The sequence below is a fragment of the Coregonus clupeaformis genome, chromosome 10 (assembly GCF_020615455.1).
Source record: "Coregonus clupeaformis isolate EN_2021a chromosome 10, ASM2061545v1, whole genome shotgun sequence".
Lineage (NCBI taxonomy): Eukaryota > Metazoa > Chordata > Actinopteri > Salmoniformes > Salmonidae > Coregonus > Coregonus clupeaformis.
In genome coordinates this window covers 56,063,262-56,135,350 of record NC_059201.1, presented here as the reverse complement: position 1 = coordinate 56,135,350, position 72,089 = coordinate 56,063,262, and the positions used below count along the sequence as shown (strand labels likewise).

General features: G+C 43.6%; 2 protein-coding genes and 1 long non-coding RNA gene across 6 annotated transcripts; 2 read left to right on the top strand and 1 right to left on the bottom strand.

The window, feature by feature from the left end:
* The first annotated feature begins 5,820 nt into the window (after positions 1-5,820).
* Positions 5,821-8,043, top strand: LOC121576030 (ubiquitin-conjugating enzyme E2 C). 2 transcript variants are annotated; one of them, XM_041889328.2, is made up of 7 exons: positions 5,821-6,003; positions 6,543-6,650; positions 6,790-6,817; positions 6,948-7,034; positions 7,260-7,464; positions 7,662-7,721; positions 7,851-8,043. In XM_041889328.2, exons 2-7 carry the CDS (start codon positions 6,550-6,552, stop codon positions 7,886-7,888), a joined length of 519 nt encoding a protein of 172 aa, XP_041745262.2. In that variant the 5' UTR covers positions 5,821-6,003; positions 6,543-6,549; the 3' UTR covers positions 7,889-8,043. The 2 variants fall into 2 exon arrangements, with proteins under 2 accessions (XP_041745262.2, XP_041745261.2); XM_041889327.2 differs by having other exon boundaries at positions 5,823-6,003; positions 6,546-6,650.
* Positions 8,044-16,310: 8,267 nt separating this feature from the next.
* Positions 16,311-53,663, bottom strand: LOC121575582 (E3 ubiquitin-protein ligase RNF182-like). Of its 3 annotated transcripts, none has more exons than XM_045223292.1 (3): positions 53,444-53,663; positions 36,631-36,698; positions 16,311-18,538 (listed from the first exon to the last, which is right to left on the bottom strand). In XM_045223292.1, exon 3 carries the CDS (start codon positions 17,304-17,306, stop codon positions 16,500-16,502), a length of 807 nt encoding a protein of 268 aa, XP_045079227.1. In that variant the 5' UTR covers positions 17,307-18,538; positions 36,631-36,698; positions 53,444-53,663; the 3' UTR covers positions 16,311-16,499. The 3 variants fall into 3 exon arrangements, with proteins under 3 accessions (XP_045079227.1, XP_045079228.1, XP_045079229.1); XM_045223293.1 differs by having other exon boundaries at positions 36,631-36,695; XM_045223294.1 differs by lacking the exon at positions 36,631-36,698.
* Positions 53,664-56,110: 2,447 nt separating this feature from the next.
* On the top strand, positions 56,111-61,802 carry LOC121575580. Its single transcript, XR_006002360.2, has 2 exons — positions 56,111-56,776; positions 59,846-61,802. It is a non-coding gene; the product is annotated as an uncharacterized LOC121575580 (long non-coding RNA).
* Positions 61,803-72,089: the final 10,287 nt, after the last annotated feature.

Sequence of the window (72,089 nt, the reverse complement as noted above, 5' to 3'; positions counted from 1 at the left end):
TCGACTATTCAGCTTCAGCTAACCATCCTTAAAATCTCATTAGAAATGAGGAGGTGTTTTTGATGTAACAGTAACGTTATAGGCCTACTATGGTATGCTATTATATTCGGTTCTCTTATGTAAAATGCAAATGAATCATTATGTGTTCTTGCAAGACATTGATTCATCTTTGATCTAACTTTACTAAATGAGCACCATTGTGAGAAGTGATAATATTGTATTTGTAATAATTATAATAATAAGTCATGAGTAGGACTATTAGGCGTATAGACAACAGATGTTGATGAGGATCGCGCAATTATGTTAAAGCAATTGAATCAACTTGTGGTGTTCCTGAGTGGCGCAGTGGTCTAAGGCACTGCATCGCAGTGCTAACTGTGCTACTAGAGATCCTGGTTCGAATCCAGGCTCTGTCGCAGCCGGCCGCGACCGGGAGACTCATGGGCGGCGCACAATTGGCCCAGCGTCGTCCAAGGTAGGGGAGGGAATGGCCGGCAGGGATGTAGCTCAGTTGATAGAGCATGGCGTTTGCAACGCCAGGGTTGTGGGTTCGTTTCCCATGGGGGGCCAGTATAAAAAATAAAAAAAATGTATTCACTAACTGTAAGTCGCTCTGGATAAGAGCGTCTGCTAAATGACTAAAATGTAATGTATGTAAAATGTGTTGAAGGATAGCTGAATGATAGCTCTGCCATTCAGCCAGTTCAGGAACAAACAACAATAGTATAGACTAATAGGCCTACGACTACATGGTATAGCTATTTGTAGGCTATAGCCTAATGTAAATACAAATACATATAGCTTAATATCATTCCACTGTTTGGGAGGAGAGCTTAAGTTGCGACTGCTAGTAGGTATTTCATTGTGTTGTGTAGCTTACACTACGCTGTATCATAAATCAACTTTGATTTGATTAGCTTGAACACATGGTTATAATATACCCTATTACAGAATAAAAGAAAACAGAGAGGTGAACTATCAATTCATATCATTTATTTGCATAAAACATGTTATCAAATCAATTGACCAATTAGTGAACATAAATCTTGCCCCCCCCCCGACATACTAAGCTACTGTAGAACGGGCCCTGCCTCTCAACCAATAGCCAATAAATGCTAAATATGCAAAGCAGGACTACAGCAACTTCCAGAGAGGGTCAGGCTCCTTGGGCTTTGCTGTGGCCACTCTGGTTTGGGTGTCCCCGGCAGAACGGTGTCGCTGTAACCAAGTGGTCACATATGGTTCTGGGTTCCACTGTGCAAGAGGGGGTCCGTGGAGTTTTATGAACATCAAGGCAATCACACTGTGAATTTGGATCCTAGATCTCATTGGAGTGATGATAAGGTTAATGTGGCTAAACTCCCTCTCACACTCCGCCGAGCTGCAGGGAATGAGATGTGTACAGTTAAGCAGTGGTCTCAGCTCGCTCGGCACCTGTTCTCCCCTACGGTCAACAAAGTCCCTAAAGCCATTGATGTTGGAGGCGCACGGGAGGGAGAAGCATTGGCACAGGATGTGAATGTCTTCCCCGAATCCCGGAGGGAGAGGCTCTGACCAGCTGACATATCAGGTGTGTGTACTCGGACTCTGCTGCAGCCTGGTCCGCTGCGGACGTGCCTTTAGCTTGTGGTTGTTGTGAACAAGCGGCTCCTCATGCTGTTTATAAGACTAGATAGGAATTACTGGTGATTGATGGTGACAATTTTTCAATGATCACTAAGCGAGACTGACCCCAGTCTTTCCTCTCTTACAGTCACTGCAGCCTTCAGTGTTTTTGTACCTGGCTTTTCTTTTAGGCTCTCTAAGAAACGAATGCTGCAGTGGATCAATTTGTCTGCATATACAGTACTATAGAGGTGGTACATTTCTGTAAGCCCCTCGGTCAGTAGGGAAAATTCATTAAGTGCATCGTACATGAGCCCCAAGTCCAAAACCAACTGTTTTGAGGATAGCCGTTTTAGCAACCCATCATAGAGTTTTCTGGCTGTAGCTGTTCTTGATACGTCGGATTTGGCCTGCTCAAAGTGAGCGCAGAACGCTTTGAAGTTGGACCATACCAAAACGCTCCCTATTTTTGCCACTTGTTGCTGACTTTCGGTAGCGCAATCAGCGAGTTGGTTCTGGTTTGGTGTGATCAACTGTATACGGAGTAACATTTGTCCATGAAGATTTGGAAGTGGTTCACATCATCAAACTTCTTACACTGCGTCCCCTACCGCCAGTTCCAGTCCATGGTTTCGACAGTGCCACACAACAAGGTTGGATAGTGCTGAGAGCCTGAGCGCAACGCCTGATTTCATCCCCAGCATGACACTGGCACCATCACTTACAAAGGCCACTTAGAATTTCTTCAGGTAATCGTCGTTGAACCCGTGACCACACAAGCAGTCTAACAAATATTTCACAATAGTCTCTGCCTTTTGGTCGGGAAGCTCGATAAGATGAAGAAAGACAAAATATGGACAAGGGTCTTGTGGGTTTCACATTTAACATAAACTATCAACGCAGATTTGCTGCTTAGGCCAGTAGACTCATCTATTATACTGAACAAAAATATAACGCAACATGTAAAGTGTTGGTCCCATGTTTCATGAGCTGAAATATAAGATCCCAGAAATGTTCCATATGCACAAAAAGCTTATTTCGCTCAAATGTTGTGCACAAATTTGTTTACATCCATGTTAGTGAACATTTCTCCTTTGCCAAGATAATCCATCCACCAGACAGGTGAGGCATATCAAGAAGCTGATTAAGCAGCATGATCATATGAACGGTACCGGGCAGATGGCGTTGTATGGGCGAGCGGTTTACTGATGTCAACGTGAACAGAGTGCCCAATGATGGCGGTAGGGTTATGGTATTGGCAGGCATAAGCTATGGACAACGAAAACAATTGCACTTTTATCGATGGAAATTTGAATGCACAGAGATACCGTGACGAGATCCTGAGGCCCATTGTCGTGCCATTCATCCGCCGCCAGCGTGTTCCAGTTCCCGCCAATATCCAGCAACTTTGCACAGCCATTGAAGAGGAGTGGGACAATATTCCACAGGCCACAATCAACAGCCTGATCAACTCTATGTGAAGGAGATGTGTCACGCTGCTTGAGGCAAATGGTGGTCACACCAGATACTGACTGGTTTTCTGATCCACGCCCCTACCTTTTTTTAAAGGTATCTGTGACCAACAGATGCATATCTGTATTCCCAGTCATCTGAAATCCATAGATTAGGGCCTAATGAATGTATTTAAATTGACTGATTTCCTTATATGAACTGTAACTCAGTAAAATCTTTGAAATTGTTGCACGTTGAGTTTATAGTTTTGTTCAGTGTTGTATCGAGATGTTACCTTTTATCTCAAGTATGTGTTCGCAAATATTTTTGCGCATTTCAAAGGCTATATGGTTTATTATTTGAGCAGCGCTCTTAACGGGAATGGAGTCCATACCCAATGTCTACCCCATTGATGTTTTGCAGCTCAAATACAGTGCATTCGGAAAGTATTCAGACCCCTTGACTTTTTCCACATTTTATTACGTTACAGCCTTATTCTAAAATTGATTAAATCACCCCCCCCTTCAATCTACACACAATACCCCATAATGCCAAAGTGAAAACAGGTTTTTAGAAATTTTGGCAAATGTATTAAAAATAAAAAACATAAATACCTTATTTACATAGGTATTCAGACCCTTTGTTATGAGACTCGAAATTGGGCTCAGGTGCATCCTGTTTTCATTGATCATCCTTGAGATGTTTCTACAACTTGATTGGAGTCCACCTGTGGTAAACTCAACTGATTAGACATGATTTGGAAAGGCACACACCTGTCTATATAAGGTCCCACAGTTGACCGTACATGTCAGAGCAAATACCAAGCCATGAGGTAGAAGGAATTGTCTGTAGAGCGCCGAGACCCAGATCTGGGGAGGGGTACCAAAACTGTTTGGCAGTGTTGAAGGTCGTCCACAAGAACACAGTGGCCTCCATAATTCTTAAACGGAAGAAGTTTGGAACCACCAAGACTCGTCCTAGAGCTGGCCGCCCGGCCAAACTGAGCAATCGAGAGAGAAGGGCCTTGGTCAGGGAGGTGACCAAGAACCCGATGGTCACTCTGACAGAGCTCCAAAGTTCTTCAGAGGAGATGGGCGCAGCCATGGGTGGGCCTGGGAGGGCATAGGCCCACCAACTTGGGAGCCAGGCCCACCCACTTGGGAGCTAGGCCCAGCCAATCAGAATGAGTTTTTCCCCACAAAAAGACTTTCTCCACAATTTCATCAGCTGTCTGGGTGGCTGATCTCAGATGATCCCGCAGGTAAAGAAGCTGAATGTGGAGGTGCTGGGCTGGCGTGGTTACACGTGGTCTGCTGTGTAATGGATGGATTATCTTGGCCATATGGAATATTTCTGAAATATTTTATTTCAGCTGATGAAACATGGGACCAACACTTTACATGTTGCATTTACATTTTTGTTCAGTATACATAAGATGCATTAGGCTCACGGTCTGATTTGAGCATTTGAACACCTGAGTAAGATCCACTCAGCGCTAGCGCCGTCGTAGCCTTGACCACGGCATTTGTTCGCCGATATCCCCCGTAGCCGGGCATACACTACACGACACGTTTCTGCCGTCCCAGACAACTTTTAATGATGGGGGGAAATTCTATGAACTTGGGCTAGGATCAGTATGTCGGGATTCACGTAGTTTGAGCGGGCTAAGGACACACCGATGATGGCCGTTCTGTTCTCCAGACCCCTGTCAGATGTCCCGATATGTCAGAAATTTTAGTCGTGCATCTTGTATTATGAGCGATTGGACAAGGACTACTGCCAAGAGCCAATGAGCACTCAGCATGTGAGACCAAAACAATGATGGCTGATGGCTAAGAGGAAAGCAACAACACTAGTTTAAGACACCACAAAGTCAAAATAGGCTAATATCGTAAAAATTCCTGAAAACCTTAATTTGAAGTTAGGGTTAGGCATAAGGTTAGCAGTGTAGTTAGGGTTAAGTTTAACATCTGATTTTTAAGAAGATAAATTGTAGAAATGGGCGGGGTTTAGCCATAATTAGGACAGATTGGTGGAGCTGTGGAGAGAATGCAGCTGCCTTTTCAATATTAAAATATTTTTATATTTTTCACCTCCAAGTCCCTCTGTAGAAAATACATCCACATTGTCCACGTCTGCCCAATCATTTGCGGTTCCATATTCTGCGCCTCAGTCTTTTTTGTTGTTGTGATGTTTATGCACATAAATGTGCACACTTATAAAGTAGCTCGCTGTTTGCATGTCGGCATTTTTTCCCTAAGACAACCGACAAGAGCAGGGCAGGATCAACTAGGAATCATCGTGTAACGTGAGGATTTAGGCTACGGAATGAAAGATTTGGGACAAGGAAATAGGGAAATGTGAGCACGTCCAAGTTGTTAAGATATTAGAAGTCGTGTAGTGTATGCCCCGCATTATACTTTCAATCAGAATGTGTTTATTTGTCATGTCCTGGGGCACTTTTTCAGTCACATCCTGAAGCCCAAGATTCAAACACTTAGCTTCCTAGTACATCTTTGGAAATTAAAAAGGTTTATGAATTAATAACTTTTTGGAGGGTTACTGTCTAAATTAGATTAAAACAATTGGACATTGATGACATGCGCATGGTACACCAGTGGGTAGGGATTAAGATTCGGGTCGTCCCAAGGATCCCGAATAGCAAAGACCTGTAAAAATGAATTCGGACCAACCATTTGGGAAATCTGTCACTTCCGAATGATCTTTCCCCCAATCACATCGAAGTATTTTGTAGGTGCATTCTTCCAAATGGTTGCTACGGCGTTGCTTTGTTTTAAACCTGAAGTTGCGATTGGTCACGTTCGGAAACGGAGCGGTGACACCGATTTGAGAAAAACATTTAAACGGGGGGCGGGATGTCTACACATTTTGAAAATCTCAGTAGCAGAAAAACAGAGTTGGTGGAAGACTGAACAGACACATCAGGCAAGTTACGTTATGGCAACATAAAAAAAAATATATATATCTAAGTTGGTTATTTAGCCAACGTTAACTTGCTAAGGAAGTCATTCAGCTTGTTAGCACTGCTGTGCTGCAACAAAAGAACGATAACGTAATGAGATGACACTCACTCCGCTAACCGTTAGCTTGCTAGCTACTGTAGCTTGCCTTTGCGCTGTAATATAGTTTAACTAGCTAGCTAGCACTAGCAAAAATACGCATGTGTTATTGGCTAACCGTTGTGTAATGCCTAGCCCAGGATATCTGTGGGCTAACGTTAGCCAATGCAAACATCTCTAACGTTAGATATGCCTTGCTAGCTGAAGTAAACAGCTAGGTAACTTAAAATCCAGCTGGCTAACTTGTTTAGCTAACAGACGTCATGACAACACCCTGGTTAGTTGCTTGCGCGAAGCAAAATGCCATGCACGACGTGCATTCGAGTGTTTTCAAGTAGCTAATATTTGTGTTTACTAGCAAGCTAGTTTAGTTTCTAACGTTAGCTAATTATTTTGTTCTTCCAGTAGAAGTATGGCCTCTCAAAATATGGACCCTGCAGCAGCCTCATCCACAGCAGCTCTGAAAGGCAATGAGACCGGTGGGAGTGCAGCAAAGGGCTCAGTCACGAAAAGGTTTGTGACATTAGTTTTGGTCATCTAGATTGAATCCCTTTTTACTGTTCTGTAATCTGATTGGTGCCACTATTTGGGCATAGGCTAGTCGGTATACAAAGTTTTGGCATCATTTCTAAGTATTTTCTTTACATCCTAGACTTCAACAAGAACTGATGACACTAATGGTAAGTGTTCCCCATATAGGGCCATCTCTTTTTAATCACAATTGGCGATATCAATATCTGTCAACATGTCTTTTGTAAAATTGCTATTTCCTTTAGATCTGAAGTTTTATTTCTTGCTCATGTCATGTAGATGTCTGGAGATAAAGGGATCTCCGCTTTCCCGGAGTCTGACAACCTTTTTAAGTGGATTGGAACAATAGACGGAGCTCAGGGAACAGTAAGTCATGTTTTCTTTCTACTCATCATGAAAGTGCAGCCTCAGCAGTTCCTCAGATTGTAAGAACAGTAACCCTACCACATGAACGTGGCCAACAAGGTCTACTGCAAAGCACCTTTGAACATTGAAACACTTGCCGTGAAATGCTTTTGCACACAAACAGTATAGCAAGGAATGTGTTGGCGGCATTACATTTTTTTTATCTTCCATCGCTCATTCTCATAGGTTTACGAAGGCCTGAGGTACAAGCTATCGTTAGAGTTCCCCAGTGGCTACCCTTACAAAGCCCCCCGAGTTAAGTTCATCACGCCATGTTTCCACCCCAATGTCGACGATCAGGGCTTCATCTGTCTGGATATCTTGAAAGACAAATGGTCAGCCCTATATGACGTGCGGTCCATCCTTCTGTCCATCCAGAGTTTATTAGGAGGTAAGGCACTTCCCACAGAAATTTATAAATGTCACTCAGTTCATCAAGTTGACTGGAACTCACCCGACCGTTTTTATAGGGTGTACTGCGATCAAATCACTGTCCAAGTTGTCATTTTATTTTTTATTGTTTGGAGAGGTTTTGTGTGCCACTGTCCAATGTGTATCTAACTTTGTACCACAATCTGTCTTATTCAGAGCCCAACAATGAGAGTCCATTGAACACTGCTGCTTCGGAGCTTTGGGATAACCAGGAAGGTTAGTATATGGACACGTTTGTGTCCCAACATGGTGTGCTACTTTTGACCAGGGCCCATAGGTCATTTGGGACGCAGCCTGGTGTTAAACAAACTTGTACTGTATTAAACAAAGGCTTCTTTCTTTCAGCCTTCAAAGCCCATTTGAACTCTGCCTACAAGAACTGACTCAAGATCCTACAATCCTGCCATGTGTTTTATTTCTAACTGTCTTTCTTGCTTTCTTTGTTTCTAATTATGTACATTTCAATACTGGGTATGTCTGTGTACAATATTTTTGTTTGTATGACCTATATGTGAATAAAGATGTCTAGGTATGTTAATTGTGGCTTTATTGGTTACTTTCCACGCAACATTTGTCTTTTTCATTTAGATAAATATATTCTTCAATCACTAACTTATACTTATGAAATGTCACTAATAAGCTAGATGTAATGTCCTTGCCATAAACATCTATCCTCATCTGCATAGTTGATCTTGCCTTCAAAGGCTGCTTGTAAAGTTCTGTACGTTATGATGCATTTCTATACAGGCTTTACCCGAGTGTTTTACACAAGGCTGCCTTTTTTTGTTTCCATCTGTGGGCTGGCACCTGTGTCTCACTGGGCCATGGCTCTGGCGGCCCTGCTCACACTTGGGGCCAAAGCCAAGCCACTGGTACTTTAAAGCTGACATTGAAATTACAATGGATAACAACTTTTACACCTCACAAACTAACTGTTTTGATTATGCAGAAGTTGATGATTCTGCTCTTCACAAGTCCTCACTGTCAGCCCTAGCTATGGAAACACCTCAATTTCCCTAGTGTAACATAAGGGATATACGTTAGTGTAACACTGGTGTTAGTCAAAGCTGCATAACTGCGCTCTGTATCTAAATACATTTGTCCACCGGTCATAGATTTTATTAGCCAAATGAAAATTACTTATGCCTGCATTTGTCAACACTGTTTTATCTGCATCACTGACAACATTCTGTAACCAAGTGTTCAAGATTACACCCAAAGTTGTCAGTCAGGTCAATAGACAAAAATACACCCCAACTTAACAGTTTGGGGGATGACAACACCCTGATATCTTACCATCTTGGGACACCACCTCTTATCTCCTCCATTCTCATCCTGATTGTGTGCAGTGTCTTGAGACTGAGCACCCTCCACCCAGGCTTCTTGAGTCTCCTCCACCGCCCAGAAAGGAATTCTGACTTTCTGGAGCATCTCCTTGACCATGGCATCAATCTGGGTGATGTGCATCTTCAGGTCAGGGCTTTGCTCCACCTCCACTGCTAGCCAGGGGGTTTGGACCGAAGCAGCCCGGGCAGTGGACATGAATCACACAGTGGAATTTGCATATAATTCACACACTATACAATGCATTTCCCAAGTACACAAATTGTTGCGCTTGTGGTTTCAGTTCCAGATGTAATTGATCTGTTGAAATGACAGTTCTGTCAATTGCATTATTGTATACTTTATAGACACCAATGGGCTGAAAATGTTGCACTTCAAAAGATTTAACCTGAATTTGAATGGAAGGGGTCAGATGTTGAGATCCATTAAGCATTCAACAGCACTGCAGTGGCCTTACCTGTGCAGATTCTATAAGCCAGTGCTCTGGTCTCGTCCATCTTTTGAGAAAGCTGCCGTCCGAGTTGCTGCCGACAGATGTGGCCATTTGTTGGAAACAGGCAGTCACCTTGTTCAGGGCCTGCTGGGCAACCTCAAACTCTGTGACCTGCCGCTTCCTAGCCTGGATCTCATCCACTGACCTCCGCCACCAATTCATCTCAACCAGTGGAGGCTGTTGAGGGGAGGATGGCTCATAATAATGTCTGGAATGGAGCAAATGGAATGGCATCAAACACACGGAAACCATGGAAACCATGTGTGTGATGTATTTGATACCATTCCACCTATTCCGCTCCAGGCATTATCATAAGCCCATCCTCCCCTATTAAGGTGCCACCAACCTCCTGTGATCTGAACCTGGGCAGAGAAACCATACAACACAATGTAATACAAGACTTGCCTAATTGGTCCATTTACACAGATATTCTTTATTTTTTGCTGTCTCAGTACCCAACCTTACACACATCTAAAGTGCCTTGCTCAAGGGCACAAAAGTAGGTGTTATATGGGACATTGAAGCCAGTAACCCTCCAGCTGCCAGCTCACTTCCTGTAGCATCCCTACCAAGCATCTTGGGGATAAAAACCGTCAACCCCCTGGTTACCGGCCTACCTCTCTAACCTTAAGGCTATCAAGCCATAGCCTATTCATGGCCCTTGTGAAGGACTAAATACAAAATTCACACAACCTCACTAAACCAGGTGACTGTATTGGTATTATAAAACCAATATAGGCCTAAATATTGATAGTCATCTTTGATGATTATGATGATGATTATTGGCATTCAATGTTCACTGTAAAAGTATCAGAAAGTTGTATTTACTTTAAGGGTTCAAGTCAAGACAGCAAATATCACTCATCCTCTCCCTTTATATTTCAATAAAAAATAATTATTAGCATTACTATCAGTATTCCAAAATCTACAATCCAAATATATACTGTGCCACCACTAATAACTCCACCAATTTCCACCAACATTATCATGACCACATATGAAACACAAAATACAGGAATTCAGAATCAAGAGTTATTAGCTACTTACCAATTTACACATCACCAAACGTCAACAAACAAATAGATAACCCACCTATGTTTTGAAAAGACTCCTCAGGGTCTCATGCTTTCTTATAGCCTACGGCCAAGTTGACAGCCTTCGACACAAGACTGAATACAACTGAGCAACTTCAGGATTAACCCTCAGTATTTGGCTCCTCCTCCACCCCCCCTGCTTAGTCTTTCCTCTCTGGACCTGGCAGGAACTGGTCTTCAGGGAAACACTTTTCAATTAGGCCAACCCAAGCAGCTGAGGCCCATTTGTGCTCTTGTTATTCTTCCAAAATAAAAGTAGTTTACATCAATTGGGGACAGACAACAACTGAAGAGTTTATTTCCAAAAAGCTTTATCCAACAATATTTCCATTTGTGTTTTTTCATCAGAAATTATTGCTTATGGGTACTCAATTGGTAGAGCATGGCGTTTGCAATGCCAGGGTTGTGGGTTCGATTCCCACGGAGGACCAGTATGAGAAAAAAATATATATATGTATGCACTCACTAACTGTAAGTCGCTCTGGATAAGAGCGTCTGCTAAATGACTAAAATGTAAAAAAAATGTAAAAATGTACTTTCGTGTGTGTAAAATATTACTGTTCTCAGATTTTTAATTAATAGATTTTAGATGTATATGAAAATGTTGTTGTTTTTGCAAAACGCTATACAGTGCAGTACCATGCAAAAGTATTCTGACCCCTTGGATTTCTTCAAATTTTATTTTTACAAAGTGGGATTAAAATGGATTTTGTATTGTCATTTTTTGTCAACAAAACTCTGTGATGTCAAAGTGGAAGAAAAATTTGATTTAAAAAAAGATGAATAAGAAATTTAATAACTAAAATTAGTTATTGCATAAGTATTCAGCCTCTTTGTTTAGGCAAGCGTAAATTATTTCAGGAGTAAAATTTGGCTTAACAAATAACAGAAAAAGTTACATGGACTTTATATAATTGGGGATGACATTAGTTTTAAATGACTAACCCTTCCTATGTCCCCCATACATTCAACATCTGTAAGGTCCCTCAGTACTGAATTTCAAGCACAGATTCAACTACAAAGACCAGGGAGCTTTTCGAAAGTCTCATAAAAAAGGGCAGTTATTGGTAGATGGGTAACAATAACAAATCAAATCTTTAAGCAGGGTCTAGTTAATAATTATGCTGTGCATTATGTATTAAACCACTCAGACACCTCAAAGATACAGTCATCCTTCTGAACTGAGCTGCAGGACAGGAAGGAAACTTCTCAGGGATGTTACCATGAGGCCATTGGTGACTTTAAAACAGCTACAGGGTTCAATGGCTGTGATGGGAGAGAACTGAGGATGGATCAACAACATTGTAGTGACTCCACAATGACCTAAATGAAAAAAGAACACAAATAGAGAAAATACAAATATTCCAAAACATGCATCTTGTATGCAACAAGGCACTAAAGTAATACTGCAAAAGAAAATGTCAAAGGAATTTTCTTGTTGGCCTAAATGCAAAGTCCTATGTTTGAGGCAAATCCAACACAACACCACTGAGTAACTGCCTCCTTATTTTCAAGCATGGTGGTGGCTGCATCATGGTATGGGTATGCTTGACATTGGAATAATACTGGGGAGTTTTCAGGCAAAATCGTAGCGCAAAACCTGCTTCAGTCTGCTTTACACCAGACACTGGGAGAGGAATTCACCTTTCAGCAGGTCAATAACCTACAACACAAGGCCAAATCTACACTGAAGTTGCTTACCAAGAAGACAGGGAATGTTCCTGAGTGGCCAAGTTACAGTTTTGGCTTAAATCTGCTTGAAATACTATGGAAAGATTAGAAAATTGCTGTCTAACCATGATCCCCAACATCTTGACAGAGCTTGAAGAATTTTAAAAAGAATAATAGGCAAATATTGCACAATCCAGGTGTGTAAAACTCTTATAGAGACTTACCCAATAAGACTCTCAGCTGTAATTGCTGCCAAAGGTGTTTCTAACATGTATGGAGTCAGGGGTGTGAATACTTACGTAACAATTATATTTTATTTATAATTTTTTTATTAATAATAATAAAAAATGATTTCTTCCACTTTGACATTACTGAGTATTTTGTGTAGATTGTTGACAAAAAAATTACAGTTAAACCAATTTTAATCACACTTTGTAACACAATAAAATGTGAAGAAATCCAAGGGTTCTGAATACTTTTGCAAGCCATTGTTTAGCTGGAATGGAATGTTCGTATCCTGTATATTTGACTGTGATATGTCGTTGTCTCACCTAGCTATCTTAAGATGAATGCACTTACTATAAGTCGCTGTGGATAAGAGCGTCTGCTAAATGACTAAAATGTCAAATGTAAACGTTTTACATGCATATCTCATACAGTTGAAGTCGGAAGTTTACATACACCTTAGCCAAATACATTTAAACTCAGTTTTTCACAATTCCTGATATTTAATCATAGTAAAATTCCCTGTCTTAGGTCAGTTAAGATCACCACTTTATTTTAAGAATGTGAAATGTCAGAATAATAGTAGAGAGAATGATTTATTTCAGCTTTTATTTCTTTCATCACATTCCAGTGGGTCAGAAGTTTACATACACTCAATTCGTATTTGGTAGCATTGCCTTTAAAATTGTTTAACTTGGGTCAAACGTTTCGGGTAGCCTTCCACAAGCTTCCCACAATAAGTTGGGTGAATTTTGGCCCATTCTTCCTGACAGAGCTGGTGTAACTGAGTCAGGTTTGTAGGCCAATGATGATAACTGAGTCAGGTTTGCTCCCAATGATGAACCAGACTTGTGGAGGTCTACAAAACAAATTCTGAGGTCTTGGCTGATTTCTTTTGATTTTCCCATGATGTCAAGCAAAGAGGCACTGAGTTTGAAGGTAGGCCTTGAAATACATCCACAGGTACACCTCCAATTGACTCAAATGATGTCAATTAGCCTATCAGAAGCTTCTAAAGCCATGACAACATTTTCTGGAATTTTCCAAGCTGTTTAAAGGCACAGTCAACTTAGTGTATGTAAACTTCTGACCCACTGTAATTGTGATACAGTGAATTATAAGTGAAATAATCTGTCTTTAAACAATTGTTGGAAAAATGACTTGTGTCATGCACAAAGTAGATGTCCTAACCGACTTGCCAAAACTATAGTTTTTTAACAAGAAATGTGTGGAGTGGTTGAAAAACGAGTTTTAATGACTCCAACCTAAGTGTATGTAAACTTCCGACTTCAACTGTATTACTATATTGAATTATTTTTTAAATATTGATGTCACAAATGTATTGTTTGTACATTTCTTTATAAAAAATTCAGTTATTTGTTACATTTGACTGTGTAAAACCTAGCAGTACTCCTTATTTCACTGAGAGTGAGGTGGATATATAGCATTTTGCAATAAAACAACATGGTTATTTGTCTCTCTGAAATGAAACCATCAAGTAATAGATTTTAAACAAATACATGTCTGTCATTGAACATGTCTGCCATGCCATGATTAGACAGTGAAAAAACACACCAACCTTTAAACAAAAAAAACTAATTTACCAACATTTCTGAAAATGGATATATAGCGTTTTTGAATGAAACTCTTCAACTGTTTGCCTCAACTTTTGACAGAGGTTCATTATGCTTCCCTAATCATATTTAAAATTTTGTTTTTGGAAAGTGAAACAGTAAAAGGGGTAAAGTAAAGGTAGAAAACTCAAGAGGGGAGAGTACACGGAGATCAAACCCCGTTCTCCAAGGTTGACATAATCTAGACGCTTGGGAGTGCTACCACTAGACCACGGGTTCAGCACAAATAGTGTGGTTCTAGCTAACATGTTTACAGTGGTTGATTAAAGCTATTTCTAAGTTCTAGTGCTAGGTGAGGTTTCTTATAATTAGCAGCATTTGATCGTGCCAGACAGGTATTCCTTCATGTTGCGCTCCAGTGATAACTAACTAAAAGCTTTGAAGCGCTGAGGGCCTTCGATGCTATAGGGGTGATTCCATGTGCCAAGGTCTCCGGAGCAACGGCACAGAAATTAGATCATCGAGTTAGCGAAACGTCAGGAATTTAGCAGAATGGGTCTGTGGGGCTGGAACTGACTCCAGTGATTCACACCACCAAATGGTACACTTTTCACTGGAGGTAATGCTTCAGCATAAACAGCTACGCGTACTGGGGATAATATTTTGATTTCTCCAGTCTCTTGAGGGTCGTTTTAATTAAGCTATTTATGTAGCTATGTCTTGTCTTCCATATCTAAATAAATGATGCAAGAACCAACATTTATTGGATAATTTGTAAATTTTTTTGTGCTTTTTACATAAGGCTTATTCCATCTTAATTTTAAAGTATAAGGAATGTGAATGTAGCCTATTAATACTGCAAATAGGATAGTTGCCCATGAAGTGTGGGTTATGGGAGGAATGTAAAAAAGAATGGCAAAGATCACAAAGGTGTCTTGAGTCTTTATTGAAATATCTAGTAACAGTTTAGACGGTTTGTCCATTCCAAATGCAATGACACAGACAAGTTCATATTACAACAATTAAGTTACTGCAGGGGCACAGACAGACATGCCTTACAAAGGCAACTAGGAACTTCAACAGTATACATGGAGACTGTGCTGTATGTCGGAATACATCCTTAAAACTATGGGTTTTCATAGTCCGTTGCCCATAGGTCGAGCAGATAGGTATTCTACCACGGTATGGTTAACATTGTCTGCTAAAAAATAAATAAAATAAAATAAAATAAAAATTGTATGTACAGTCATTGCCATAGTAGAACATGAGAGTATCGTATTCTTTTTTAACAATACAGTTTAGTGATCGTCACAATAACAACTAAAGCCCATTCCGGTGAGACGTATGAACACAAACGACAGTAATCTGATGCAGGTTGATTAATTAGAAAACCACTCATCAGGCCGTGGGCGTTGCACAGGTTGGCTTGTCTCGAATGTTCCAATGGAAAGCCCTACATCCAAATCCAAGTGGTCACTCGGAAGTGTTAGTTTTAGTGCTGGTATTATCTGAAGTGGGAAAGAGGAAAGGAAGGGGTGGGTGGGGGTGTATTTTACAAAGGAGAGTGCCGTGAAAAAGCATTTGCCCCCTTTCTGATGGGACCCATGTCGTACAAAAAGTTATACTTTTGAATCATCTGTCCATAGAACATTCTTCCAAGAGTCTTCCAGGTGCTTCCAGGTGCTTTTTGGCAAACTTGAGTCAACTTTTTGGATGACATGGGTCCCATTATGCCTGGCGAAAACCAAACGCTGCATTCCACCATAAGAACCTCATACCAACGGTCAAGCATGGTAGTGGTAATGTGATGGTTTGGGGATGCTTTGCTGACTCAGGACCTGGACGACTTGCCTTAATAGAAGGAACCATGAATTCTGCGCTGTATCAGAGAATTCTACAGGAGAATGTCAGACCATCCGTCTGTGAGCTGAAGCTGAAGCGCAGCTGGATCATGCAGCAAGACAATGATCCAAAACACACAATCAAGTCTACATGAAAATGACTAAAAAGCAATACATGTGAAGTTTTGGAATGGCCTAGTTATAGTCCAGACCTAATCCCAATTGAGATGTTGTGGAAGGACTTGAAACGAGCAGTTCATGCTTGAAAACCCACATATGTCGCTGAGTTACAGCAGTTCTGCATGGAAGAGTGGGCCAAAATTCCTCCACAGCGACGTGAGGGACTGATCAACAACTACAGGAAGCGTTTGGTTGGAGTCATTGCAGCTAAAGGTGGCACGACCAGTTATTGACTGTAAAGGGGCAATTACTTTTTCTCATAGGGGCATTGGGTGTTGCATAACTTTGTTTATGAAATAAATGAAATAAGTATGTAATTGTTGTGTTATTTGTTCCCTTAGGTTCCCTTTATCTAATATTAGGTTTTGGTTGAAGATCTGATAACATTCAGTATCAAAAATATTATAAAGTAGGGAAAATTAGAAAGGGGGCAGATACTTTTTCACGGCACTGTAGATATGCATCAGTGATTTGGTTTGGTCTTTTACAGGTCTCGCTATGTCATGTCCACAGATAGACATACATTGGTATAAGGGGGTCGAGTAGGGGAGGGGAGTAAAGTGGGGGCGTGGCTATGTGGCTATGGACTGCATGATCTCATGGCAAAGGCATTGACAAAAGCCGTAGAACACACACAGAACTAGGGTGGAGGGCACCAGGCTGACCAGGATGATGCCCAGGTTGAGCTGCTGGATCATCAGCAGGTAGATGCCCAGCGGAAGCGACGAGAAGTAGATCAGACACAGGACGCCGATGAGGAAGCTGGGGAAGTTGCGCAAGGTCCACGCGCCGCACTTCTGCACGGGCAGGTGGCAGGGCAGTGAGGCCAGGCTGGCAGGCCGATACAGGCGCACCATATTGAGCATGCTCATGGAGACCGATGACTGCGATTCGCCCGCCACCTCCATGATGGTGATGACCAGGCAATCGGAGGAACTATGCGACTGCTCGCCGGTTGTGAGGCAGTCACCCCCAGAACCACCACCACAGGCGTTCTCTCCACCTCCGCTCAGGCTGCTTGGGGTGAGCAGCACCTCCCCGCCAGGGGTGATGGAACCGCCACTCTTCCTGGCCCGGTCCTGATAGGTGAGGATTGCCAGGATGTTGCTGTCGTCCTGCAGCAACCAGATCTCCTCGTAGGGCACGTGTGTCTCGTGGCGGCAGAAGGGGCAGCTGACGATGCTGGGGGACGAGTTCTCCACAATCTTCTTCAGGCATTTGGCGCAGACGCGGTGGAGGCAGCCCAGCACCTTGGGCTTGCGGGTGCGCATGTCGTAGCGGTTATAGCAAATCTTGCACTCCAGCTCCTCCACGGTGTAGACCAGAGGCTGGCAGTGCTGCTCTGCCTCCAAGTCCAACTTCTCCAACTTCTGGCTCATCCTGAGAGAGGGAAAGGAAGGAGGAATGCAGTTTCTGATGCAGCAGCGCTAGCCAGGAATGTAAGGGCTGATGCAGCAGCGCTAGCCAGGAATGTAAGGGCTGATGCAGCAGCGCTAGCCAGGAATGTAAGGGCTGATGCAGCAGCGCTAGCCAGGAATGTAAGGGCTGATGGAGCAGCGCTAGCCAGGAATGTAAGGGCTGATGCAGCAGCGCTAGCCAGGAATGTAAGGGCTGATGGAGCAGCGCTAGCCAGGAATGTAAGGGCTGATGCAGCAGCGCTAGCCAGGAATGTAAGGGCTGATGGAGCAGCGCTAGCCAGGAATGTAAGGGCTGATGCAGCAGCGCTAGCCAGGAATGTAAGGGCTGATGCAGCAGCGCTAGCCAGGAATGGTGAGTTTAAATGTTCCAAGGCGTCACCCTGCACTGATTCAACAGCAGCTGACCGGTAAAGTTTTGTCCCTGATTCAAGATCTGTATGATTTTTTTTCAAGTGTGAAGATAGTGGATGTTATTTTTCAGCTCATAAGAAGTGGGTTAAAAATCATGATTTATATGATTTCACAGTAAAAATACATTCACGTACGGTATTGACACCTAGGTTGCACAGAGAACAATCATGCCCTGATATATATTTTTGGCTGGTCCTGAATACCCTGAATAACTGAGTTCTTATATTCACAGTTGAGCATGCTGACTGGTCTTAATTTCACAACGATGTACAGTATAGTGCTAAATTAGTGTTTGAGGGCATAGGATTGGGGAAGACAGCTTTGGATGTTCAATGCTCTACAACTGGTCCCTACCCTAACGTAGTGCAGGCAGACTTCGGATCAGAGATGTTATTTTGCAGTTATGTACTGCTATCATATAATGCAATGCTCTCATGGTTACTCTGTACATACAATGTCTGTCTGCATATTTGGTACAAATCCAGATCCGCAGATGTGTTTCCAATGACAAAACCATTCCAACAATTTATTGAGAGAACATTCTGGTTTTGAAAGTCCCTGTGATGTGTAAAGTGCGTAAACAGAAAACATACACAAGTGGATAGGGAGCTGGAACCATTTTCACATTTGATCGGAATATCCAAAACATGGAGGGATGAATTGAATTCTATCCGTCAGGAAATCTTGCGTGAGTGGTCGTTGAACAATCCAGCTAGAGTGGGGCAGTGGTATTCCCAGTATCGGTATTCCCAGGACACTGGTACAGCAGCATAGTCACTCCTCTGTGGAAAGAACACAAGGGAATATTTGTCAGGGAACATTTGGGAATCCAAAACGTGTAAAAAATGCACAGTAGAGGCCTAGGACGATCTAGTGGTCTAAGCCACTGACGCCGGTGCACATATAGCCTACTGCTATTTCTCGCTGTCCTGTCTGATAATCAAAAAATATGGCAGCGTGGGACTGCCGCACTCCTTTGAAGAAAAGACACACGCTAGTTAAAAGGGGAAGTTCACCCCAAAACACTTCTGGGCCCTTTATAACACTTACCTGGTTGTTTGTCAGTACCCCAGACAGTTTTTAGATCAATTGCTGGAGTATTTAGATGTAGGTAATAAACTGATTCTACCCCCGCCTTCCCCATAGAAACCCCATGCAATGTCAAAGTCCATCATAAATACCTCCCAAACACACCGCTCTGACCTCCCATGAACGCAATAGTGTTTGTAATGACTTTCTCGGCAGAATTTTTCAGCTAACTTATTTCAGTAGGCACATTTTTACCAATGTATTTTGTTATTTTCATATTGAAATCCAGGAAGTAAATTAATGCGAGTCGGTACCCGGGACTTCCGAGGTGGGCGTGGTTGAAGGATGTAAACAATTATTTCACATCCTCACAGTGTTCAAATCAAATCAAATTTGATTGGTCACACACATATTTAGCAGATGTTATTGCAGATGTAGCGAAATGCTTGTATTCCTAGCTCCAACAGTGCGGTAGTATCTAACAATTCACAACAATACACACAAATCTAAAAGTAAAATAATGGAATTAAGAAATATATAAATATTAGGACGAGCAATTTCGGAGTGGCATTGACTAAAATACAGTAAAATAGAATACAGTATATACATATGAGATGAGTAAAGCAGTATGTAAACATTATTAAAGTGACTAGTGTTCCATTATTAAAGTGGCCAGTGATTCCATGTCTATGTATATAGGGCAGCAGCCTCTAAGGTGCAGGGTTGAGTAACCGGGTGGTAGCCGGCTAGTGATGGCTATTTAACAGTCTGATGGCCTTGAGATAGAAGTTGTTTTTCAGTCTCTCTGTCCCAGCTTTGATGCACCTGTACTGACCTCGTCTTCTGGATGATGGCAGGGTGAACAAACCGCGGCTCGGGTGGTTGATGTCCTTGATGATCTTTTTGGCCTTCCTGTGACATCAGGTGCTGTAGGTGTCTTGGAGGGAAGACAGTGTGCCCCTGGTGATGCGTTGGGCAGACCGCACCACCCTCTGGAGAGCCCTGCCGTTGAGGGCGGTGCAGTTGCCGTAACAGGCGGTGATACAGCCCGACAAGATGCTCTCAATTGTGCATCTGTAAAAGCTTGCGAGGGCCTTAGGGGCCAAGCCGAATTTCTTCAGCCTCCTGAGGTTGAAGAGGCGCTGTTGCGCTGTCTTCACCACACTGTCTGTGGACCATTTCAGATTGTCAGTGTTGTGTACGCCGAGGAACTTGAAGCTTTTCACCTTCTCCACTGCGGTCCTGTCGATGTGGATAAGGGCGTGCTCTCTCTGCTGTTTCCTGAAGTCCACAATCAGCTCCTTCGTTTTGTTGACTTCGAAGGAGAGGTTATTTTCTTGGCACCACTCCGCCAGGGCCCTCACCTCCTCCCTGTAGGCTGTCTCGTCTTTGTTGGTAATCAGGCCTACCACTGTTGTGTCGTCTGCAAACTTGATGATTGAGTTGGAGGCGTGCGTGGCCACGCAGTCATGGGTGAACAGGGATTACAGGAGGGGGCTGAGCACGCACCCTTGTGGGGCCCCTGTGTTGAGGATGATGTGATTTATTTATTCCTACCTTCCCCACCTGGGGGTGGCCCATCAGGAAGTCCAGGACCCAGTTGCACAGGGCGGGGTTCAGTCCCAGGGCCCCGAGCTTAATGATGAGCTTGGTGGGTACTATGGTGTTGAAGGCTGAGCTATAGTCAATGAACAGCATTCTTACATAGGTATTCCTCTTGTCCAGATGGGATAGGGCAGTGTGTAGTGCGATGGCAATTGCATCGTCTGTGGATCTATTGGGGCGGTATGCAAATTGTAGTGGGTCTAGGGTGTCTGGTAAAGTGGAGGTGATATGATCCTTAACTAGCCTATCAAAGCACTTCATGATGACAGAAGTGAGTGCTAAGGGGCAATAGTCATATAGTTCAGTTACCTTTGCTTTCTTGGGTACAGGAACAATGGTGGACATCTTGAAGCAAGTGGGGACAGCAGACTGGGATAGGGAGATATTTAATATGTCCGTAAACACCCCAGCCAGCTGGTCTGCGCATGCTCTGAGGACGCAGCTAGGGATGCCGTCTGGGCCAGCAGCCTTGCGAGGGTTAACACGCTTAAATGTCTTACTCATGTCGGCCACGGAGAACGAGAGCCCACAGTCCTCAGGAGTTTTGCTGCCCTCGTCAAATTTAATTTGAGTAAAGAATGTCAGATCGAGAACGAAGAGGAAATTGGAGACCTGCCTTATTTTTAGAAGGGTACTGTTGTGCCATATCGGTTTGAGCCTGAGTATACTGAGGCTGCTGTTCCATTTGTAGGCTGCCAAGTGAAAAGAGCAAGAGAGAGAGACAGGAGCGAGCAGATGTTGAGGAAACACAAGCTCTTCCCAGAATGTCTCGGCTTATTCTGGGACCAGCTTATTCTGATAATGGAGGAGGTAGAACATCAGACTGATGATGCAGCAGAAGATGGCGTGTGTGTAACTAAACACTCCGATTTCTTGTCTCTCATCTAGACAATACAGACTGGTGTGTTGGAGACCTTCTTCAGAATGGCCAGGATCGATGTGCCACACCTGACGGTCCAAATGGGAAGCTCTCTGAAGCGTAAGCGCTTTGGCTAATATTACTCACAGGGTATTTATATTACTCTCTAAGATGAAAATAAATAGCCTACCTAATGACACCCTTCTAACTGCATTTTCAAGTATCCTGCCTACACCCCATAATGTAACTGGCTACTCTAGTCCCCTTCAAGTTTGTCTGACAATGATGACATGCTGGCTAGGTAAACGGTTTCTAGAACGAGTGGATCCACGCCATAGAAATGGAATGTATGGGATGCGCACTTCACAATCTGGGTCTACATAAACAAGAATTTATATGACCAAACAGTGTAAGAAGTATAAAGTCAATAGTGGTCGTAGAGAACAGTATGTTGCTTGTCTAGCTTTTATACCAATAATATCCTAATTAGCCTGTAAACCCACACACAAGAGGAAGAAAAACAGCCTCACACTTGACCACTAACACCCTTTGAACAATGAGTTGGCTATACAGTCTTCAAGTATACAAGTCCAAGAGAGCCGTCAATAGTATTGCAGCCGGTAGCCTTTCGGTTAAAGTTTTGGGCCAGTAACAGAAAGGTTGCTGGTTAGAATACCAGACCCCAAAAGGTGAAAAATCTGTCTATGTGCCCATGAGCGAGGCACTTAATCCTAACTGCTCCTGTCAGTCGCTCTGGATAACACCGTCTGCTAAATTACCTAAATGTAAATGTATTGTGCCATCATCAATATGTTCTTATAAATGAATATGCTTAATGATCCCTGAGCCTGTTATATTTTATGTTGTATAGACCTATTTATTTTCTTGATATACAGTATATATATATATATTCTTGATAACATTGTCATGTAATTATTTTCAGTCTCTCTTGACAATACAGACTGGTCTCTTATCGGATCACCCTGGAGTGGATGCTGAGGGGAGAACATCTAGGTCAAGGCAACAACAGGTACTCCCAGCCTCTGTGGTGGCAAGAATTGCATCTAACTACCCTGACCACAATAGTAGCTACATTGGATTCCAGGAAGTTGAGGAGGCTCATGTCGTCTTATGCAAATAACATTTTCAAGAAATGACATTGTAATTTTTTTGGGGAAATAAACAATTGAATGTTATTAGAAAACATATAAAACAACAATTACACTGTTACTATGCCATTCACACTGTCACTCAGCATTAGTTAGACCAGGGATTTACAAACATGTTCCTGGAGAGCAACCGTCTTGTAGGTTTTCACTCCAACAGGTGAGCTTGATTAGGGTTGGATTGAAAACCTATAGGACAATAGCTCTCTAGGTACAAGGTTTGAGAACCGTGGTGTTATGTCATACACAGGGAAGATCCCAATTGCGTACTCTTTGCGTCCTCTCTCCTTCTCAAAACACTTTGAATGAGAAAGCCAGAAGACCTCTAGCTTTCTACAATTTGTTTTGAGAAGGAGACGAGGAGAGAGGATGCGAGGAGTATGCAAATGAGATCTTCCCACAGAATCCTACTCATTACTCCATGTGCTCGCTCACGCCTGGGAGGCAGCCTGGCTCCAAAACTTCATCTGGTGCAAAACACGCCTACCCGGGCGCCCGGTCCAGATTAATCGAATCCCCTCATTGAATAGAATGGGTGTTCCCATTGAAGACAATGATGGCATAATGATTTGTTGAATCAACTCAACTGACATTACAAAAAAGACATTCCTTTGCATGAGCCACATCAGTTATCATCATTGAATGAATATGCTACATTGGATCTGGGGATGGGGAGAACAATACAAGGTTACATAAACAATAGGAGACGTTTCTTTGAATAGAGAAAAAAATAAAATAATAGAAGCCAGTGGGCCAATGTTTATGCTAGGGACGAGGAGGTGCAAGAAGCAGGACTGTTGTCCGCTTGGTCGGCAATAAAAAATGCAATTACCTGCTACACATCCTGAAGGGACACTGTAAAAACGGCTAGCTGGAGTTCATCTGAGTGGTTGGCTTTGGATGCCCTCACCCGCTTTGTACTTAATGCTGATTGTTAAGGTTCTGAATCGGCTGTTCGGCAAGAACAGTACGGATGCTTCTCAGTCCAGGACTTGTATTTATCCCTGTCACCACCACACATATTGCAGCTCAATGGGTGTAACTTTTGTTGAAAATTTCAATACCTTTTGGAAACAAAACATGTTTTATAAGGAGGATGGGATCCACCCAAATCATTTTCACAGCATTATAAGGCTGCGTTGAGACAATGACTTAGCAATGACCCAAGCCCATCTCAGCTAGTCCCTACCATTGTGACACAGAGTTGTCAAAATGCTTCAGCAAATGTACATTACAACAGGGGCGTCGGTAGACACAATATAAGTAACCTAATTTATGTCCCTCTAACTGCCCTGAATGCCTCTGCTGATCCTACAGCTATTGTATGCAGTAATCATGTGCCTAAGAACCAGATATATACTGATAGCACTGAGCCGGTGTGCCCGAGGAGGAAGTCCACTGTGTGCAGCTCACCCTGCACTAACATAAAGAACATGACCACATCTACTGCTGCTAAGCTTCCCAGTAAAGCAATAAAAACAAGTAAGCATCCCAGAAGAAAAGTGCTCAAAATAGCCCACGTTAACATATGTATCTTAAGAAACAAGGTTCATGAAATCAATAATTTGCTAGAAACAGATGACATTCATATTCTGACTATCTCTGAAACTCACTTAGATAATACCTTTGAGGATATAGTGGTAGCAATACAAGATTATAACATTTACAGAAAATATAGAAATGCCAATGGTGGAGGTGTTGCTGTTTATATTCGGAACCACATTCCTGTGAAGATTAGAGAGGATCTCATGTTAAATACTGTTTAAGTAATATGGCTACAGGTTCATCTGCCTCACCTAAAGCCAATTCTGGTGGGAAGCTGCTATAAACCACCAAGTGCTAACAGTCAGTATCTGGATAACATGTGTGAAATGCTTGATAATGTTTGTGATATCAATAGAGAGGTATACTTTCTGGGTGATTTAAATATTGACTGGCTTTCATCAGGCTGCCCACTCAAGAGAAAGCTTCAAACTGTAACCAGTGCCTGCAACCTGGTTCAGATTATCAGTCAACCTACCAGGGTAGTTACAAACAGTACAGGAATTAAATCATCAACATGTATTGATCATATCTTTACTAATGCTGCAGAGATTTGTTTGAAAGCAGTATCCAAATCCATTGGATGTAGTGATCACAATATAGTAGCCATATCTAGGAAAACCAAAGTTCCAAAGGCTGGGCCAAATATTGTGTATAAAAGGTCATACAATAAGTTTTGTAATGATTCCTATGATGTTGATGTAAAGAATATATGTTGGTCCGTGGTGTGTAATGAGCAGCAGACAGACACTGCACTTGACGCATTTATGAAATTGCTTATTCCAGTTACTAATAAGCATGCACCCATTAAGAAAATGACTGTAAAATCTGTTAAATCCCTGTGGATTGATGAGGAATTGAAAAATGGTATGGTTAAGAGGGATGAGGCAAAAGGAAAGGCAAATAAGTCTGGCTGCACAACCGATTGGCAAACGTATTGCAAATTGAGAAATCATGTGACTAAACTGAATAAAAAGAAGGATAAACAATACTATGAAACAAGGAAAAATGACATAAAGAAAGATAGTAAAAAGCTTTGGAGCACCTTAAATGACATTTTGGGGAAAAAAAGGCAAGCTCTATCATTCATTGAATCAGATGGCTCATTCATCACAAAACCAACTGATATTGCCAATTACTTTAATAATTTTTTCATTGGCAAAATTAGCAAACTTAAGCATGACATGCCAGCAACAATTGCTGACATTACACATCCAAGTATATCTGACCAAATTATGAAAGACAAGCACTGTAATGTTGAATTCCGTAAAGTGAGTGTGGAAGAGATGAAAAAATGATTGTTGTCTATTAACAATAAAAAGCCACTGGGGTCTGACAACTTGGATGGAAAATTACTGATAATAGTGGACGATATTGCCACTCCTATTTGCCATATTTTCAATTTAAGCCTACTAGAATGTATGTGCCCCAAGGCTTGGAGGGAAGCAAAAGTAATTCCGTTACCTAAGAATAGTAAAGCACCCTTTACTGGCTCAAATAGCCGACCAATTAGCCTGTTACCAACCCTTAGTAAACTATTGTAAAAAATGTGTTTGAACAGATACAATGGTATTTTACCGTAAACAAATTGACAACAAATGTTCAGCATGCTTATCGAGAAGGACATTCAACAAGCACTTAAACAAATGACTGATGATTGGCTGAGAGAAATTGATAATAAAAAGATTGTGGGGGCTGTTTTGTTAGACTTCAGTGCGGCTTTTGACATTATCGATCATAGTCTGCTGCTGGAAAAACGTATGTGTTATGGCTTTACACCCCCTGTTATAATGTGGATAAAGAGTTACTTGTCTAACAGAACACAGAGGGTGTTCTTTAATGGAAGCCTCTCAAACTTAATCCAGGTAGAATCAGGAATTCCCCAGGGCAGCTGTTTAGGCCCCTTACTTTTTTCCATCTTTACTAACGACATGCCACTGGCTTTGAGTAAAGCCAGTGTGTCTATGAATGCGGATAACTCAACACTATACACGTCAGCTGCTACAGCAACTGAAATAACTGCAACACTTAATAAAGAGTAGCAGTTAGTTTCAGAATGGGTGGCAAGGAATAAGTTAGTCCTAAATATTTCCAAAACTAAAAGCATTGTATTTGGGTCAAATCATTCACTAAACCCTAAACCTCAACTACATCTTGTAATGAATAATGTGGAAATTGAGCAAGTTGAGGTGACTAAACTGCTTGGAGTAACCCTGGATTGTAAACTGTCATGGTCAAAGCATATTGATACAACAGTAGCTAAGATGGGGATAAGTATGTCCATAATTAAGCGCTGCTCTGCCTTCTTAACAACAATATCAACAAGGCAGGTCCTACAGGCCCTAGTTTTGTCGCACCTAGACTACTGTTCAGTAGTGTGGTCAGGTGCCACAAGGAGGGACTTGGGAAAATTGCAGTTGGCTCAGAACAGGGCAGCACGGCTGGCCCTTAAAAGTACACGGAGAGCTAACATTAATGACATGCATATTAGTCTCTCCTGGCTTAGAGTGGAAGAGAGATTGACTTCATCACTGCTTGTTTTTTTTAAGAGGAGTAGACAAGCTGAATGTACCGAGCTGTTTGTTCGGAAAGCTGGCACACAGCTCGGACACCCATGGAACTCTATTCCACATCATGTAACTCAGTCAAGCAGTAAAATCCGATTTAAAAAACAGATAAAACTACACTTTATGGAACAGCGTGGACTGTGAAGAGACACACACACACACACACACAGGCACACACACAGCATTCGCAAACACATGCTAACACACGCAAACACACACACACATTTTAATATTGTTATTTTGCTGTATTATTGATGTTGTATTGTAAATATGTTATGGTAGATTAGTGTGTAATAAGGTGTTGTGTTATGTATTGTTTTATTGTATGTAAGTTGTGGTTGGACCCCAGGAAGAGTAGCTGCTGCCTTGGCAGCCGCTAATGGGGATCCATAATAAATACAAATACAAATATTATTAACCTCCATATCAAATTATACATGTTGGAGATGATTGGCGCATTGTCCACTTGACACAACATTAGCGCATTATAGGCCTCAGAGCCAGAACAACCTTGTCGACTGCTGTTGTATAATAAAAATAGTCAGACAGATCCAACCTTTTTTAAAAGACCGATTTATTTATTAGCAAACAATGAAAATCTGCATTGTATAAAAGAAAGTCCACATATCAAACATTTTTTTTACTGAAGTGCCATAGCCTAAAGCTAGTTGCTCGAGCAACAAAGGAAAGCTGGAAAGAGGAGGAGATGTAAAAAGTTTAATAGACAGATTAAGTTAGAAAAACAATTGCTTATAATCATTAGTAGGCTAAACACTAGGTAAAGTTTATCTACATGAAAATAAAGTTCATAAAACATATTAAAAATCCTAAAATGAATGTAGGCCTATTTAAACAGTTTTCACAGTGATTTTATTTTCATAATGGTCTTCATCAATAAGTTACACGGTTATTCAATTACCATCACAGCCCTAGCGCCTAGTCCTATCCGGCAGGACAGACAGGGCAGATGGGCAGAGCAGCGATGGAACCAGACAAGGTGGGATCCAGTCCTTGTGTGTGTCTGGCCGATCTACAGGGGCAGCTGATAGCCAGTGTCACTTTAGAGGACAATGGGGGCCAGGAGGGTGACAGCTCCAGTGCACGTAAAGGGGTTAGGGGCCGCCCCGTGAGGGAGGTCCACAGGGACACAGCAGTCTTGGGCCGCCCCATGGAACACCACAGGGGTGGCGGAGGATTCTCGAACTCAGTTAGTGTAGGGCCGATGGGGCCTGTTCGTGGGCACTGAGTACGATGCCGGAGGATGGCCACGGCTGGAGGCGGTGGCTCGCTTGCTGTGGCGGAAGATTGTGGCATGCCGGCCACAACTTTCGTTAGCAGCTCATTGGCTGCGGCTGAGGTTGGTGACTCTTTCACCACTGCTGAAAGTGATGGCTCCTATGGTGGAGCAGGTGGGGACCCCTGGGTGAGGCTCATCAGTTCTGGAGGCAGGGGCCGGCTGGGCCCCAGAGACGAGGTCAGGTGGTTCCCCAGGTGCAAGGGCAGGAGGGTCTTCCAGTGCAGGAGGCGGGTGGCCCCCCAGAACTGAAGACAGCCGGCCCCCCGGGTCAGGGAACCGTGGGTCCCCCGGTCAGGGGGCTGAGGGCCTAGCAGGGCAGGAAGCCAAGGGCCTGACAGGGCAGGGGCCTTGGAACCTACTACTAAGGCTGAGGACTGCAAGCCAGGTATGGCGGGAGGCTGCAAACCTAGCTGAGCAGGGAACTTGTAGCCCAGCGCTAGTATAGGCGACTGGGCGCCGGCTGAGGCTGGGGGCTGCGAACTGGCTAGGGGCAGGGACTGCACACCTAAAGGACCAGATAACTCAGAGCCTAGCGGGACGGTAGACCCAGGGCCTAGAACTAGGGCAGGAGGTTTGGCGTGTAGCACTGAGGAAGCTGACTGCTTGCCGACTGAGGCTGGAGGCTGCGGACCAACTTGTAATGTGATGGTCCCATGTTTCATGAGCTGAAATAAAAGATCCCAGAAATTTTCCATATGGACAAAAAGCGTATTTCTCTCAAATGTTGTGCACAAATTTGTTTACATCCCTGTTAGTGAGCATTTCTCCTTTGCCAAGATAATCCATCCACCTGACAGGTGTGACATATCAAGAAACTGATTAAACAGCATGATCATTACAAAGGTGCACATCAAACACAGTGTTTGATGCCATTCCATTTGCTCCGTTCCGGATATTATTGTGAGCCTCCTGTGATATCAACGTTGTGAACAGAGTGCCCCATGGTGGCGGTGGGGTTATGGTATGGGCAGCCATAAGCTACGGACAATGAACACAATTGCATTTTAATCAAAGGCAATTTGAATGCACAGAGATACCGTGACGAGATCCTGAGGCCCATTGTCGTGCTATTCATCCGCTGCCATCACCTCAGCATGATAATGCACGGCCCCATGTCGCAAGGATCTGTACACAATTCCTGGAAACTGAAAATGTCCCAGTTCTTCCATGGCCTGCATACTCACCAGACATGTCACCCATTGAGCATGTTTGGGATGCTCTGGATCGATGTGTAAGACAGTGTGTTCCAGTTATCCAATATCCAGCAATTTCGCACAGCCATTGAAGAGGACAACAACATTCCACAGGCCACAATCAACAGACTGATCAACTCTATGCTAAGGAGATGTGTCATGCTGCATGAGGCAAATGGTGGTCACACCAAAAAAGGTATCTGTGACCAACAGATGCATATCTGTATTCCCAGTTGATTAGGGCCTTATTTCAATTGACTGATTTCCTTATATGAACTATAACTCCGTAAAATCTTTGAAATTGTTGCATGTTGCGTTTATATTTTTGTTCAGTATAGAACAGCTGAGGGCTGGGAGCCTAGTACTGATAACTTTGGGCCTGACAGGAAAAGCGACTCTGAACCTGACAGGGAAACTGGCTGAGAGTTAGGAGAGCGGTAGAGCTCTGGGCCTACTGGAGGAACTGGTAACTCTGACCCTAGCCGGGCAGGACCCACCTGGGCTAGGGACTGAGGGCCGCTTAGTGCTAGAGACACCAGACCTAGTATAGCTGGAGACTGAGGACCTAGTGCTAGGGACTATGGGTCGAAGAGGGCTGAGGACTGAGAACCTAGCACATGTAACTTGCTGCAGACAGCGAGTCTAGTGCAGCTAACTTAGGACCTAATAGGGCAGGAGGCCTTAAACCTGGCGGACCAGGCAGAGGGCTGCGATCTGAGCAGGGCAAGTGACTGCAGACCTGCAACAACGGGGCAGCTAATTTAGGACCTAGCATGGCAGGGGGCTCTAAGCCTGGCTGGATAGTAAGCTGCATACCCGATTAGCCAGGGGGCTGCGATCCGAGCAGGGCAGGAGACTGCAGACTTGCAGACGAAGCAAACTGCCAGTGCAGGGGACTGTGGACTGTGGACTAAGGCAGCAGTCCAGGGACCTAAGCCAGAACCATGTGAGCCTGCGACTAGGGCCAGGCACTGAGGGGAAGGAAGGGAACTCTGACCCTACCGGGAAGGAGGGGAACTCTGACCCTACCGGGAAGGAGGGGAACTCTGACCCTACCGGGAAGGAGGGGAACTCTGACCCTACCGAGAAGGAAGGGAACTCTGACCCTACCGGGAAGGAAGGGAACTCTGACCCTACCGGGAAGGAAGGGAACTCTGACCCTACCGGGAAGGAAGGGAACTCTGACCCTACCGAGAAGGAAGGGAACTCTGACCCTACCGAGAAGGAAGGGAACTCTGACCCTACCGGGAAGGAAGGGAACTCTGACCCTACCGGGAAGGAAGGGAACTCTGACCCTACCGGGAAGGAAGGGAACTCTGACCCTACCGGGAAGGAAGGGAACTCTGACCCTACCGGGAAGGAGGGGAACTCTGACCCTACCGAGAAGGAAGGGAACTCTGACCCTACCGGGAAGGAAGGGAACTCTGACCCTACCGGGAAGGAAGGGAACTCTGACCCTACCGGGAAGGAAGGGAACTCTGACCCTACCGGGAAGGAAGGGAACTCTGACCCTACCGGGAAGGAAGGGAACTCTGACCCTACCGGGAAGGAAGGGAACTCTGACCCTACCGGGAAGGAAGGGAACTCTGACCCTACCGTGGTGCAGTGTTAATTTTGGCACTCTTTTTTAGATTTAGTCTAGTCTTAGTCAATAGGTAGGTTTCCATTCAATTGGCGACAGATTTTCATGCGAATATTCTAAACTCTGCATAAAACAACATGTGCATTTTCTCACCAGAGATGTGTTTCCATCAAACGGACTTATTGCAGATAAAAGGCTGTGCGTGATGACGTAGTGCACATAAAAATGACTTTTGCGGTTACATTTCTATGTACCGAACAAAAAATAAAAGTTAAATGGGTTTCGATAGCATTTTCAACTCTACTGATAGTTTTGTCACAAAGGCTGTTGCATTATATAGCAAATGTGCCCACTCTGCTCTTGGCACGTGCGTTCTAGCCAACAGCTCGCAGCTACAGTGTGGGTAGGCTACCTACGTGATGAGATTATTTTTATTTATCAAACGGAAGCTGAGTATCAATCATCATGTCACCAGAATAAGACCCTGGATATTTATTGGAAAGGAGCATCAAGCTCATCAACGTACACTTTCACCACCCTGTGAAGTTCATCATAACTTATTTCATCTGTAGCCTAATAAACTGCATGCTTTCCCCGAGTGACTCCAAGTTTATTTCGATATGATGGTTATTATATCAATATTTGCGCATAAATGCATTTCCAACGCCATTTCTCGCATAATTAATTTAACCGACACAAAAAGTGCCCACCATGTCGAACGAACAAATTGTCTGTCGGAATCTGTACATTTGTAGCGGCATTTCCTGTTTCCATCAGCCCGGTCGTTACTTTTTCATAAGTCAGGTAATTCGTCCACATGAAATGGTTGGATAGAAACCTGGTTATTTTGACACAAATTTCATCAAGACTTAGTCACATTTTTGTCATTTGAATAAAGATTTAGTCTAGTTACTGTCAAAATGACAAAAAACAGTGGGCCATTTTAGTCAACTAAATGCCCTTTTATTTTAGTCACATTTTAGTCACATCCCATTTGTATTGCCTCATTAACCTACAGTAAACATAAATTACTGACTTCCATTAGCACAAACATACATAGCCTTGTCATACTAACATATTTTTCTGCATAACATCCGTTTCTCTTCCCAACAGCAGAAATATGACATACACTATATCTACAAAAGTATGTGGACACCCCTTCAAATAAGTGGATTCTGCTATTTCAGCCACACCCGTTGCTGACAGGTGTATAAAATCGAGCACACAGCCATGCAATCTCCATAGACAAACATTGGCAGTAGAATGGCCTTACTGAAGAGCTCAGTGACTTTCAACGTGGCACTGTCATAGGATGTCACCTTTCCAACAAGCCAGTTCGTCAAATTTCTGCCCTGCTAGAGCTGCCCCGGTCAACTGTAAGTGCTGTTATTGTGAAGTGGAAACATCTAGGAGCAACAACGGCTCAGCCGCGAAGTGGTAGGCCACACAAGCTCACAGAACAGGACCGGCGAGTTCTGAAGCGTGTAGCATGTAAAAATCGTCTGTCCTCAGTTGCAACACTCACTATCGAGTTCCAAATTGCCTCTAGAAGCAACTTCAGCACAATAACTGTTTGTCGGGAGCTTCATGAAATGGGTTTCCATGGCCGAGCAGCCGCACACAAGCCTAAGATCACTATGCGCAATGCAAAGCGTCGGCTGGAGTGGTGTAAATCTCAACGCCATTGGACTCTGGAGCAGTGGAAACGCGTTCTCTGGAGTGATGAATCGCGCTTCACCATCTGGCAGTATGACGGACAAATCTGGGATTGGCGGATGCCAGGAGAATGCTACCTGCCCCAATGCATAGTGCCAACTGTAAAGTTTGGTGGAGGAGGAATAATGGTCTGGGGGTGTTTTTCATGGTTCGGGCTAGGCCCATTAGTTCCAGTGAAGGGAAATCTTAATGCATACAATGACATTCTAGACGATTATGTGCTTCCAACTTTGTGGCAACAGTTTGGGAAAAGCCCTTTCCTGTTTCAGCATGACAATGCCCCGTGCACAAAGCGAGGTCCATACAGAAATGGTTTGTCGAGATCAGTGTGGAAGAACTTGACTGGCCTGCACAGAGCCCTGACCTCAACCCCATCTAACATCTTTGGGATGAATTGGAACAGCGACTGCAAGCCAGGCGTAATCGCCCAACATCAGTGCCCGACCTCACTAATGCTCTTGTGGCTGAATGGAAGCAAGTCCCCGCAGCAATGTTCAAACATCTAGTGGAAAGCCTTCCCAGAAGAGTGGAGGCTGTTATTGCAGCAAAGGGGGGACCAACTCCATATTAATGCCCATGATTTTTGGAACGAGATGTTCGACGAGCAGATGTCCACATACTTTTGGTCATGTAGTGTACATATACTGTATAAGAATATATAAGAATTATCTGGCCATGTAAATTCCTAATTCAGTCTATATAGATATTGCACATTACACAAAAAACAAACAGACACATTCAAGTGCAGAGAGAAGAGAGAGAGAGAGAGAGAGAGAGAGAGAGAGAGAGAGAGAGAGAGAAGCACAATCATCAGATGGTGCCGCAAAGTATTGCCAAAGCAGTATGGGTTGCACCTCCATCACTCGGTCACGTCATTACCATTGTTATCAACATTGCACAAACACCGCAGCCACATTGATGTCCAAAGGTAGAACTGGGGCTAATGACGTTGAGTCACTAATGATCGAGTTACGAGTCAAGTCACGAGTCCCTATGGCTGAGTCCCTGGTCCAAGTGCTCAAGTCTGAGTCACAGGATCCACATTACCTCAAAATAAAGTTATTTACTCAGTCAGATATAGTGTACTGGCAAGAGGAATGTAGTCAATACATTGTTTGCTATCCCTTTTTCTTTCCCACCAGATGATTGCATATAGGCTACTAGTAATGTTACCAGGGTGGCAGGTAGCCTAGCGGTTAAGAGCATTGGGCCAGTAACCAGAAAGCTTGTTGTTCGAATCCCTGAGCTGAATAGGTGAAAAATCTGCCGATGTGCACATGACCAAGGCCCTTAACCCTAATTGCTCTGAATAAGGGTCTAATAAATGACTATAATGTAGATATAATGTAGTGACAAGAGGAATTCAGTCAATACATTATTTCCCTCTTCCTTTCTTTCTGTTTGCATATACTGTATACTTCATATGTACTCTATATACTACTGTATATATGAATACTACTCTATTCTACTACTGGTAGGCTACTGCTACCAGGGCCACGTTCAGTTGCAAAACGTTCTCGAACGTTGCATATAGAAATTCCATTTTATTCCTTATTCATTTTGTCAGAGAGGCATGTTTGTTTCTACAGAGCATATTTCTATCTGAAAGAAATGGTTAACGGTCCGGTCCGCAAGTAGTCTAGTTTTAGAACGGCTTTTGTTTAACACTTTTTTTGTTACTACATGATTCCATATGTGTTATTTCATAGTTTTGATGTCTTCACTATTATTCTACAATGTAAAAAATTGTAAAAATAAAGAAAAACCCTTGAATTAGTAGGTGTGTCCAAACTTTTGACTGGTAGTGTATATTTACATTTACATTTTAGTCATTTAGCTGACGCTCTTATCCAGAGCGACTTACAGTTAAGTGAGTGCATACATTATTTTTTTCATACTGGCCCCCCGTGGGAATCGAACCCACAACCCTGGCGTTGCAAACGCCATGCTCTACCAACTGAGCTACATCCCTGCCGGCCATTCCCTCCCCTACCCTGGACGACGCTGGGCCAATTGTGCGCCGCCCCATGGGTCTCCCGGTCGCGGCCGGCTACGACAGAGCCTGGATTCGAACCAGGATCTCTAGTGGCACAAACACACTGGGCATAGGCTATATGTATTATCTCTTACCAAATCAAAACTTAAATCAAATCCTCTTGGGCACTGAAATTGAGCCTCACTAGGCCATTATTGTATCCCACCAGAGCTCTTTGTGAAACAGAGAAAACTAAGCGATAAACAGCAACAGTTAAATCTACCCAACGCTGTGGGAACTGTGAATATCACGCTACCACACAGAGACAGATACTACTGTTTGAGTAACACAGAGAAAATACACCACTGGTGTTGTGTGCATTTACACACATATCCCCAGGATTTCTATTGACTTGAGCCCAGTAGAAAGTTGAGCTCTTCTCATGGCCTTCAACGATTTCCACTTGGTGTCAGTTTGAACCTTGCATAGTCATTAACACGCTTGCTGACACGACATAGTGTGTTTCCCTATCTGATCAGTTTACAATAAATCCAGGGTGGGTTGTAAATTAACTGGTGGGGGAGGCACCACTGTTCACCAGAGGTTGAGTTATGATAAAGACAGTAGCCAACAGTCTTATTAAATGGATCTCGATAACAAAAGTAAACGGGCTATCATATGGCAAAGCTAATAAACCCATAACAGGACAGGCCTACCATTTCCTTAATTGAATGTCAACTTGTCAAGCAGTTTTGCTTTTAATACTAGCCTATTTATGCATTTTATAGTGGACAAAGAATACACATTGAGACAGTTGTGGTGGAACCAGCCATGACTAAGCATTTATAGGTCTACTTTATAAGACCTCTGTTTATCTCTGTATGTCAGAGCAACACTCAAGAGTGTTGGGTTGACCAGTCTCATTATTGCAGGGCAATCACTCTATTCACTTGTGTGTGTGGTATGACCTGCTCCCTTATCAATACGTTTTGAATAAAGTAATATCCTCATTGGTGATTGACCTTGTCTCTCCTCATTATTGATTAGAATTTCCACGACATCCCTCAGTCGAGCAGTGACTTTCAAACACAGATTCAACTACAAGGCTAGGGAGGTTTTCCAATGTCTCTCAAAGAAGGGCACCTATTGGTAGATGGGTAAAAAAACAAACACACATTCAATATCCCTTTGAGCATGGTGAAGTTATTAACTACACTCTGAATGGTGTATCAAGACACCCAGTCACTAAAAAGATACAGGCGTCCTTCCTAACTCAGCTACTGGAGAGGATTTCACCATGAGGCCAATGGTGACTTTAAAACAGTTACAGAGTTTAATGGCTGTGGCAGGAGAAAACTGAGGATGGATCAACAACATTGTAGTTACTCCACAATACTAACCTAATTGACAGTGTAAATATTCCAAAACATGCATCCTGTTTGCAACAAGGTACTAAAGTAATACTGCAAAAAATGTGGCAAAGCAATTAACTTTTTGTCCTGAATACAAAGTGCTATGTTTGGGGCAAATCCAATACAACACTGCTGAGTACTACTCTCCATATTTTCAAGCATAGTGGTGGCTGCATCATGTTATGGGTATGCTTGTAATCGTTAAGAACTGGGGAGTTTTTCAGGATAAATAAAGAAATGAAATAGAGCTAAGCACAGGCAATGTGAGAGGAATTCACCTTTCAGTAGGACAATAACCTAAAACACAAGGCCAAATCTACACTGGAGTTGCTTACCAAGAAGACAGTGAATGTTCCTGAGTGGCCGAGTTACAGTTTTGACTTAAATCTACTTGAAAATCTATGGCAAGACCTGAAAGTGGTTGTCTAGCAATTATCAAAAACCAATTTGACAGAGCTTGAACATTTAAAAAAAGAATAATGGGCAAATGTTGCACAATCCAGGTGTGGAAAGACTCAGCTATAATCACTGCCAAAGGTGCGTCTACAAAGTATTGACTCAGGGGTGTGAATACTTATGTAAATGAGATATTTCTCTATTTCATTTTCAATCAATTAGGAAAAAATTCTAAAAACATGTTTTCACTTTGTCATTATGGGGTATTGTGTGTAGACGGGTGAGAGAAAAAATCGATTTAATCCATACTGAATTCAGGCTGTAACACAACAAAATGTGGAATAAGTCAAGGGGTATGAATACTTTCTGAAGGCACTGTATTATCATTGTATTGTATCAATTACAATATCTGAATGTGGCAAGTAGCTGTACAATTTACCAATATATTATGTACAGTATATAAAATAATGAATGCTTTGAAATACAATATATTGTTGAAAATACATTTTCAATATTTCCAAAAGGGATTTTATACCTTTGGCCGTTGTTTTCTAGGAAATGTACATGGCATCTAGCCTTGCCTGTGCTGGCTGGTGTGGCCTGCTGGGTCAGAGGTAAAGATATTTGTTAAGAAGCCAGCATGATGTCAGATCAACAGGCAGATACCATCTGTGCCCCCTGTTCTATGGCTGGCACAAACACATCCGACACACATCACTGTGCCAATCCTAAGGCTCCCCATACGCTACACACACAGACAAACATTATAATTTCTATAGTGAATGATTTATTTTTTATCAAATAGATTTTTATTCAGATGTTTTTTGACCAGGTAACATTCACCCTCCCCCATATGTAATAATATATATGGGCCACTTTTGCCATGTTTGACTTTGTTTCGTTGGTAAGCTGCATCCTGCCTTTCAAACACTTGATTACTTTTTAGATTTGATTTTGACAGTAGGATATGCCTGGCTGTTCCACAATGTTTCTGCTCATATGTAGAAACTAAGACTGGGAATTGCCAGGGACCTCACGATACAATATTATCACGATACGTAGGTGCCGATACGATATGTATTGTGATTCTCACGATTTTCATGATTTTCATTTGATACTGCGATTTTATGATCCAAACATATTGCTCACGATATAGAACGGCAATATAGAATGGCAATTAGTCTTCTGCCTTTTTCCCAACACCTCCAGACATCACACAGGCACAGGGGCAGTTGCGCCACACAGTACCCCTGAATGGAGACCATTTTGGGGGTTAAGTTAGGGCTTTAGCGGTAATGACATTTTGTCAGCTGGTAATTGTCATGCAAATGTCTGCCGGTCTCACGGTAATTGACCGTTAATGAACATAAACATGTTTAGCAGCTCCAGGCCTCCACCCATACATTCTGCTGATGGAACGCACCTTTGGAACATCTACATTTAAAAAAGTGTAATAAATCCATTTAACCTCTAAAAGTCTAAACCGTTGGGGGAGAGGGGGGTTAGGGTTAGCTAACATATGGAATTGTTTTAAGATGGTCATACCATGTATCATTTAGCTATTTGATTGAGAAATTTAGGTATAAAAATATATATATAAAAAAATATATAAAATATTGAATTTGGCCTTTAGTAATAAGGGTTTGAAGTGTCTGTCCTATATCTAGGAGATATAACAAAGCTCAGGAAATATTTTCGTTTTTTTGGACACATATTTAACCCCTTATTTTTGTTGGCACAAAACTACCTCCATACTTCCATTCATTTGTATGGGTTACCTTCAGACAAGAGCAAAACAGAGATCTCGTGAGAGTCTCATCTTTCCATAGAGTTGTCATATTAGTTTCTAGGCCGAACCGTTCGGATGATACAGACATTTTAGTGAGACGACCGATTTTCGGGATGTCTCGTGGTCTGACAAACACCGCTGTAGCTTGGCCACCTTCAACCGCAGATGTGGAAGGCCGACATAGTCGGAAAATGTGGATTGAGACGCAGCCCATGCAAAGAAACAGATATCTCTAGCTTAAACTGACGGATTTTGATGGGGATTTTTTAATTATGTTACTTAGATGAGTCAATAGATTCTTAAGGATTAATATACACCATCACAATATATCACAACATTATTGATTTCTATTCTACTCCGGTTTTATAGCGGAGCAATGCTTAATATTATCAGCTGAGAAATAAATGTAGTAGAAGTAGAAGGCTGGGATCCTCCTCTTTTTAGTGGCAACCATCAAATCTCTAATTTCACATGGGATTGCATATAGAAATGTCTGGGCTTATAACAACACTTATTTCACTCCATGCATCGACCACTGTTTGAGGAGCATGCAGCCTCATGGATAGAAAGTTTGGAGCGTAGCATAAGGTAACCAGTCCATCCAGTATGCATGATACAGTCCACACGCAAAGGCGATTACTAGAATTTGTTTAATTTTGGAGTATAGGTTAGACCAATTATGTACCAAAGACATCTTAAATCTAGGTTGTAGTTTTTTAAATGTTTTTCTGCCATGTGTAATATGCGGTAGGCTATTAAATCAAAATCAAATCACATTTTATTAGTCGGGAAATGCTTATGTTTCTAGCTCCAACAGTGCAGTAATACCTAACAATACAAACAATACACACAAATCCAAAAAATTAAAAGAAAGAAGGCTATGTATTGTATAAACGGTACAATTATTTAATTCAGTTTATTTTGGGGCCTTGGGCTCATATATATACCTATGTGTATGCATATTCTCTAATATGCGTATGGGTGTTTTGAATTAACCATCACCTTTGAAAGCACTGTCCATTTCGTTGTGTTTGGCATTGAAACATCATCCACAGCGACCATGTTTTCCACTTGATTTCAACCTGTTGTTGAACTTCAAATTGATCATCACAGTGAGGTGAGTTTTAAAAGCATTATCCTGTTTTGATGATGTGTTTGATGTGATTTATCGATTGCATTTGCATTGATGTCAGAGTGGTTAGAGGGACAATAGAGCGCTGATTAGGCCATTAGTGACCTGATGGTTGTTAGCGAGTTGGGTACTACCAATGCATGTTCACAGTGCATAAAAGGAGATTACCATGACTCAACAGTCATGTGGAATTTGACTGCAGTCATGACTCATGACTGGAATGACAATGATATTCTATTCCAGGGTTCCCCACAAGTTTTCTGAGCAAAAATAAATAAAACAAAAAAACATGTATTTTTATTGTTGGACATAAAACACCACCAAAGTGACTTTACTTTTGGAAATCTGTTCCAAAGTATTCCCACACATAATAGAGAGATTATGTGATCGTATACAAATGTAAGCAAGGTATGAAATGATTATGTTTCAGTCAAATATTATATCGGTTTGGTCTTCTTGCGGTCAATTTGCAGTCTACAGATTATTTGTAATTATGTTTCAGCCCCTTGACCATCCACTCAAGAACAAAATGAATACAAATAATAATAATAATCGGCCTGCGGCTGAATCTAGTTGATGATTCCTAAGGAAGGATAAGGTGCTATAAGGTTAACGTTATATGATCATATAGGCCTAGGTTTACAAAAGCCATTTCTGGGACTACAGTATATTAAAAATAGTGTTATTTCAGTACTGTATAATACGATGGAGCTAATTCACTATGAATGTAAAAACATAGCCCAACAACCTCCTTCCTACTTTGTAAACTATACAGAAATATAAGCACACTTAGCACTGAACCGTGAAATATTATCCATACTTTATGAGACAGACACTGTTGTGTCTTTTCTTGTGTCTAATTTTAGACACAGAAAAACTCTTGATTTGATGGGATCGGACAGGTTGATATATTGCACCTGGAAATAGTGGTGGTCAAGTCAACCACTCTTTTCCACTCATTGCATTAATGGTCTGACTGACAGTGAAACCTGTTCAATTAGGTTGCTTTTCTTTGTGCAAATCAATCCCAGAACAACAGCAAAGGACCTTGTGAAGATGCTGGAGGAAACAGGTACAAAAGTATCTATATCCACACTAAAACTAGTCCTATAAAAGGCCGCTCAGCAAGGAAGAAGCCACTGCTCCAAAACCACCATAAAAAAGCCAGACTACGGTTTGCAACTGCACATGGGGACAAAGATCGTACTTTTTGGAGAAATGTCCTCTGGTCTGATGAAACAAAATTAGAACTGTTTGGCCATAATGACCATCGTTATGTTTGGAGGAAAAAGGGGGTGGCTTGCAAGCCGAGGAACACCATCCCAACCGTGAAGCATGGGGGTGGCAGCATCATGCTGTGGGGGTGCTTTGCTGCAAGAGGGACTGGTGCACTTCACAAAATAGATGGCATCATGAGGAAGGAAAATTATGTGGATATTTTGAAGCAACATCTCAAGACATCAGTCAGGAAGTTAAAGCTTGGTTGCAAATGGGTCTTCCAAATGGACAATGACCCCAAGCATACTTCCAAATTTGTGGCAAAATGGCTTAAGGACAACAAAGTCAAGGTATTGGAGTGGCCATCACAAATCTCTGACCTCAATCCTATAGAAAATGTGTGGGCAGAACTGAAAAAGCATGTGCGAGCAAGGAGGCCTACAAACCTGACTCAGTTACACCAACTCTGTCAGGAGGAATGGGCCAAAATTCACCCAACTTATTGTGGGAAGCTTGTGGAAGGCTACCCAAAACATTTGACCCAAGTTAAACAATTCAAAGACAATGCTACCAAATACTAATTGAGTGTATGTAAACTTATGACCCACTGGAATGTGATGAAAGAAATAAAAGCTGAAATAAATCATTCTCTCTATTATTCTGACATTTCACATTCTTAAAATAAAGTGGTGATCCTAACTGACCTAAGACAGGGAATTTGTACTAGGATTAAAGGTCAGGAATTGTGAAAAACTGAGTTTAAATGTATTTGGCTAAGGTGTATGTAAACTTCCAACTTCAACTGTATAGGGCTATATATCAATCTAGAACAGGATTATCTATTTTGGATGCAATTTGAGATGATGGAAAGAGAGAAAAACGGAGAAAAGACTCGTGAGAGAAAGACTCGTGCGTGCACTGATTTAAAGCAATGATATTCAAGTGATAGGCTGTTTTAAAACTCTGGAGCTGCAATTTAAAAAATACTAATCTTTACAATTAAAAACAAGGTGACACCCGAAAACCCAGATGGAGATGGGTAAATTAGACGTGCATTCGGTCTTTATACTACTGTAGCATAGGCTATGCTGCAGCAAACGTCACAAGAAATTTTTTTACCATGATGAGATGATACTGTAGCACTGTGAACTGCGCTCCATACTGAGATGGGCTGTCTGTCCCCACCCTGAGCGTTGATTCATCATGCAGAGGCTGTAGAGAAGCCAGATTTAGACATTGCATACAATTTAACAGTTCCATTTCACGCCATGCTGTTCATATAAATAATTTATTATAATTTACCAGTTTCTCACAGTTATTTATCCCGGTTTTGGGCGGTAAAACCCGGTAACCGGGTTCTCACCATTCAACTCTAGTCTGTATGTGTGTGTACGTGTGTGTTAAGTTTTTGTCTACGACGCGTCGTGTTGTTGGGAAAAGTGGTCAAGGTAGCTGACCAGGAATACGACTTTCCCGAATTGGATCCTTTATTCATACGCCCCAGGGCCATTGAACTTATCCCAGAGGCTGCTCCAAGATGTCGGCGGCGAAGAAGAGGTACTCGGAGTGGACTTCTAGTCCGACTCAGGAGGCGTGCACACCATCCACCGCTTCCGAGTATACTACTCGCTGATGTTCAGTCTCTGGACAATAAAGTAGACGAGCTCAGGGCGAGGATCTCCTTCCAGAGAGACATCAGGGACTGTAACATACTCTGTTTCACAGAATCATGGCTCTCTCGGGATATACTGTCCCCGTCCATTCAGCCAGCTGGGTACTCAGTACATCGCGCAGACAGGAATAAAGAACTCTCCGGGAAGAAGAAGGGTGGTGGTGTATGTTTAATGATTAACTACTCATGGTGTGATTGTGATAACATACAGAAACTCAAGAACTTTTGTTCACCCGACCTAGAATACCTAACAATCAAATGCCGACCGTATTACCTCCCAAGAGAATTCTCTTCGGTTATAGTCACAGCTGTGTATATTCCCCCTCAAGCAGATACCACGACGGCCCTCAAGGAACTACACTGGACTTTATGCAAACTGGAAACCACATATTCTGAGGCCGCATTTATTGTAGCTTGGGATTTTAACAAAGCAAATTTGAGGAAAACGCTACCGAAGTTCTATCAACACATTGACTGTAGTACTCGCTCTGGTAAAACACTCGACCACTGCTACTCCCCCATTCGAAATGCCTTCAAGGCCCTTCCCCGCCCTCCGTTCAGCAAATCAGATCACGACTCCATTTTGCTCCTCCCTTCCTATAGGCAGAAACTCAAACAGGAAGTACCCGTGTTAATTCTATTCAACGCTGTTCTGACCAATCGGAATCCATCCTTCAAGATTGTTTTGATCACGCGGACTGGGATATGTTCCCGGTAGCCTCTGAGAATAACATTGTCGTATACACGGACACAGTGACTGAGTTCTTCAGGAAGTGTATAGGGGATGTTGTTCCCACTGTGTCTATTAAAACCTACCCAAACCAGAAACCGTGGATAGATGGCAGCATTCGCACAAAACTGAAAGCGCGAACCACTGCATCTAACCATGGCAAGGTGACTGGGAATATGGTTGAATACAAACAGTGTAGTTATTCCCTCCATGAGGCAATCAAACAGGCAAAACGTCAGTACAGAGAAAAAGTGGAGTCGCAATTCAACAGCTCGGACACGAGACGTATGTGGCAGGATCTACAGACAATCACGTATTAAAAAGGGAAAACCAGCCACATCGCAGACACCGACGTCTTACTCCCAGACAAGCTAAAGACCTTCTTCACCCACTTTGAGGATAACACAGTGCCACCGACGCGGCCCACTCCCAAGGACTGTGGGCTCTCGTTCTCTGTGGCCGACGTGAGTAAGACGTTTAAGCGGGTTAACCCTCGCAAGGCTGCCGGCTCAGACGACATCCCTAGCCGCGTCCTCAGAGCATGCGCAGACCAGCTGGCTGGAGTGTTTACAGACATATTCAATCTCTCCCTATCCCAGTCTGCTGTCCACACTTGCTTCAAGATGTCCACCATTGTTCCTGTACCCAAGAAAGCAAAGGTAACTGAACTAAATGACTATCGCCCCGTAGCACTCTCTTCTGTCATCATTAAGTGCTTTGAGAGGCTAGTTAAGGATCATATCACCTCTACCTTACCTGACACCCTAGACCCACTTCAATTTGCTTACCGTCCCAATAGATCCATAGACGATGCAATCGCCATCGCACTGCACACTGCCCTATCCCATCTGGACAAGAGGAATACCTATGTAAGAATGCTGTTCATTGACTATAGCTCAGCCTTCAACACCATAGTACCCTCCAAGCTCATCATTAAGCTCGGGGCCCTGGGTCTGAACCCCGCCCTGTGCAACTGGGTCCTGGACTTCCTGATGGGCTGCCCCCAGGTGGTGAAGGGAGGAAACAACACCTCCACTTCGCTGATTCTCAACACAGGGGCCCCACAAAGCTTCAAGTTCCTCTGCATACACATCACTGACAATCTGAAATGGTCCACCCACAGAGACAGTGTGGTGAAGAAGGCGCAACAGCCCCTCTTCAACTTCAGGAGGCTGAAGAAATGTGGCTTGGCCCCTAAGACCCTCACAAACATTTACAGATGCACTATTGAGAGCATCCTGTCGGGCTGTATCACCGGGGTGGTGCAGTCTGCCCGACGCATCACCGGGGGCACACTGCCTGCCCTCCAGGACACCTACAGCACCCGATGTCACAGGAAGGACAAAAAGATCATCAAGGACATCAACCACCCGATCCACTATCATCCAGAAGGCGAGGTCAGTACAGGTGCATCAAAGCTGGGACCAAGAGACTGAAAAACAGCTTCTATTTAAAGGCCATCACTGTTAAATAGCCATCACTAGCCGGCTACCACCCGGTTACTCAACCCTGCACCTTAGAGGCTGCTGCCCTATATACATAGACATGGAATCACTGGCCACTTTAATAATGGAACACTAGTCACTTTAATAATGTTTACATACTGCTTAATGTCATGAGCCCTCTCACTCCACCGGGTTACCACCTTAATTTGTTTCCACTATCTTCCACTCTGCTCACCTCCCTCTCTCTACTCAGCCTAACTAGCTCCACCTGTCCCTGCTCTGCTCGGCTCTAATTACTCTGCCAGCTGCGCTGCATTACCCACTAACCTCTCCCAGTATTTAAGGCCCTGTCTTTCAGCTCTCCGGTGTCAGATCGTCTGCAAAGCTCACACCCGGAACCTGTTTGCTCGCGCTTCTGGCTCACCCTGGTTTTGTGACCCCGGACCTGCCTGTTTTTTGGATACTCTTCTGCCTCAGGAGATCCAGACCTGCTTCTGCCATTACGACTCCTGACTACTCTTCAATCCCGGTAACTCTGACCAGCCTTCTGCCTTGCTACTACGTATTTTGGATTTCCCTTGAACTGTACTGCTGCCTGGTTTCATTCCGCCCTGTTGTGTCTGTGTCTCCCCCCAGGACTTCTGGACCACCCACCACCGGCTTCATAGGACGCATCGCTGCCACTGGGGGGCACAGACCCAGCGCATTGGACGGGATCCCTGTTACCCCTGGAGCCTTCATTCACTCCCTACTTCCCTTTTCCCTTAAGTTTAATAAACTTTCTGGTGTGACGCAATTGTGGTCCTCTGGTCGTCTGTCTGAATCGTGACAGTACGATCTGACCCTTATGGACTCAGCGCACACTTTCCCCGACATGGAAACCGATGAGCATGAGCAGCAGTTCCAGCAGCAGCAACAACAACTCGCCATGATCATTCAACTCCTCACCAACCTTACCCCAGCCAGTCTGCCCACCAGCCCAGCCCCCGAGTTACCTGCCCCGGTCATTGCAGCCGCTGCTCCGGAACCCAAGATTGGAAACCCCGAGCGGTTCAACGGCGATTCAACCCAGGTCCGGCCATTCCTGACTAGCTGCCGACTTCAGTTCTCCTTGCAGCCAAGGACCTTCGCCACGGAGGGGCTAAAGTTGGGTATGCCATCACTCACCTGACGGGCCGAGCTCGACTCTGGGGAACAGCAGAGTTCGAACGTCAAACCCCCGCATGTGCAACCTTCGACCTGTTTGCTGAGGAGATGCTGAAGGTGTTTGACCTGGATTCTCCCACCGCAGAGGCGTCTCGTGAACTGTTCAGTATTCGACAAGGCAGACGTACAGTCGCAGACCATTCCATCGACTTCCGAACCCTGGCTAGACGAAGTTCTTGGAACACACCATCGTTGGTGGACGCGTTCTTCCATAGTTTGGCTGACTATATCAAGGACGAGTTGGTCTCCCATGAACTGCCTTCCACTCTTGATGAAGCCATCGCACTGACTGTCAGGATCGACAGAAGGATACAGACCCGTCGTCGTGAGAGGGAGCGCCAAGGTCCACCTACTACCGGCATTCTGAGAGATCCGACTGGGCTCCTGTCATCTACTGCCACTCACCCAGGTCAGCTTGATCAGTCTGAGCCTATGGAGATTGGGCGAGCCTCCCTCACTCCTGCAGAGCGCCAGCGCCGCTTCACCTCAAACCTCTGCCTCTATTGTGGAGGTGATGGACATCGTGTGGTAACCTGCCCTTTAAAGGGCCGAAGCTCACCGGGCGTAGGGGGAGTCCGGTTGAGTTCAATGACCATCCAGTCCTCCGACCGCAAACCCCTGCTGCAAGTTCACCTCCGCCTCTCTGACTCAACTCACACCCTGGCTGCTCTGGTGGATTCTGGCGCCGAAGCCAACATAATGGACATCAAGCTGGCACGCCAACTGGGACTGGAGAACCTCCGTTTGACACCTCCTATTCCTGCCCGGGCACTGGACGGACACTTACTCGGATCGGTCACTCATGTCACGGCCCCGGTCTCGATGGGTCTGTCCGGAAACCATCAAGAAACTATCCAGTTTCACCTGCTCCCCTCTCCAGGCCAACCCCTCATCCTGGGTTACCCATGGCTCCGCCCGGCACAACCCTCAGCTCGACTGGGTGACCGGGGTGATCAGGGAGTGGGGGAGAGGACTGCCACCGAACCTGCCTGCTTGCTGCCGCACTACCCCCTCGGCCAGTACCTACTAACTCCGCTCCTGACCTCTCCAATGTCCCAGAATGCTACCATGGTCTCAGAGAGGTGTTTAACAAAGCAAGAGCCACATCTCTGCCCCCCTCACCGACCGTACGACTGTGCCATCGACCTCCTCCCTGGAACAGCTCCTCCAAGGGGTCGTCTTTATTCGTTGTCTGCTCCTGAAAGAAAGTCCATGGAGGACTACATCAATGGCTCTCTGTCCGCAGGATTAATCCGTTCATCTTCATCTCCTGCTGGTGCTGGCTTCTTCTTTGTGGGGAAGAAGGACGGATCTCTTCGCCCTGCATCGACTACAGGGGACTCAACGACATCACAGTGAAGAACCGTTACCCTCTGCCTCTGCTCACCTCTGCTTTTGAGTTGCTCCAGGGAGCCACTGTTTTTACCAAGTTGGATCTCAGAAACGCTTACCACCTAGTGCGGATCCGGGAGGGAGATGAATGGAAAACCGCATTCAATACACCAACAGGCCACTACGAGTATCTGGTTATGCCTTTTGGCCTCACCAATGCTCCTGCTGTGTTCCAGGCTCTAGTGAATGATGTACTGCGGGACATGTTAAACAAGTTTGTCTTCGTTTACCTGGATGACATCTTAATTTACTCCAGAAACCTGTCTGAACACACCCGCCATGTCCAGCAAGTCCTTCATCGTCTTCTGGAGAATTCCCTCTACGCCAAGGCAGAGAAATGTGAGTTTCACGTCAAGACAGTGGCCTTCCTGGGGTACATAGTGGCAGAAGGAAGTATCCAAATGGATCCTGCCAAAGTATCAGCAGTCACTTCATGGCCAGTTCCGGAGAACAGAAAGAAGCTGCAACAGTTTCTGGGGTTTGCTAACTTCTATAGGAAGTTTATCCGGAACTACAGTACCGTTGCTGCCCCTCTCACTGCTCTAACCAGCACCAAGCAACCCTTCACCTGGACCCCAGCAGCCGACAAAGCCTTCGGTACCCTCAAGGGGAGGTTCACCTCCGCTCCCATCCTCCAGATGCCTGATGTGGACCGGCAATTCATTGTGGAGGTGGACGCCTCGGATGTGGGAGTTGGTGCTGTGATTTCTCAGTGGGCTGCGGAGGATAGGAAGCTCCATCCCTGTGCCTTTTTCTCACGTCGGTTGTCCCCCTCTGAGTGCAATTACGACATAGGGAACCGTGAGCTGCTGGCTGTGAAGCTTGCCTTGGAGGAGTGGCGTCACTGGCTGGAGGGGTCCACCATTCCATTTCTCGTTTGGACCGATCATAAGAACTTGGAGTACATCCGCACGGCCAAACGGTTGAACTCCAGGCAGTCCCGCTGGGCCCTGTTCTTCACCAGGTTTAATTTCACTCTGTCATACCGGCCTGGATCACGCAACACCAAGCCAGACGCCCTCTCCCGTCAATTCCAGAAGGATGACACCCCTCCAAGGACCCTGTGTCGATTCTGCCAAGTCCCTGCATCGTTGCAGCTCTGACCTGGGCTGTTGAGGAACAGGTGCTGGAGGCTCTCCGTAACCAGCCAGGTCCCAGCACTTGCCCAGCTGACCGCCTTTTTGTCCCCGAAGACCTGAGGTCCCAGGTCATTCAGTGGGGACATGACTCCCGCCTAGCTTGTCACCCTGGCTCCACCCGCACTTACAACCTGCTCGCCCAGAGGTTCTGGTGGCCCTCTCTGAGGAAGGATGTACGGGAATTCGTCCAAGCCTGCCCCATCTGCAACCAACACAAGTCGTCCTGCCAGCCCCCAGCCGGATTGCTGCAGCCCCTGCCTGTGCCCAGACGTCCCTGGTCTCACATCGCCCTTGACTTTGTCACGGGGCTGCCCCCTTCAAGTGGCATGACCGTCATTCTCACCATCGTTGACCGTTTCAGCAAGATGGCACACTTCATTCCCCTCCCCAAGCTCCCAACCGCCAAGGAGACCGCCCAGGTGGTCCTGGAACACGTCTTCCGGATCCACGGACTGCCAAGGGATGTTGTTTCTGACCGTGGTCCACAATTCTCCTCCGCTTTTTGGAAGGAGTTCTGTCACCTGCTGGGAGCCACAGTCAGTCTGACTTCCGGATTCCATCCCCAATCCAATGGGCAGTCAGAGCGGGCTAATCAGGAGCTCGAGAAGGCACTGCGATGCATGACTTCACGCAACCCCCACTCCTGGTCGCAGCAATTGACATGGGTGGAGTACGCACACAATTCTCTGACCTGCTCTGCCATCGGTATGTCCCCTTTCCAATGTGTTTATGGATACCAGCCTCCTCTATTTGCCAGCCAGGAGGAGGAGGTTACTTGCCCATCTGCACTTGCTTTTGCCCGTCGATGTCGCCGCACCTGGTCACAAGCCCGAGCCACACTCCTCAGGTCCGTTGCCAGCTACACTACCGGGGCCAACCGTCGGAGAATTCCTGCTCCCACCTACCATGTTGGTCAAAGGGTGTGGTTGTCATCGAAGAACCTGCCACTCAGGGTGGAGTCGCAGAAGCTGGCACCTCGGTTCATTGGCCCATTCCCTATCATAAGAGTGATTAGCCCAACTGCTGTCCGGCTCCAACTGCCTAATTCCCTGAGGGTGCACCCCACTTTCCATGTGTCTAAGATTAAGCCCATCCATGAGAGTCCGCTGGTCCCTGCTGCGCCTGGTCCTCCTCCTCCACGGCTCGTCGATGGTGGTCTGGTTTACACCGTCCGCCGCCTGCTTCGGTCCAGACGGAGGGGTAGGGGTCTCCAGTACCTCATTGACTGGGAGGGCTATGGACCTGAGGAAAGGACCTGGGTGCCAGCTAGTCGGATTGTGGATAGGACTCTCATCACCGCTTTCCACCAACGGCATCCGGATCAACCTGCAATCCGTAGGGGCCGCCCCAGAGGGGTCCCTAACCGTCCGGCCCGCTCGGCTTCCTGTCCTGTGCCTGATCCTGTCTCGGGACCTGTCCCATCTCCCGACCACGGCCCTCCGGCTTCCTCCGAGGATGAGGACGTTCACTCGGACCGTTCGGAGGAGTTCTAGCCCTCCTCCGGCTCCCCTCCTCCCGCCCGGCGTGGTGTTGCTCTTGGGACTTCTGGGGCCGTCCCTTGGGGGGGTTCTGTCATGAGCCCTCTCACTCCACCGGGTTACCACCTTAATTTGTTTCACTATCTTCCACTCTGCTCACCTCCCTCTCTCTACTCAGCCTAACTAGCTCCACCTGTCCCTGCTCTGCTCGGCTCTAATTACTCTGCCAGCTGCGCTGCATTACCCACTAACCTCTCCCAGTATTTAAGGCCCTGTCTTTCAGCTCTCCGGTGTCAGATCGTCTGCAAAGCTCACACCGGAACCTGTTTGCTCGCGCTTCTGGCTCACCCTGGTTTTGTGACCCCGGACCTGCCTGTTTTTTGGATACTCTTCTGCCTCAGGAGATCCAGACCTGCTTCTGCCATTACGACTCCTGACTACTCTTCAATCCCGGTAACTCTGACCAGCCTTCTGCCTTGCTACTACGTATTTTGGATTTCCCTTGAACTGTACTGCTGCCTGGTTTCATTCCGCCCTGTTGTGTCTGTGTCTCCCCCCCCCCCAGGACTTCTGGACCACCCACCACCGGCTTCATAGGACGCATCGCTGCCACTGGGGGGGGCACAGACCCAGCGCATTGGACGGGATCCCTGTTACCCCTGGAGCCTTCATTCACTCCCTACTTCCCTTTTCCCTTAAGTTTAATAAACTTTCTGGTGTGACGCAATTGTGGTCCTCTGGTCGTCTGTCTGAATCGTGACACTTAACTCATCTCATATGTATATACTGTATTCTATTCTACTGTATTTTAGTCAATGCCACTCCGACATTGCTCGTCCTAATAATTATATATTTCTTAAATCCATTCTTTTACTTTTAGATTTGTGTGTATTGTTGTGAATTGTTAGATACTACTGCACTGTTGGAGCTAGGAACACAAGCATTTCGCTACACCCGCAATAACATCTGCTAAAAATGTGTATTTGACCAATACAATTTGATTTTATTTGATTTTTTGTGTTAAAAGTCACAATGTTTGCTTAGAATGTGCTCCCCCATTGTTATAATTTCAAAGTTCTGAAAAGTTCCATAGCGGTTAATTCAACTGCGGGAAGTTAGGCAAATTAGTTCATGTGGTTACTAAAACAGCTGTACGCCTTGATTGGTAGTAGATATTTACGTTCTTATTTCCAGATTTTAATAGCAGAGAAGTAGACCAAGATGTCATAGCCTCTAAGTGTTTGTCTAACTTTTGGGGGAAGTGGTCAAAGTAGCTGATTTGTGTAAAAAGTGACATTTTTTACAGTGAATGTTGGATGTCATGATGTGGGGAGCTTTAGAATGTTGAAAAAAGTCCCATTAAAGTGAATGAAGATGGACAAAAAGAAAGACAAAAAAAAAGGTTAAATGTAAGCACACTATTCCAGATCATAATACACATTTTAAAGTTTGAATGGCGTTTCTAGCTTAAACGGTGTAAGAGGAGTAGCGTGCAGAATAAGAAGAAGAAGAAGAAGTATGACGAAGATTTAAAGTCGAGACTTTTGCTTCGCAAGTCTCACCTAATAATTTTAAATGACGGCCCTATGTATCATCAGTATTCATAGTATTCTTAGCGCTTGTTATAGCATTATTAACTGCCGTAGCGCAGTGGTCTATGCAGCGCGCTCCAGCTCCGAGCCTCATGAGTTTGCACCCAGTGCTGGCGATCTAGTGACACGCCTGAGCCTACATTAGGCCCACAAGTTAATTGCATTTATTTAAATGTTTTCAAGAAGTAAAACGTATAGTGTGATAATGTACACATCAGAGAAATGTTTCTCAGCTCAACTAAATTGTCTTTGGATAGGCTCAAATGCATAAACATCTTGACAGCTTTACAAAATGATATATTAAAGCCACACAATACAGGCTTTCAATCCACACCAAAGACCATAACTAAATCGACAAATTGTACATAGCCTAACTATAAAACGGTAAGCCTACAGAATGTAGCCTATTGGAATATAATCAAATAAAAAGGGGCCTATTGCAAACATCGATGGCGCTAGATTATCGCCAGCTGATGTCTCGTTAAACCATCAATACGCACTAAATTCACCCGCACAGCTGATCTCAATTGCAACCATTATTGGTCATCTCATTACCGCTCCCTAAAAGATGACGTCGGTGTTACCTAGTCCTGCTTGTGTAGCAGACATGAGTCGGTCATGGTCACGTGAGGAAGTAGCCCCACTTGCGAACTTCAAAACCAGTATCTGCCTCCGGCCCAAGAGTCTAAAATGGTGTAAGACGTAGAGACCCGAGTTCATATCCTGCGTGTTACACTTGCAACCAAAATAATTTCAAGATATGTTCACCCTCTGGTTGGTGTTGTCATCAGAACAACTTAGTCATTTTTGAACAGACTAAAGGCGATTGACAAGCATTCCGTACAATAGGAAAAAAGATTTCCTTGTTTACCACGGCAAATCTACTGTGGCAATTTACCCGACACTTTTATGAATGGAAACTCATGTTGGTGTAGCCTACAGGTATTATTTCATTTGTTTCCTATTTATGTTATCCTTACGTATCTGGTATGGTCATTTATTATCAAGATCAGGGGTAAAATATTCCTGGACTGTCCATATTTGAAATATTTAATTTAATCAAGTCAATCGTGGGCATTGAGTTATTTGTGCCAGAAGGGCATCGGCCAGAATCGAACCCACGCCAACATCAAGACTTGCACAGATTTCTCTTCAGTGGTTGCTGTGGCAACAACACCAAGCGCAAGCTGCATGCGGCTGAGCTGTGCAAGACTCAACGGTCAAGCGTGGCTGTGGCCTGTTATGGCTGGAGACAGCGTCCCTAATCGCTAGATCACCCCAGGCTGCATTTGAACTTCCTCATTTGAATTTACAAGGCTCATTTGAATTTCCTGGTGCAGCAGGAAAATCCTCAGCGACAAATGAGGGATCAAGTTAAGATCCGACATCTGTAGATGCATGTTGATTCACAACATTGTGAGACATGTACTGTTGGACCTGTATACATTTTGGAACTTTAATCAAATTCACTTTCAAAATAGTTGTATATAAAGCTGCTATAAATACAATAATCAATAATTCAATGATTAACTGAGTCCACCCTCTCCTCCAACTTGCTTTCATTATAGGTTAAAAATTGACACATTGTTTCAAATAATGACACTTAAAACGGGTTTAGATACTCTAGTTATTGGGGATTCATTTTTCAAACCTGTCCAAGTATGTACATAAATAACTGTTGACATTTCCCTAAGACATTGAACTTTTTATATTAACCATGTTAAAACAATTTAGGCACTAATGAAACTACTACTTTGTGAGTGAAAACATGTCCAATGAAGGCTTATGAAAATGTAAAACAATAGCCTATTCTAATTAGGTGGGGATGTCTATCAAAATTGTACAATCTCACACCCAGTTTTGATCAGAAGCAAGCCTCATGGAACTCCTGTTGCAATATCATTTCACTATATTCACTTCAGGGGATTTTAAAACGCCTTTCAAAAATGGACCCCATATTTAGTTTTGGCAATTAAACTGACCAGGCTGATTCTAGCCTGTAACCTATTGATAGGCTACATATTTATTTCAGCATAAACATGTTACAGAAGTTCTTGTTGATGTGGTTGTTTTTATTAGCCTGTTGTGTTGCATAAATGAATGCATTATAATTCCCAACAAGAACAACAAATGGCAGCCCTATTTATTTGGAGTAGGCCGTATTTGAAAAGCCTCGTTTGAATTCAATTTTAACATCATTCAAATAGTGGTGTTCTGTAGCTCAGTTGGTAGAGCATGGTTCTTGTAACCGAGAGTGCTGTCTCGGAAAACACCCTTTATAAAATGTGTGCATATATGACTGTAAATCACTTCCGCTAAAAGCATCTGCTGAACGGAATATATTATATAACCTATACTCATGTATAATAACCTACAGGCCTATAATAGAAAATGTAAATGTATTTGCTAGAACATAGCCTATACTGCTACGTGTGACAATGTGTCATGCATATTGCAATTGAATATAACCCAGTTGCAACAAGCCTCATTTACATTCAGCAGCCTACATTAGACTAATCTAGCAATCACATTTCGCCGCAGTTATGTGCACTCACCTTTGATACGAAAGTGTAGGACGACAAACCTGGCACACCGTGTGACTGTCTTCCCTCCAAGGTAACCGAGGCTTATCGCCATCACATTTCTCCCTCCCTTGTTATCTAGTGTCGCGCCCTGTCTGTGAGTCACTGTGGATCTTGAGGCCCCATCTACCCGTGTCGGACTGCTACCTCCCCTTAAATGCGGTAGCGCGAGCACCGTAGCATCAACACTTGCACAGATTTCTCTTCAGTGGTTGCTGTGGCAACAACACCAAGCGCAAACTGCATGCGGTGAGCTGTGCAAGACTCAACGGTCAAGCGTGGCTGTGGCCTGTTATGGCTGGAGACAGCAGAACCTGTGGCAGAACTATGCGGAACCATTCCATTTTAATGCCAATCAGTGGTAGGCTGTATAAATATGTGCATGCAAATGTATGTTTTGTTTTGCAATTTAAATTCATCTATTACAATTTGTTTTTGTCCAGGATATGTGTACTGATGAACAAGCCTTTACACCAAAAGCCGACACAGGGCAGTAACCAGGGTTGGAGTTTTAGTGAGGTCTGACAGGAACGTTTTTGGAAGTTGAAGCTCATTTACTGCATTTCTATACAATTAATGAGTCATGACCTCAGTAAAATTCCACGTGACTGTTGAGTCACATATCTCGCCTAACGCCCTCTGGACATGCGTTGGTAGTACCCAACTTTATAACAGGGGGAGTCACAAACACAATGTAGCAGCGCAGCAGACAGAGTAAACACCCGAATAGCCTACTGTCTATGTTGGTGAAATAGACAGCACTCTCCAAGGTGCTGATTAATTCAAAGCATTTTAGACGTCACTGTAGTAGCTGCGGGGCTTACACGAGTACGAATTTCTTATAGCCTAATTTTCTAGACACAGTGTATAGCAACAATTTCAGACCTCACTGCAGAACACCCGCCATATGCATATGCACACATACTCTGCTGTGGGGTTTACAAGACCCGAATTTCATATAATTTTCAAGACATCAATGTAGCAGTAGAACAAATATCACAATATCGGAATATAACTTCAAATAAAATAAATCAATGTAGGCTACAGCAGAAGACATATGATAATATAAAGGCCTCCTGCTTATGTGATAATATGAAGCACATATTCTGATTAACTTCACAGTACCCCCCAACTCCCCCCCAGCTGAGTCTGACTCGCAAGTAGGCCTACTAGCTAGTGGAGGTGCCGGTGGTGATGATGAACTGGCAGGATTAACAGTGCTGCTAGCATCGCCATCAGGAACAGTTTGCCCCTCACTCCTCTTCTCCGGCACTGTGGTAAAGGAGACGAGACACACACCATATTTACAACGATATTATGAACAAATACCATCTGTTAAACCTTCATCTCTCTCTTTCTTCTTCCCTCTCCCGCCTCTTCCTCTCCTTCCAGGTAAGACGGCAGCATTCATGCTGCCCTTGCTGGAGCGTCTCCTCTACAAGCCAAAAGAGGCCAAGGTGACCCGTGTGCTGGTCCTCTTGCCTGGGCATCCAGGTGCATGCTGTGGCCCGCCAGCTGGCCCAGTTCACCTGCTTGGCCATGGGTGAGTGAGCAAACCGGACCGCTGATCCAAAATGGCCCCTGATTTAGAGCCAATATGGCTGAAGTCTGTATCAAACTAATCTCTGGTAGTATGAAGTTTGCTAGGCGTATCTCTAGGGGCAACAGTTGTGCAGGTGCCATCCTATTCTGGACTCAAACCACAGGAGTTGGCTATTCAGCACAAATAGATCTGGGACCAGGTTACCATCTTCCTACTCTAGAGTGGGACATAATTTGTTCTATATGATCCATATGCTTGTTAGTTAACTCAATTTAAAATATGTTATTCGAGAGTGGATTCTTTTATGCATCAGTTGTGGCAAAATATGAATGTGTTGCGTATTGTTACTTCTGACCTGGACATAAAGACAATGGGTCATGATGTATTTTTATTTTTCTTGTTTGTGTGTGTGTGTATGCTTGTAGGTGGTCTGGACCTCAAATCCCAGGAGACGGCACTGCGGATGGGACCTGACACCCTGATCACCACGCCGGGTTGACTGATTGACCACCTGCACAACACTCCCTCTTTTGAGCTCAGCCAGATCGAGATCCTCATCCTGGACGAGGCCAACCAGTAAGACTATTACAGGCTGATCCGCCTTTGAGCAACTTCCATAGGAATGAAAGAAACGCCAATTTTATAACTTGGTCTAGTTATTTATGCAAGTCTATGGTAAGACCCCATACGTCTGGAAACATCAGGCAACAGTCACAGTATACAGTGCATTTGGAAAGTATTCAGACCCCTTGACTTGATGTTACAGCCTTATTCTAAAATGGATTAAGTTATTTATTTTCCTCATCAATCTACACCAAACCTGGTCTTGGGGAGCCACAGGGTGTGCAGGCTTTTGTTCCAGCTCAGCACTAACTCACCTGATTCGACTTGTCGTCGTCATCTTGATGATTGGCTGATGAGTTGAGACGTGTGTTAGTGTCTGGTGATGGTATGCCATTATGGTTTGTGTTGACAAATATGGCATATTGTTCAATTAGATTCTAAACATTGTTGCTTTGTTTTCCATTACTTTACCCTCTAGTGGCTGCGTTGTTTATTGAAATGGTGTTCTCTCTATCCTCCAGTTGAAAGACTTGGCGTCGATCTCCCTGAAGCAGCCCGTGCGTATCTTTGTGAACTGCAACACAGACGTGGCGCCCTACCTCAGACAGGAGTTTGTCAGGATCCGACCAGCCAGGAAAGGAGACAGGGAGGCCGTTGTGGCCGGTGATGGGGAATATATAATCTATTATGCGCATTTGCTTACATTATTAAAAACTATGGAGGCCTTGACAGCAGAAAGTTCTCAGAAACCTGCAACCACAATTGCCACATTGTTTTTAGACATGTCTCATTTTATTGTCTGACACCTCACCCCCTGAAACTGAGTTTGTGGGAAGACAAGACTAGGGAGAATACTTTGTTGTTACTAGGGCAAGTTCAGGGTCAGGCTATTGGAAGGGAGTGTTAGTATAAAAAGCAGAGATTGTTTTAGACACTTTGCAGAACTTATGAAGAGCTATACAAATCCTGTTGACTCTGTATTAACTTCTGCCTGCAATTGCATAGCTAAAGATATTTTACATATACTCAGAAGCCGTTGTCTGTGTCATTTTCTAAAGTTTAAAGTTTGTTTAAGAATAAGAGAATATCAGCACTGTGCAAAGAATCCTCAACATTTTGGCGAGCTAGCCAGGAGTGAGTGACCACCCGCCGTTGGAGTGAGTGTTGACCCACTGTGCCACGCAACTAATTACTTAAAGGTAAGCAGACGCCTGTTATATCTAAAGTCTGTAATTTGAACAAAGCACTGTGTGGTTAATGACTTATTCTGACACATAAGTGGTGCCTCACTCACAGTATGCTGTTCATTTAAGAGAGGAAAACTACTTTTTTTAACTAGGCAAGTCAGTTAAGAACACATTTTTATTTACAATGACGGCCTACACCGGCCAATCCCGGACGATGCTGGGCCAGTTGTGCGCCGCCCTAATGGGACTCCCAATCATGGCCGGTTGTGATACAGCCTGGAATCGAACCAGGGGGTCTGTAGTGACACCTCAAGCACTGAGATGCAGTGTCTTAGACCGCTGCGCCACTCGGGAGCCTACATTGTGCTCAGGGGCGGTGTGTTCAATAGGGCGATATGGGCGACGCACTGCCAAACGGGAAAAGGAAGGGATTTTTTTTCTAATCAATTATATCACGGCAACAGTAGTTATCAGTGTTGTAATGTCCAATCAGGCTAAAGTCGTGCTTCAAATGGCTCCCCCCCCTTTTGGGGCGATTTCAGTCAGGTTGAAAATCGCCCAGAAGTCTGTCATAGACTCCCATGTAAAATCTATTTTTTTCAAATTTCAGAGCTTTCAATACAATCTCTATGGGTGTCTGAGGGCTTGCACTTACGCGCTTTCGTCATACGTAACGTAACCATGAACGTAACTAAGAAAAGAGCGGATTGTGTCTTTGAAAGAAGTTCCTTTTTGTCGGCGAACAAATGAAGATAAATTGGCAACGAAACAATTAGGACCTCCCAGACCAAATTTAATAATTCAACAGGTTTCTACTAAAGGCGGAAAGTCCTACACCCGAGGATTTTCCAAAAATTGGTACGAACGAAAAAATAACATTGCCACTCAACTGGATGAGGGATACAGGCTAGCTGTCCGCCGCCACAACGATGAGGTTAGTGTTGATAATCACAAGTTTACTGGAGAACTGAGACCAAGTAGAGACTTTGGACAGGGTGGATATGGTATAATAAAGGCAGTTTATTCAGAGGTAAAGATATCTGGAATCGCGTGCACGGACCCGTTCGTCAAACTCTTAGGGAGCTATACATTAAGCCCCATTACTTACCATATCAGATAAGAGAAATTGCTGCAGCTACATATATTTTACACCCTGGCCCTACATAGTTCACTATTTGCATCACTTAGCAAAATATTACATGTGGTCATATATGCTTGGAAAGTGGAGATGCCATAGAACGTCAAAAAAGTAAACATTGCTGGAGACACATTGCCGTTTTGGAGAAGACATCGCGTTTGCTAGCGAAGAGATTTGTTGTGGCAAATGAACTTGGGCTGGGAATTGCCAGGAACCTCACGATAAGATATATGCATTGCGAGTCTCATGATTCTATACGTATTGCGATTCGATACTGTGATTTTATTGCGCACCATATGTCTGTTGCAGAGGGATCAGAAAGCCATGAGAACGAGTTTTGATCAGTCATGGAAATAAAAGTGCTGAAAACAAATTGGCTCCCAATGTGAAAAGATTGAGAACAAGCTATGAAGGAACAATAATGGTGTTTTGGTGCAGGTACAGCCAACTAGCGCTAAAATATTGCGATATTGTCAATACAGTATATCGTAAAGTATCACTATGTAACTCGATTTCTTTCACCCCAATCCCTCAAATTAACGGTAAATAACTGAATTGTTTGCCCCACATTTAGCTAAGATGATTAGCTAGCCAGCTAAAATGTTTTATTTAGTTAGCAGTCGCATCTACGATAGTTTACTGTCAATAACATGTCTCCAAAAATGACGTGGTGTCTCCAATTGTGTTGACATTTTACAATTGCGATGCGCATCCATGAGTATCCACTTTCTGTAGCTCAGCTGGTAGAGCACGGCGCTTGTAACGCCAAGGTAGTGGGTTCGATCCCTGGGACCACCCATACACAAAAATGTATGCACGCATGACTGTAAGTCGCTTTGGATAAAAGCGTCTGCTAAATGGCATATTATTATTATTATTATTATCTGAAGAGAGCCCCGAAACATTGTGTGCAGACATTTTATGCAATAAATGAAGTAGGTTGAATCTAGTAGTTCTGATCTTCTGATTGGTCCTGATGAGTTGGGCGAGGTCCCCTCCAGGCTACTGTCACTGTTGCATTGGCTGTGAGTCGGGTTCTCTGTCTTCAAATGTTCAGCCTAAGAGAGGGGATTTTTGTGTGTGTGTGTGTGTGTGTGTGTGTTTAACAGTGATGATGTGTGTGTGTGTGTGTGTGTGTGTGTGTGTGTGTGTGTGTGTGTGTGTTTAACAGTGATGATGTGTGTGTGTGTGTGTTTGTGTGTGTGTGTGTGTCCTCAGAGCAAGAACTCGTGAGTTGGAAGAACTGAGAGGCCTATGGCGTGGGTGTTGTCCTTGGCCACCTGCTGACAAGGCTGACAAGATAGGACCCTTTTGTCCATTGTTATTGGATAGGAACAGAACTTATAACCAGCTCCTGACCTAAATAGATCTTAGCACAACATTTTACTCAACATATCATATTCCATATTCACTATAACAAATATATTTACTACGACATTAGCAAGAACCGCCACATCCTCAGCCGGCTAATCCAGTGTGTGAAGTTTTGCGGAGTGTTTGAGTTAGCTTTGCGAGGCAAAGATGAAACTGAGGGCTCCACCAACCCTGGTAAGCCAACACTTTTGAGATCAGTCAATAAATGCTTCTGGTATTGACTTATATGCTGCCCCTGTCTTCATGTTGTTGCTGGACATATCTTTTTTAAAATGTGTGTAGGTCACCTAAATCATCAGAAAAATTGCCCCCCCTGAGAATTTTTTCAGGAGCCGCCACTGATTGTGCTATATATCGATTTATTACTAAACTCTTAATAGATAAACCTGTTGGAAGCTGACACAGACCACCTAGGTGATAGTTAAAAATTCCTAGGTGTGAATATGTATATGTTGACTTGGTGATAGGATTCAGGGAAAACAGAAGGAGGGGAGGCCGTGAGCCACATCCACTTGGCCATGAATGTGCTGTGTTATGTGTAATACTCTGTGCTCTGCTTGCTTCCTCAGTCTTGGGGGTGGAAATACAGAACATCCAATTGAAGTCAACCAATTCCTGGGTAAATATGCTGCAGGGCCTGGGTAGGAGGGCAACACCAAATGGGTCCGGAATAGTTCCCGAAACCTTCTTCAGCGGGTGAGCTGTTTGGTACTATGGGTAAGCCTCTATCAGAGGACGATATGACCTGTGGATATCTCCACTTTATGAGACGTGATAAAACTAACAAGGAACAAGGCATATTTGTATATATTGCCACTAAAACAGGTACCAATAATGCAACTATCCTAGGGAGCCTCTCTGACAATGTGCACGTCCCCCATATTAAAGCTGACCCCTGGATGGTTTGACGGCACTGACGAAACTGAAACAACTCATGACTACTTCCCCATCCTTGGGGCTCCCTAACCACTCTATACCAGTTCATCTGTTTGTGTGTGAAAATAATGGTTTTATGTCCTCTGTTTTGACACAGGAACATGGAGGAAAGCAGAGACCCGTGGGTTACTATTCTAAGCAATTGGACAGTGTGGCGAGAGTGTCTGGTGTGTTGTTTGAGGGTGGTGGCTGTGGATACTCTCATCTCACAGGCTAAGACTGCTCATCTGACTCCAGCAAGGTTGCTACACTATCAGAATGTGCTTCTAACCATGTCTAATGTGACCCTGAAAAGGTGCACTGTGCTCAATCAGGCTACATTGTTGCCAACAAAAAAAGGACGGAGAAACCCATGACTTTGCAGCTCTGGTGGAGCTTGTATCATTGTGGAAAGCGTGGGTTCCTCACATCTCATACTAACTCTTTTGATCCTGTCTCCAAGGGCAACACAATGGCTGATCTGGAAGCAAAAGCAGCAGCTGTGTCTGCTGATTCCTGTGTTGCAGATGATTTTGGTTCCTATTATGAATCTCTTCTCCCCTACTGACATCTCTGACTTGCAATCCTCTGTAGGTCCTGTCGAGTTGAGGAAGTGGAAGAGGCTGTGTACATATGACAATGTGCAGAAACTGTGGTTGGGCCCAGCTGGACTCCCAGTTCTGCCACGTTCTTGTTTTCCCTAGCTTGCTAAGTTGGCACATTATCTTTTTGTTCACCTGGTAAAGGAACGTTAGACGGAAAGACAGAGGTAGAGTAGTAGAGATTGTAGAGGGAAACAAGTATTTGAGGGGAAGAGAAATGTACTGGGTGATGGTGATTGAGAGGGCTTCTGAGTTAAAGGAAACAGATATGTAGTTAGTGAAAGTAACAAAGAAAGTGGGAAAGAAAGGAAATGGGAAGTTGATTGGAAAGTAAAATGGAAAGTATAATTAATATTTTGAATTGTTTGGACTGATTAAGATGGTGAAACTCATGGCAGAAACTGGCCTCCCCTGGGTCACGGTAATGCCACTCGCATTGATGTACATGAGGGGGCGGGCACACAGAACTACTGCGCTGGCCCCCCATGAGATTTTGAATGAGAATGCTAAATACCCCTTTCCCACAGAACGAGCTGACCCTGATGGGCTGCAATGACGATATGGTAAGTTACTGCACTGCTCTAAACAATGTTCGGAAGGCTATTTTTTCCCATGGTGAAAGCAGCCTTGCCTCAGCCACTGGTGGGAATTCTACATAAGCTTCAACCTGGTGACTGGGTAGTGGTCAAGGACCTGAAGAGGAAGCATTGGAACCAGCAGAGGTGGACTGGACCGTTCCAGGTGTAGCTGAAAACCCCCACCGCTGTTCGAGTAGCTGAGAGGTCTATGTGGATCCACGCCAGCCACTGCAGGAGGGTGCCATACCAATAGGGGGATGATGTACTTCAGGATGGCGCAGGGTCGTTGTCGAGGGACTAGATGGCCATGGGAGAGCCAAGCTGACACTCTGCGCATCATGTTTTTTAAAATTTTGTCTTGAGCCTTCTCATTACAGTTACTGTTGTGGAAAATAATCACTATACTTTATTAAAATCAAAGTTCTTCCAGAGTTTTTGTAGAATCAAGATTGACTTCATTTACAATTCAACAAAGCCGGACTGGTCTGCAGAGTAGTCGCTCTTCTCTCTCTTTGCTCCCCATCTATATAGTCCCATTCTCAACCCTTCTAACTCAAAACCCCTCCCTCTTCAGTTTCCCGCTCTCTTTCGCTCCGCCCACTTCCTTTGTCTAAATTCGACTGTCCTCTGCTGCAGAGGATAAGTTCATTAGAGTTACCAGCCTCAGAAATCGGCAATTAACTGCACCTCAGATTGCAGCCCAAATAAATGCTTCACAGAGTTCAAGTAACAGACACATCTCAACATCAACTGTTCAGAGGAGACTGCATGAATCAGGCCTTCATGGTCGAATTGCTGCAAAATGTTTGGATCCTTTTATTGTAAAGTTGATTGGTGGATTCAAATAAAGTATTTCAAGTGTTTGTGGTGTGTGTGGTGCGAGCGTGTCTACCACTTTGTGTAGCCGTTAGCAACGATGCTAATGTAAACAGTCTTCTGGTTGATGGAAAGGCATTTCCAAAAACCTTCTCAATTAAGTATTAACTACAAAGTAGCCTATGCTTACCTGGAAGAATGATATCATGATTATTTTCATCAATCCAGTGGGAATTTGTTTTGCAAACTCTACCATCACATGTGCGCTACAAAAACACCACTAAACAACAACCTCTTGCTAAGTGCGCACTTGAATTAAAGGGTAACTACACCAACATTTTTTCCCAGACCCCAAAGGTGGTCTCCTGACGTGGTTTAAGCAGTGTTGTGGACTTACAAACATCCAATGTTGTTTTTCTATTTTTAGAAAGTGATTTTGAGAGTGAAAACCTGAAAGAAATTGGAAAAACAATCTTTAATTTTCACTGAACAAAAATATAAATGCAACATGTAAAGTGTTGGTCCCATGTTTGATGAGCTTAAATAAAAGATCACAGACATTTTCCATATGCACAAAAAGCTTATTTCTCTCATATTTTTTGGCACAAATTAGTTTACATCCCTGTTAGTGAGCATTTTTCCTATGCCAAGATAATCCATCCACCTGACAGGTGTGGCATATCAAGAAGCTGATTGAACAGCATTATCATTACACAGGTGTACCTTGTGCTGGGGACAATAAAAGGCCACTCTAAAATGTGAAGTTTTGTCACACAACACAATGCCACAGATATCTCAAGTTTTGTGGGAGCGTGCAATTGGCATGCTGACTGCAGGAATGTCCACCAGAGCTGTTGCCAGATAATAAGCCACCTCCAACGTCGTTTTAGAGAATTTGGCAGTACGTCCAACCGGCCTCACAACCGCAGACCACATGTAACCACACCAGCCCAGGACCTCCACATCCGGCTTCTTTACCTGCGAGATCGTTTGAGACCAGCCACCCGGACAGCTGATGAAAATGTGGGTTTGCACAAACCAATACAATGCAGATACATTGTAGCTTCCATAAATGTAATTGTCTGCATCATTTCCAATCCCCCATATATTTTTTGGTATATATATTTATATACAGTACCAGTCAAAAGTTTGGACACACCTACTCATTCCAGGGTTTTTCTTTATTTTTACTATTTTTTACATTCTATGAATCTTGTGGTAACCACAAAAGTGTTAAACAAAATATATTTTATATTTGAGATTCTTCAAAGTTGCCACCCTTTGCCTTGATGACAGCTTTGCACACTTTTGGCATTCTCTCAACCAGCTTCATGAGGTAGTCACCTGGAATGCATTTCAATTAACAGGTGTGCCTTCTTAAAAGTTAATTGGTGGAATTTATTTCCTTCTTAATGCGTTTGAGACAATCAGTTGTGTTGTTACAAGGTAGGGGTGGTATACAGAAGATAGTCCTATTTGGTAAAAGACCAAGTCCATATTATGTCAAGAACTGCTCAAATAAGCAAAGAGAAACTACAGTCCATCATTACTTTAAGACATGAAGGTCAGTCAATCTGGAACATTTCAAGAACTTTCAAAGTTTCTTCAAGTGCAGTCGCAAAAACCATCAAGTGCTGTGATGAAACTGGCTCTCATGAGGACCGCCACAGGAAAGGAAGACCTAGAGTCACCTCTGCTCAGAAATTGCAGCCCAAATAAATGCTTCACAGAGTTCAAGTAACAGACACATCTCAACATCAACTGTTCAGAGAAGACTGCATGAATCAGGCCTTCATGGTCGAATTGCTGCAAAGAAACCACTACTAAAGGACACCAATAATAAGAAGAGCAATGGACATTAGAACGCTGGAAATCTGTCATTTGGTCTGATGAGTCCAAATTTGAAATTTTTGGTTCCAACCGCCCTGTCTTTGTGAGACGCAGAGTAGGTGAACAATGATCTCTGCATGTGTGGTTCCCACCGTAAAGCTTGGAGGAGGACGTGTGGGGGTGCTTTGCTGGTGACACTGTCTGTGATTTATTTAGAATTCAAGGCACACTTAACCAGCATTGCTACCATCTGATTTGCGCTTAGAGAGCTATCATTAGTTTTTCAACGGGACAATGACCCAAATCACACCTCCAGGCTGTGTAAGGGCTATTTGACCAAGGAGAGTGATGGAGTGCTGCATCAGATGACCTGGCCTCCACTATCCCCCGACCTCAACCCAATTGAGATGGTTTGGGATGAGTTGGACCGCAGAGTGAAGGAAAAGCAGCCAACAAGTGCTCAGCATATGTGGGAACTCCTTCAAGACTGTTGGAAAAGCATTCCTTATGAAGCTGGTTGAGAGAATGCCAAGTGTGCAAAACTGTCATCAAGGCAAAGGGTGGCTACTTTGAAGAATCTCAAATATAAAATATTTTTAGATTTGTTGAACACTTTTTTGGTTACTACATGATTCCATTAGGAGTGGGCGATATACCGGTTTGATAGTAAAAACCGGTATTGTGCCGCGCCATGATATGGATTTAGCAATATCATGGATACCGCGATTTATTCAGAATTCATAAATTCGAATTTTGCATCAATATTTTTTTGTTCCAAATTTCAACTGAGTGATAGTACTAAGTAGCTACATCTTTTTTTTTTTTATCCAACCTTTCTTGGTTCTTACGAATAAAAGAATGTATTGTAACGACCCTGTATTGTGTTCTGTGTTCATGGATGTGTTATCGTTCTCATGGGTACTAGCAGGGGTTAAATATGCCGGGACAGATGGAAAGGTTGGGGGGTATGATGGGTAATCCCGCGGGATTTTGGGAATGATTAAATAGGGGTTACGGTCTCATATCTCTCTCTTCGGTTCGGGACCCTTGATTTGACATGTTCTATTTGTGTATGTTCGAGGTTTAGCGGCGTGGGTTGTGGCCTGAACAATAGCCCATTTAGGAATAAACCTGTGTTCTGCCTGTACACCTGGTGCCCGTCTCTCTTTTACTTTATGACCCAGCTGGGTCATTACAGTATGTTAATATGTTGACCTATTTTTATGAGCGCACGTCGCATGCACTTGTTGCACGCATGTAGTGCTAGCAACAAAGAAGTGTGCAGGCAGCTGCAGTTAGGAGGCAGGTTAACTATTGGGGGAAAACTTTACAATCCAGGATGAGCGAAAACACAGAAATTGATGTTGCTCAAGAGCAGGAGGATAAATTGGTTAAGAAGAAAGGGGGCACCTCTGTTGTTTGGAACTGGTTTGGCTTTAAAATCTCCGACCCCGACCAAAACACTACCCTATGCAAGTTGTGTCGTCGTGTTGTCTTAGCAAAAGGTGGAAACACGACCAACCTGTTCAATCACTTAAAAAACATACATGTCCGTGAGTATGAACAATGCACCAGAATGCGTGAGACAGTAAGCCCAGGAGCTCGCCCGAAGACAAGCCAGACTCGCACTCAACAATCAATTATATCATCATTTGCTGCCGGTACTTGCTATGAGAAGACGAGCAAAAAATGGATAGACATCACAGCTGCGATTACAAATCACATAGCGAAGGACATGGTACCGATTCAAACTGTGGAGAAAGAGGGGTTCAGAAAGTTGATTCAAACTCTGGACCCAAGATATGAGATCCCGAGCCGCAAATATTTTAGCCAAAAATGCCTGCCACAGCTTTACACAGAATGCTGGGACAGAGTTTACAGTGAGATAAATAACATTCCATTCTTCTCCACTACTGCCGATCTATGGTCAAGTCGTACCACAGAACCTTATATAAGCCTCACAATCCATTACATAGACGGTGACTGGAAACTGAAAAGTAAGTGCCTACAGACGTCTTATTTCCCAGACGACCACACCGGGGAAATAATTGCAGGTGGGCTGAGGGACATACTGTCGTCCTGGGGATTAAAAGAGTCGCGTCAAGTTTGTATGACGACCGACAGCGGATCGAACATGATCAAGGCATTGCAGCTGAACAAGTGGGCAAACCTTGGATGTTTCGGACACAGGCTGCACAATGCTATTGGTAAGTTTCAGGACTGTAGCCTAGGCCTACCCTGTATGATGCTTATTATTAAGAAAAATACAGCTCACATCAGCCATGTACCGTAGGCTAAATCTAAGCACATCAGATTTGTAAAATGTGTAACAGTTGAATGTAAATGCCGTAAATCCTCAAACAAAGATTAAAAGTTATATTGTATTGTGATTTCTATATAAAAATGCATTATTATTAATTATTATTGTATTGTGATTCGATTATTTTTCACCCTATTATTTTGATTTCTTATTCCCAATTTCCAGAGAGGAGTGTCCAAAACGCTCCCGGGCCACAGGGGTGTGCGATTTCCCGGGCCACATGGGGTTTGCAAAAAGGTGGTTAGCACGTTCTCATACAGCTGGAAAAAGCAGAAGGCCCTGATGACAGCACAGAATGAACTAAGCCTGCCCCTGCACAAGCTCATCACAGAATCTCCGACAAGGTGGGGATCTCGTCTGAAAATGATGGAAAGAGTCCTGGAGCAGGAAAAGGCCATTACACAGGTCCTGGCAGGGGACAAAAAGACACGGCACCTTGTACCTACCTGGCAAGACATCCAGGTCTTGGAATCAGTCACAGCAGCACTGAAGCCACTCCAGGACTTTACAGATGCCCTGTCAGGAGAAGCGTATGTGAGCGTGTCCTATTTGAAGCCTGTCATCAATCTGTTAAATGCAGAGGTTCTAAATCTGAGCAAGGACGATACAGAACTGACCAAAGAGATCAAGATCAAGGTTCTTGATTACTTGAATAACAAGTACACTGACCCTGCAACAGATGAGCTGCTCTCCATGGCTACCTTTCTAGATCCAAGGTTCAAGACCAGGTACATGTCCGCTGAGAAACTGGAGGACATTAAGGTATTTATTCATTTGTTCTTGTTTTATTGCTTCAAATGTAAAGCACTTTGGGCTGCATTTTATGTATGAAAGGTGCTATACAAATAAAGTTTAATTATTTTCATTTTTTAAGGTGAGAGCTGCCTCAGAGACCGAAGCCCTCCTGGTGGAGAACACAGCCCTGGGAAAATCGTCTCTTGCAGAGGATCACACTGACAGGGAGAAAGAAGCTTCCACTGCTCATCAATCAGGCAAGAAGCCCAAGAAGAGCCTTGGGAGCTTCTTTAAGCAGACCAGCAGTGCACCTGCCTCATGTTCAGAGAGGCAGATCATTGAGCAAGAGCTGAATAGCTACATTCTGGCAACGGCAGCAGACAGCGAGTCTGATCCTTTGGAGTGGTGGCGATTTCACGGATCTAATTTTCCACGTGTGAGTTGTCTGGCAAAGAAATACTTATGCATCCCTGCCACAAGTGCCCCCTCTGAGAGGGCATTCAGCACTGGGGGCAATGTGGTGACATGTCACAGGGCAGCACTAAAGCCAGAAACAGTCAACATGCTGGTATTCCTGGCACGGAACTTGTGAAGAAAGTTCTAGTGAAGATTTGTTGATATTGTTGATAATTGATGGTTGAGGCTTGAAAGGTTTAGTTTCAAACGGTTAGTTTTTTACATATCTACGGACCGTAGCCAAAACAAACACACGTATTTGAATTTGTAATTACCTTATTTTCTTTATCTCCTGTTATTTTTTATTTAATTTTACTTAATATCTAATTTATATATATATATATATATATAGGCCTACCTACCTCATGTTTACGGAATGCATGTTTGCACAATACAAATAAAAACTTTTCAGGTCCATACGGTCCAATGCCTCACTCTTTCTGGTTATATAAGGTTCAAATACATATTTTTCCTTAACTAATATAATTTAACCAAGAAGGGATATTAAAATGTGATTCATATTTTTTTACGTCATATATCGTGATATCATATCGATATCGTCTGGACAGTGGAAAATATCGTGATATGAATTTTAGCTCATATCGCCCACCCCTAGATTCCATATGTGTTATTTCATAGTTTTGATCTCTTAACTATTATTCTACAATGTAGAAAATAGTAAAAATAAAGAAAAATCCTTGAATGAGTAGGTGTGTCCAAACTTTTGACTGGTACTGTATATTTACATATACATATCTTGCAAATGCTCACTGTCGATGGCCACTGGCACGCTGGAGAAGTGTGTTCTTCACGGATGAATCCCGGTTTCAACTGTACTGGGCAGATGGCTGACAGCGTTTATGGCGTTGTGTGGTTGAGCGGTTTGCTAATATCAACATTGTGAACAGAGTGCCCCATGGTGGCGGTGGAGTTTTGGCATGGGCAGGCATAAGCTACGGACAACGAACACAATTGCATTTTAATCGATGGCAATTTGAATGCACGAGATCTTAAGGCCCATTGTCGTGCTATTCATTCACCGCCATCACCTCATGTTTCAGCATGATGACGCACGGCCCCATGTCGCAAGGATCTGTACACAATTCCTGGAAGCTGAAGATGTCCCAGCTCTTCCATGGCCTGCATACTCACCAGACATGTCACCCATTGAGCATGTTTGGGTTGCTCTGGATCGACGTGTACAACACCGTGCTCCAGTTCCTGCCAATATCCGACACCTTTGCACAGCCATCGAGGAGGAGTTGGACAACATTCCACAGGCCACGATCAACAGCCTGATCAACTCTATGCGAAGGAGATGTGTCGCGCTGCATGAGGCAAATGGTGGTCACACCAGATACTGACTGGTTTTCTGATCCACACTCCTACCTTATTTTTTTAAAAGGTATCTGTGACCAACAGATGCATATCTGTATTCCCAGTCATGTGAAATCCATAGATCAGGGCCTAATGAATTTATTTAAATTGACTGATTTCCTTATTTGAACGGTAACTCAGTAAAATCTTTGAAATTGTTGCATGTTGCATTTATATTTTTGTTCAATGTATTTTTCAAGATAATGTGGGCTATTTACTTCATTTTTCTGTTTGAATAAAATACAGAATTTGAAGAACAAACAAGATTGTGGCAATTCATATCTTGCAGTAAAACTGTAAATAAGACTTTAATCTCAAGAGAAGACCGGTTAAATGTTAAATGTTTTAATGCTCTCTTACTTATAAAATAGTCCTGATTATATAGGCCTGGACCTAGACAATATCCATAACAACTAACGATACACTGAATTCATACATTTTCAGTAATTTCAATTGTAAAGTCATGTCTTTCTACACAATACCACAACAGATTTCTCCAATCTGGGAAGTAAACTTGATAAAGTATTAAATAATCTCGCTGTGTATTTCAGATCGGTTCAAGGCATTAGAATGTACCAGAGGCACCAAAATAGAGCTCTTTCTGCAAAAAAAATTAAACCCTGCATAGCTGGCTACTTTACCTATTCGTGGAAAACACTGAGAAGCAGCACTTTGGTATTCAGGCACATTCATATGTGATTGCAGTGCTGTGCCTTTCCTGTTTTACCCAGCGGCGAACACATTGCCATTTTTCATATTTGTATTTGTTTGCTTTCTTGAGATTGATTAAACAGTTTACAGGGCGCCGCTCCTGACAACTCTATTAGTCCGATTCACCTCTGGTCTCCAGCCCCATACTACCTTGTTGGCTGCATAAATACTGGGTCCTACAACATAACTCAGATATTGTTCATATGTCTTTGCATAACAGAAAACCGGTAAACCAGCCAAGAAGTCTGTATTTGACAAGGAACTTACAAACATCAGTAAGAAAGCACTCAAGCAATACAGAGCTGGGTAAGTGTCTCTTTCATAAACGTAGTTAATACCTTAACAGCATTGAGACATTGACAACCACACAGGGAACCTGGCTATATGTATGTAGGAGACATGTACAGGTTTTTTTCACCCTCAGACCCTCCTTTGAGGATAAGAAGAGGCTGGGAATTCCAACGAACAAGAAAAGAGGCCGCTTCAAGTCGAAGGCCAAGTAAGTGAAGGGGTCATATGTCGTGGATTCATCTTGACCATAGTACAATATCATTTAAAGACTGATATTGCAATGGCTCATGTTTTACACATGCTTTTCTGTCATTTTTGCAGTGACTTCATTTATATCCGTATTGAAATATAATACCAATGGCATGCTAAGTACAACCTTTATGTGACGTGTCATTATGAACAATGAATGTTCCCAGCTTATGGGCTGTCAAAGTGGGGGCTTAGCAGGTGCTTTGAGTACTGTTCAAATCATCCTAACAGCTGCTCCAAAGCTATATCAATGTGTACTGTGTACATGTGCACTGTAGTAATCTTTTGATATGTTTGTTCTGTTTCAGGTTTAGGAGAAAGTAAGGGCCGCATCGATGGGAAAATGACAAGACAGGCAATTTGGATGGATCGATTCACCTTCAGTGTATTTTTTATTACATTTACATTTTAGTCATTTAGCAGACGCTCTTATCCAGAACGACTTACAGTTAGTGAGTGCATACATTATTTTTTTATTTTTCATACCCCCCGTGGGAATCGAACCCACAACCCTGGCGTTGCAAACGCCATGCTCTACCAACTGAGCTAAATCCCTGCCGACCATTCCCTCCCCTACCCTGGACAACGCTGGGCCAATTGTGCGCCGCCCCATGGGTCTCCCGGTCGCGGCCGGCTACGACAGTTGATGTTAAAAGTGTCTTTCTTCATAAAGCAGTGCTTTCCCACTTGTCAGTGATGGCATAATAAAAAAAGACTGGTTGCAGTGTGTAACCATACCAGGGTTTCATGTAACCTGTTGAAGCCTCACTTCAAAAATACAGTGCTGAGAAAAATTTCCTCTGTGTTAATGAAGATAATTTTATAAAGGTTTAATCTGTATTATTCTGAGATGGGTTTTCGAATGGCCATCAATATCCTTGCAGCAGTGAAATCCATGTAGGGATTATGTTGGTTATTGCTGCAATACTTGGTATCAATAAAGTCTACAAAACGGTGATGCGTGGCCTGTTTTCATTGCTAAAACAACTAGCCCGCTATAACCTCGTCTCCATGCTGAACACAGAGAGAGATACGGCTGGGTGGACGAGATTAGCCCACTGGCTATCTTTTATCTTCCAAGGTCTTCATGATGATGAAAGAAGAGTATACTTTAGTTATCAACCTAAAGGGCTGCAACTAGGGGTTCCGGACGTGGATTCTCAATCCTCCAAACCCATGGTGATATCAAATATTAACGATAGCGATATTACGTGTGCAACGTAGACATTCTACTTTCTACCAAAATTGCTAAACAATTGGTATGTTGATGTAGTGCCCATCGGTTATGAATGTTTCAACCATAGAGAATGATAGGAGCCTCTAGTGGCCAAAAGGCAGTTTTAGCATGGGCAGCGCCATTGAGAGCATCCACCATGCTTCTGCCATTTTAAAGTTGTTAAAGCAGTCAACTGGGTGGGGATTCCTATGGGTTCAAATGACATTTTATTTGTCACATTCACTGTGAAATGCTTACTTACGAGCTCTTAACCAACAATGCAGAGTTTTAAAAAGTAAGAAAAATTTGCTAAATAAACTAAAAGTAGAATAGTAACACAATAAAATAACAATAACGAGGCTATATACAAGGGGTACCGGTGCCGAGTCAATGTAAAGGGGTACGGGTTAGTCGAGGTAATTGAGCAATGGAGGCTCCTCAGAGGAGGAAGGGGATGACCATCCTCAGTGAATTTCATAAAAATAAACATTAAAAAAGTTATCCTTTTTAGATAAAACTTTACTAAATATATTCACGTCACCAAATAATTGATTAAAACACTGTTTTGCAATGAAGGTCTACAGTAGCCTCAACAGCACTCTGTTGGGTAGCACCATGGTGTAGCTGGAGGACAGCTAGCTTCTGTCTTCCTCTGGGTACATTGACTTCAATACAAATCCTAGGAGGCTCATGGTTCTCACCCCCTTCCATAGACTT

Bases quoted from the DNA above. Each gene is read 5' to 3' on its own strand.
- LOC121575582 (XM_045223292.1), bottom strand. From the start codon at position 17,306: ATGAGCCAGAAGTTGGAGAAGTTGGACTTGGAGGCAGAGCAGCACTGC.
- LOC121576030 (XM_041889328.2), top strand. From the start codon at position 6,550: ATGGCCTCTCAAAATATGGACCCTGCAGCAGCCTCATCCACAGCAGCT. The intron at 6,651-6,789 runs GTTTGTGACATT...TTTACATCCTAG, and splicing joins AAGGGCTCAGTCACGAAAAG to ACTTCAACAAGAACTGATGA. The intron at 7,722-7,850 runs GTTAGTATATGG...TCTTTCTTTCAG, and splicing joins GCTTTGGGATAACCAGGAAG to CCTTCAAAGCCCATTTGAAC.